General features: G+C 34.9%; 3 protein-coding genes across 4 annotated transcripts; all 3 read right to left on the bottom strand.

Annotated features, from left to right (window-relative positions):
* Positions 1 to 17,698: 17,698 nt before the first annotated feature.
* On the bottom strand, positions 17,699 to 36,700 carry LOC126717906 (uncharacterized). 2 transcript variants are annotated; one of them, XR_007652782.1, is made up of 12 exons: positions 35,749 to 36,700; positions 31,711 to 31,827; positions 31,419 to 31,611; positions 31,008 to 31,174; positions 30,719 to 30,893; positions 29,253 to 29,314; positions 27,604 to 27,685; positions 22,414 to 22,471; positions 22,131 to 22,255; positions 21,033 to 21,142; positions 20,864 to 20,934; positions 17,699 to 18,101 (listed from the first exon to the last, which is right to left on the bottom strand). XR_007652782.1 is itself a non-coding variant. In XM_050419879.1 (12 exons), the coding sequence occupies exons 1-12, from the start codon at positions 36,294 to 36,296 to the stop codon at positions 17,975 to 17,977; spliced, it is 1,809 nt and encodes a 602-aa protein (XP_050275836.1). In that variant the 5' UTR covers positions 36,297 to 36,697; the 3' UTR covers positions 17,699 to 17,974. The 2 variants fall into 2 exon arrangements, 1 of the variants encoding a protein (XP_050275836.1); XM_050419879.1 differs by having other exon boundaries at positions 21,033 to 21,116; positions 35,749 to 36,697.
* Positions 36,701 to 37,976: 1,276 nt separating this feature from the next.
* On the bottom strand, positions 37,977 to 48,729 carry LOC126717905 (uncharacterized). Its single transcript, XM_050419878.1, has 6 exons — positions 48,568 to 48,729; positions 46,957 to 47,253; positions 45,946 to 46,080; positions 43,238 to 43,294; positions 40,046 to 40,180; positions 37,977 to 38,338 (listed from the first exon to the last, which is right to left on the bottom strand). The coding sequence occupies exons 2-6, from the start codon at positions 47,248 to 47,250 to the stop codon at positions 38,273 to 38,275; spliced, it is 687 nt and encodes a 228-aa protein (XP_050275835.1). The 5' UTR covers positions 47,251 to 47,253; positions 48,568 to 48,729; the 3' UTR covers positions 37,977 to 38,272.
* Positions 48,730 to 50,736: 2,007 nt separating this feature from the next.
* Positions 50,737 to 55,255, bottom strand: LOC126717904 (uracil-DNA glycosylase, mitochondrial). Its single transcript, XM_050419877.1, has 5 exons — positions 54,519 to 55,255; positions 54,259 to 54,289; positions 53,340 to 53,475; positions 52,395 to 52,478; positions 50,737 to 51,160 (listed from the first exon to the last, which is right to left on the bottom strand). Exons 1-5 carry the CDS (start codon positions 55,155 to 55,157, stop codon positions 51,094 to 51,096), a joined length of 957 nt encoding a protein of 318 aa, XP_050275834.1. The 5' UTR covers positions 55,158 to 55,255; the 3' UTR covers positions 50,737 to 51,093.
* Between the last annotated feature and the right edge of the window lie 16,834 nt (positions 55,256 to 72,089).

The following is a 72,089-nucleotide window of genomic DNA, read 5'->3' as shown; positions in this document are numbered from 1 at the left end:
AAATTCAAAACCAAAAATTAGAAGTATTTAGGAACACTCTTAATCTTCACTCCAATTCCACTTGTGCCCAAGAAGTGTGGTCTCTCAATCAGTTTATATGTATGTGTTCAAAGGAGAATAAGAGAGTGTCCAACACTCACATACAAACCATTTCATTCTCTTACAAAAACTCTATATGTTTTTCTCCTTATAACTGATTATCTAATTGAGCTAGCCTTTTTGGGTCATTCCAATTGGGATTTAGTATATGACTTGGAGTGGGACCAAAAGGGAACAAATAAGACACTAGCTCCAATGGGCTTTGGGTTTTTTTGTCAACTCTTGACAAGTCCAAAGTTACCATTAATTATAATTAATACCACTATATAAATATAATTGTACTCTAGGTCTTATTAATAAATTATATTCCAAGACTTTATTATACATACAATCCCTTCATAAAATATTCGTAGTAATACAAAGTCATAAATATAGACTGCCACTTTGAAGATTACTACATCTTAATCCTTGAGTACCCAGTTTAATCCTTTAAGTTATTCATCATATATTTATGAAATCCAATTTCATAAATATATACTTTAGTAACTCCTTACTAAAGTGGTTAGGCCTAACATTCTGAATAACCGAACCCATTAAACTTATCTCAAAGGCATATTTTAAATCTCCGTTAAGAGATTATAAATTCCATCTTAAGAATATATGTTCCATCAACAATAAATGTGGCTAACCAACATACTGAGGTTTTGATCGTGACTTTAGATCTCACTCCTGATATATCAAAGCAACCTACACTTCATGATCAAGTCCATTATTCTCTCAGGATTAAGAGTTCATGTACATAGAAGTTGTGAGGTTTATTATTCATTTGACAGTCGTTAGGAGAATAATAAATCTCACAGTGGTCCAATTCAATATGTCTTAACTCTTAAAACATATCAATATACCAACTAGAAATCTCCACTTCCATGATCAAGACAAATCATTTTAGTTGAAATGCCCAATTTCATCACCAACTACAAACTAAAATTCTGAGTTTACAAAGAACTTGTGATTTATATCTTCTGTGGTTAAATCACATACTATGCATCTCATGGACTAAATGATAATGTCCAAATATTCATGTTACCATTATTTTAGATAATAATAAAACAACTTTATTAATTACAACATTAAGTCATACATAATCTCATGCATAGCATCATACAATAGGATTTAAGGGCACTAATCCTAACAATAATTCCAGTGGAGAGCATTTCTTTGACAGCCTTATCTATCTCGTTCTTTTGGATGTGTGGATATCAGTAGGGCCACACACTCACTAGGCCATTTCCAGGCTCTAGAGGAATACGGTGGTCATGACTACGGGGTGGTGGTAGTGTGGTGGGTGCTTGAAATACTGACTGATATTTTTGCAGGAGTGCTTCCAAGGCAATTGCTCGGCCCCTAGATAGCTCTGTGAGATTAACTCCTATGGAAACTCTAGAAAGTTGCATTACACCAAACTTAACATTATTTGATGCGAGTCTTGCAATAGATTGCAAAGATTGATGTTCCACCATTCCTATGCCTTCTCCTTGGATAACAAACTTTTCATTCTTGTACCAAAATTCCATGGTGAGACACTGCCAATCATGTAACACTTGCCTGAGACCTTGCAACCACTGTATACCCAACACAACATCAAATCCTTGTAAATCTAGCGGGTACATATTGGTCTTGAATTTGTAGCCTTGAATCTCTAATGGTACTACCAGATAAATTTCATCACATCGTAGTCTTTCTCTATTTGTCACCATGACTTGGAAAACCAGTGCTGGTGCCTTACAACAGTTCATACGCTTAGCAAACCTTAAACTAACAAAGTTATGGGTACTTCCACTATCAATAAGGATGTGTAACTTCCTTCCGTGAATCATGCCAATAACTCGCATCATTTAGGGTGTGTTGACACCTGATAAGGCATGGAGCAAAATTTTTGGGGGTGACTGTACTTCTTCCTCTTGGACAAGCTCCGTCGTTTCTAAATGTTCTACCATATCATCCATTGTCTCCAAAAGGAACACTTGTTGTCTCTTGCATCGATGCCCTGGGCCAAACCTCTCATCACAGTTGTAGCACAAGCCCTTCTCTCTTCGAGCTTGCATTTCAGCCCATGAAAGTTTCTTGAATGTTGGGGTTAAGGGTCGAACCCTAGATATGGGTGGTATTGCAGGTTTAATTGGTGTTGGTGTAGGAAGCAAAGAAGGTTTATATGGGGGTGGTTGTGGTGGGAAATATTTAGGTGGTGTTGCTGTGAAAGATGCGTGCCTCATCCTCTATATTTTATCTTCCTGCGGCTGGGCCAAGCTTGTGGCATGAAGTGAGGTGGTGGGGCGGAAGAGTTTAACTTCTGATCGTATCTCCTCCTTCAATCTGCCCACGTAGCTTCCCACCAATGCTTGTTGGGGCCATTCACGAACACTAGCGGCCAATTGTTTGAACTATGTTTGATACTTACGCATAGTACCTGTTTGATGTAGCTTAGCTAGAGCTTCGTCAAAATCTTCATAGTCAAAAGGCCCAAAATGGATGCACAAGGCTCGAGTAAATTCCTCCCACTGCACGTTTGGCTGCAACTACTCATACCATTGGTACCACTACAAGGCTTCATCTTGCAAATGAAAAGATGCCAAGAGCACCTTCTCATTTGGTTCAGCTCTCTAATAGTGAAAGAATTGTTTAGCCTTGTAAATCCATCCGTTGGGTTTTCCCCATCAAAGTGAGGAAAATCCAAGCGTAAGAATCTGGTTTGCAAGCTGCTGTGTTGAGTGCCTCAACTTTGTTCTCTAGAACTTTCTCCAATCTCATGATTCTAATTGATGGAGCCATTGTCGCGGTCACCATTGTTGTTGGTCTCATCCAACCGCATGCCCTTTGCGTCCAGGCTGGACTTATTTTGGCAACAGCACTACTGAGGGCATCTAGTCTTGCCTTTACAGTAATGAACTCCTCCTTTTGAGACTTAACCGGTTGTCGAATAAAGTGGGTGCTAGCCTCCAAGGCCGACAATTGATCATCATTGGTGGTTGATCGTGTATGGGGTGGGTTGTTTGCCATTTGGCTCTGATACCAAATGCAGTGAATTGCTAAGTGATTGATAATTTAGTCATATTCAAGGCGACTACCCTCCTAGAAATTAAAGGGAGAGAGAGAGAGATAATTTGGATTAAAGTTCTGCTTGCCTCTTATTTTCTCTTGCTGTCATTAAATACAAACTAGATTGAATTTCAAATACAGAAGATAACCGAATCCTAAGGGAGTTCTATTGCAAGATAGCTCCTTATCCTAATCAAACAATAATTCAAATAACAATTCAAACGATAATTCAAATAACAATTCAAACGACAACTAATCTTGAGGCATATCCTTATCACTCTAGAATTCTTTCTCTAGCCACTTTCTGCTGCAGCTACACCACTTGGTTCCAAATGGTCTTGGGACATAACAAATTGACTCACATGAGAACAACACTTTTGTTGTTGTTTTTTATTTTTAAATTTTAATATGACATGACTATACAGTTGGCAATTGAAGTGGTAGATAAATCATTTTTTATTCAATTCGTTTGACAAGTCATAAATTTCCATCCAAGAGTTAACAGTAGGGACCAAAATGACACAGTATCAAAAGGTTAGGAACCAAATCGACACAATTGAAAGGTCAAAGACCAAATTTACACAAGGTGTAAAATATAGGGAACATTTATATAATTTACCATAGTATTAATAAAGTGGCAATATCTTTATGACTTTATTCCACTATATATGTATGATGTCATGGAGAGGTCTAATGCAATTTTAAGTAGTCAATGGATATCTTGTATAATTAAATAAAACTTAAAGTGCAGTATATATGAAAGTCATTTCTCAATAAATCTATATATATATATATATATATATATACACAAAAGTCCAAGGCCCATTGAAACTAGGTTTTTATTTTTCCATTTAGTCCTACCTCAAACTATATATATTCTAAACTCCTAGAGTGCTGGACATAATTTTTGTATCAGACTTTTTTAGTCACATACAAAAATTTTATGAGGAAAAACCCTAAGTGGTGGTTACATGAGGTCATGGAATGATTGTGTAACCCTAATTGCGTAATCCTTTATCATTTTTAATGACTTTTTTTTTTTTTGAATGGATGAATTATAAATGGTATTGTAAAGTAGATAAAGTAACTTTTGTGTGCTAAAGTAGGGGTTTTTTTTTTTTTTTTTTTACAAGCCTATCTATGAATGCTCTTAAGTTGTGCTCAACCCTGATGTAATTCCAAACCCATTGATTTTGACAAACAAATATATAAATTGTGCCATATTATGAATTTCATTTCCCTTATGTGTCGTCATCATGCTATATTCATGATCCAACAGAGATATTCAGGGTTCAAATCTCCCTTATCCCAACTACAAAATTATCAACAGAGACATTCAGACTTCTTACACAAATAAATTGCCAGACCTTCACGTTCCTTACCTAAGGTACCCAAACCTCTTTTCATGTAATTGGATGATGTTGTGCCACATGCAAGGGAGGTGTGTGACGTCATCAACAAGGAAAAAATAGGGTCTAAACAATGTTGTTTGTGAGCAGGGACAGAGCCAGAACTTTGAGTTAAGGGGGCGGTTTTACTATTGACTATGTATAGCGATTTCAACCTCTGATTCTGTTACTTATCCGCTGAGATTTTTTTTTTTTTTTTTTTTTTTTTGTAGGTAAGAAGAAAATTATTTTTTGTTTAGAATTTTTTAAAGGGTAGGGCTATTTATTTTGGATAAAATTAGTTAACTAAGCTTAATTTTGTTTTTAGTTTTATTGGTAATTTTTGTTATTGAGCTTCTTCTTTCTTTTTTTTTGGCTTGTATATTTTGTATTAGATTATAGATCTATAAATTTTTTTTTGTTCACTAAATTGAGGAAAATGCTAGAGCTGCAAGTTTTTTATAAATTACTTATGTAATAAGTGGTTACTGGTAAGTAAAAAAATGATGTGAGTGGTGTGCCCATATGCGAACCAATAAGAATTTGTTATCAAGCAGTTTGTAAAAATGTTATAAAAAAGTTTGTGAGTATAGCATTATTCTTAAAAAAAACTCAATGATATTGTTAAAGGGAAATAAAATGTAATTTTATAGAACAAAATTGCTAAAATTAATACACATATATAAAGTAATATTTAAAAAAAAAAATTAGGGGGGGCAACCTTGTTTGTGAGCTACAAGGTGTGATAGAGATTTTCTCAGAGAATTTGGAGCATTTAAGTAATAGTGTCAATGAAATGTTCCATACGGTTTTGTGTACTAGAAACAGCAGCATGTTAGACAATGTTAGAGTGATTCAGAAGCAAAAATTTTAGTATTATTTAAAACAAAATTTAAAAAAAAAAAAGTATTGTATACACGTTTCCAGTATGAGTTGTAACTAATATATTATATAATAACTAATAGTCGAAACATTTGACATTTTGTTGACCTCACCTTATTGCACCACGTGTCTACATAGACTAATGACAGGTCTACAATTAAAAACATCAACAGTTGTGCCTTTTTGGGATCTTAAGTTACCGTTTAGTTCAATTTCGTTTCAAAACACCTTTTAAGTTTTAACTATAAATTACATAAAAAGCTCCCAACCACATTCTATTTTACAAAAAAATAGAGACAGAACCGATAACCGCAAAATGCCGAGAAAGAGATAGCAATATGAATTTAAGGGTCCTTCACCATCAAACTGACTCCTTACCAGAAAGCTTTCCTTTTCGATTTCTAGGTTGTAGTTCTATAGTAGGCCTACTTCCTCCCAAAAAGTAATCTCCTCCACCCATAAACACCGCCACTGACGGGTTCCTACTCTTTCTCTGATAAAAAAACTTCCTCCACCCATAAACAACACCTCTAATGGGTTCCTATTCTTTCTCTGATTTTGTTTAAAAAACAAATCTAAAAGGTAAATGTGAGAGACCGGAAACTTGGGTGCTCTCAAAAAAGAGATTGGGGTGTTTTAAAGGGCACCTCTCTTTTTGGGTAAGTGGTGTGGAGTCACCACTTATTTTCTATACAAAAAAATAAGAAGAAATATAAATACAAAATACATGTTCAAAATACTTCATTGTCATTGATTGAATAAAGAAAAGTGCAACTTTGGTAAATTAACCTTACAAGGCTTTGGGTTCTAGTTACAATCTACACAAAAGAATACAAAACTTTGGTCCTAGTTACAATCTACCAAAATTAAAAGACAAAACACTAATCTACCTATCCAAAAATCCTAAGCTCGAGGGCTAGGTTATGGAATGGGAAGGTGTTAGGCACCCATTCCGCCCAGACAGAGTCTAGTCTTCTAAACTCTAATGACCAATATAACATTTTTGAATGATGTTGAATGATATGTTGAACACACATCACAGACACTTGACAAAAATTAACTTAAATAAATTTGCCTTATGGATGTGTCCTCTTTTTTAATGAAAAAATCAAATTTGTTGTTTGTAAAGGGTAAGAAAAGAGATTTTATCAAGAAAAATCAGATTTGTTGTTTGTGAAGTTAAAAATAATAATAAAAAAAGACAGAGAGATTTGATTTATAAAAATCAGATCTGTTTTGGAAAGTTAAAAAAAAATGAGGTTTGATTTGTGAAAAGCATATTTGTCGTTTGTAGAGTTAAAAAATAATATCAAATCTATTATTACAATTTTAAAAAAATTAGATTTGGTTTGTAAAAAATTCAGATTTGTTGTTGGAAACAAAAAAAAAACAAAAAAAAACAAAACAAAACAAAACAAAACAAAAAACAAAAAACAAAACAAAAAAAAAAAAAAAAAAACTTTTGAAAGAGGATTAGCATTCATGAGCCAAACTTACTATGCATGCATCACATATTAAAAAACAATTAACCAAACTCTTAATTCTTTCTTTGAAATTTCTAAATTTGCAATTTTATGACAAAGAAAAATTTTCAGATCTGTATTTAATAAAAATACAGATTAGTTTTGAGATTAGAAAAAAAAAATTACAGCTGTTTATAATGCAAATACAAATCAGTTTTGAATTATTTTTTTTTTAAATCAAATCTATATTTAATGAAAATACAAATCAGTTTTGAGATTAGAAAAAAATCAGATCTGTATTTAATGAAAATACAGATCAGTTTATGATTAGAAAAAAAATCAGATCTATATTTAATGAAAATACAGATCAGTTTTGTGATTAGAAGAAAAAAAAATCAGATCTGTAAATACAAATCAATTTTGAGTTTAGCAAAAAAATCAAATCTGAAAATATAGATCAGTTTTGAGTTTAAATAAAAAAATCAGATCTGAAAATACAGATCAGTTTTGAGTTTAGAGAAAAAAATCAGATCCGAAAATACAAATAAGTTTTGAGTTTAGAGAAAAAAAATCAAATTTGAAAATACATATCAATTGAGTTTTATTAGAGAGAAAAAAAAAATGAAGCTTTGATAGCCATTAGCAGATTTTGAAATTTAAGAAAAAGAATTACAATAAACAATCATCTAAATAACATGCAAAGAAAATTCTAGCAAAGTATCTAAGCATGGCAATTATATATTAAGAACAAGACATCATAAAACATACTAAACATATTCATGCATCATACTAATTAATGGAAACAGAAAAAAAAAGAAAAAAAATCAAAATACATTTTGCATGAGCGTGCTCTTCTAATGAATTGTTATTTTAAAAATCAAAGAAGTTTGTTCACCTCTTTGAGGTCTAAAATACCTTACTTACAAAAAAGAAGTTCCTAAAACAAAAGCCTCCAAAACGTCTTTAATGTAAGGGGAATTGAAAAGTCAGAAGAGAAGAGCCCCTAATTCTAATTTGTTTCCTCTATTTATAGAGGTTGGGACGCTGAATGAGATTAGATATGAATTAGAACACATCCTTATCTCTAAAAAGTCGAAAAAGATAGGTTTTAGGTTTGTTTGGATACCGCTTATTTTACTGAAACTAAAAACTTATTGCTGAAAGTACTGTAGATAAAGGTAAAAGTTAGCTGAAATAGTACAGTAGGGCCTATGAATAGTACCAAAAATAAGCTGAATAGTGAAATAATTTTCATTTCTCATTGGTATCTAGATGGAGGCTTTATCTCAATCCAGAAGTCCCTGGGCCGGGCAGAAAATTTGGGCCAATCGGCACTCCAGGAGTGCCAAATGGCCCTCTTGGGTGCTAGATCCACGTTTGGGTTTTGGTCCAATTTGGACTCCCTTTTTGAGGATTTTTTTAGCTGGGAATCGTACCTAGACACATTTTTTAATCTATATTCTGAAAATTAATCCCTTTTTCTTGATATTCAGGTCTTTAAAGTGATAATTATCTTGTAGATAAATATTCCAAAAAAGACTTGATTATCCACAACTTTGTTATCTGATTATCCACTTTACTCCCATGCAAGCAAGCTTACTTTTGACACTAACCAACAACCAATCACAAAATTTTTTAATTAATTTTAATTTTCTAACCAATCAAAATTAATTTAAATTAATCATGTGTGATCGACTTCACTCAAACAAAATGCATGCAGACCATGAAAACTTGATCATGTGATATCTTTCAATCCGACAGTCCAATTTGGAAATCGGACATACCGTCGCAATCGTTAGAATCTCAAGATCATTTTTATAATATGCAATGAATGAATTAATGCATGTAATGCAATTCTAAATTTTGGGGTATATAAATGGTCACTCTAGCCATCTTCCATGATTAAATTATGGGTGCAAAATCGAGTGTCTACAATAAATTAGACTTGTTATACGTTTTCAAATTTTACAATTACAGTTGGCTTTGGTTCTAGATTTATTCAAAAATTAGGGCTTAGAAAATAAGATTTTGATATGTGACCATTTTTATTAAATATTTTTGTTAATAATTTTTTTTTTTAATTCGTCTCTTTTGGATTTAAATCGTTTAGTTTCTTTGCAGAGATGAAGTGAAAATTTTCAAAATGTAGAGACTCTAATTTCATCAAATCAAAGGTATTAATTTCTTTTTCTAATATTCTCTTCAATTATGGATTGTTGTCAATTTAGGATTTTCAATTCATAACCCTTTTCCTCTCTATTTATTGATATGAGGGAAAACCCCTAGAAGATAAAATCCTATCTGAGTTTTAATGATTAGTGATCTTTTAAACTTAATCATGTCACATTAATTTTCAGGTTTTTTTTTTTCCCTCTTATCTATTCTGTTATTCATAAGGGGGAATGAAATTGAGGAATTTTGTTGGTTTGATCTACTTTTGGTTTTTTGGGTTGCAATGGTTGAATTGTTGGCCTTTGATTCAACGGCATTAAAAAGGGCTTTTAGCAAATTTTTAATTGTGTAATAGATTGGCGAAAAAAAAATTTTGAAAAGTTTGGTTACAGTTTTGGGTAATTATTGCATCAATGGAATTATTAATTTTCTATTCCAATTTTGTTTCAAGCCCTTTTGTCCTATTATAGTTTTCAACAATTTAATTTTGATTTCATTTTTTCTATAATGAATATGTGTTGTGCAAAGAGAGTTGGAGAGAGAGATCTATAGGAGGCCCTTCACTACTATCAGATCAGTCCCCTCTGATAATGAAGAGATTATTGTATTAATTGCTGATCTGACACAACCGGGTGAAGCATGGAGTCGAATGTTTTGTATATGAGATTGTTCTAGTATTGGACAGATTATTTTCTTCTCTTTTAGTTTTATACTCTTGCACAGATTGTTTGCTCTTCTCTTTTCCATTATTTATTTTTTTTTATCTGAATGCAACCAAATAACCAAAATCTTTGGAACTCTAGCATATTTCTCAAGGAGTCAATTTCTTATAGTTGGCATGTCTATTTGTTGGGCTTGGTTCTGGCGATTGCTGGGGGTTTATTTGAGTTTCAAGATATTGTTAGGGTTTGTTTCAGTTTCGGGTTGTAGGGGTTTTTAATATCGTTTTTTATCTAAATTTGTTTTAATTTAGGCTTAGGTTTGGGCATGTGATTTTTTGAAAGAAAAATTCTATCTGCTAACAGAGAATTTTCATAATTTATGATTGTTTAAGGTCCTCAGATATTGTCAAGAACTGTTTTTCTTTTTTGTTTCTCTAATACTACACAGTAAACGAAAACATGCATTTTTCTTTAGATAAACAGTCCTAAAAACAGTGAGGTTGACATGTTCTTCCATTTGATTTTTGAATTTGATTGTGATTGTCAATTTTTCATATACTTAATAACATATTTATTGTTTCTATGTTTTCTTGTGGTACAAATCGAATACTTTAGTGGGGTTTTTCAAACTTGGGCTTCTTCCTCTAGAAGTTGAAGATTCTTCTATTTTCTTTTTTCTTTGGTTTTGGGATATTGGTTCTGAATTTGCATCACTTTGTTATTATTATTATTTTCAAACGTGATGTGTTGGAGTATGTTTGTTTCTTTCATCAATTGCCCTTTTAAATTGGTAGATTTTGGATCACATAGAATTGTATGGTGTCCTTTCTTCAAAATTTCAGACCTTTACACAACACACATTGAGACAAAAGATAAACCACTGAGTACTACCATGTTACAAATATCAAAACATATTAGAATAGTGAGCTCTCTTCTAACATGTTCAAATAATGCGGTAACGTGAGACTTACACTTATATTGCTAAAATAACTCTCTCTTTTCCCCTTTTGGGAATTTGGATTAATGGGTTTTGGGTTTTTTTTTTTTTTTTTTTTTATCTTTTTGTTGTTTACCTTGCACTGTTGACATTGAGACCTTTCTTCACTGTATGTGTGTTGTTTAAGTAGATTATATTTTTGAAGTTTCTTCGATGTTTTTTTTTTTTTTTCATTTAAATAACAAATTTATTTAATTAGAAACAGGACTATAGCTATTGATTTGCCATATTTATCATGCGGTTTCAATGTTTTTACTCTATTTAGTTATATTTATATAGACAAATGCAAGTATATTATTTAGTGATTGAATAATTAACTTTCTATTGTAGATTATTAAATTATTTTAGCCTCATAGCCTCATGTGGATTTGTGGTTAATTATATATATTTGGCAGCAGTATTCAGTTTTGATCTTATCCTCCCAATCCTACAGGTTTTGCTTTCATGTGTTTCAGTTTCATGGCTATTTTTTGTGGCTATCTAGGATTTACAGTTTCATGATCGGGCTATATTTTATACTACCTCATGTATTGTTTTGATAAACTGCTAATTCATGGTCAACTAGAATGTTTTTTATGTTGTGAAGTGAATGTGACAATGGTTTTGGGTTTTAAAGGTTATGTGTTTTACTATGATGTGGACATTAGCGAAAGATTTTTAAGTTTGTTTTGAGAATGTGGTTATGGTTAGCTCAAAAACCCTTTAATGATTGTCCTACCCTATATGCTTATGTGGGTTAAGCATTGTTCTCAATTCATCATAGCTTTCATGATGTTTAATAATTTTATCTTATTTTATATTATTTAGGTTCCTTTATGAATTGGTATTTGGTAGTTGATTTCATGCTTTAAATTTCTGATTTGTTAATGCTCTATTTAAAAAAATAAAAAAGTTTAGTTTTGTCTTTTATGTTTCTATTTTTTGTCAATCTTGATGAGATTTTGTAATTGAAAACCTCAATAGAGAATGTTATTCATGCTTTTTTTTTTTTTTTTTTAGGAAGAGGGATGCAAATAAGGTGCTTGGTGAAGTGCGAAATAGGAAGTACTCAAGTGTGTTTTTCACTAATCAAACCACCACACTGAATTTATATAAGAAATGGGAAAAGGCAACAATTGTTGTTGGGGTTTTTTAAGTTGCAAAACTGTAGGTGAGTGCCTAATTGTTATTTCCTAATTCTTCAAGAGATTAATATTCTAGGTACCTGAATGTTTTGAGAGCATGATTTTTTTCCAAAATAATTTCTAGACCAAAAAAGATTCTGATAATTTCCCTTCGCTTTGTTGGTGGCAGTGTACGGTTAGTACGGAAGGTTCAAAACTACAGTTCATAGTAGTGGTTTCTATATCTGTTGTCTTTGGCTTATCTTCAATTGTCATGAATTTCATATTAGTTTTGTGTGTCCTGTGATATCAGTGGTGATGAATTATAATTAGTAAGTGTTGATTGCTATTATCAGATATGTTGATCTCTTACTTTCCAGCTTTTGTTTTATTATCAAGTATCATGGTCAATGTCTAATAGCAATTTCAAAATATCTATTAGTTAATCTGATTGGGGGCTGCAAAAGTAGGAAATGAAAATTCTGGAATTCTGCTTTTGTCTGCAAAGTTTTGCAAGGCAAGAAGGTTATGATGGGGGAGCTTTAGTTGTAGTTCCTGAGATAAAAATGAAGCAATCTAAGAGAGATCCTTTGGGATACAGTGTAGAGTCAACAACATATGCTTGCACCTATTTTCTCATATTTCTCATATTGTGCAATTGTTACAATGTTGCTTGAGAAGATACAGATTCTCACCAAAACCAAATGGAATTATAAATTCTCACCAATATGTCTAACATTTGTTTGTTTTGGCAAAAGCTTTTATATCACCAAAGCTATGAAGCTCAAGCTCCAATTCTTCCAACTGCTAATGGCATTTGGAGAGCCTGAGCATTCAAGGAAAAAAAAACAAAGAAGAATCTTATTAAGAGTAGTATGAGATTTTAGTTGTAAAATAGTGTTCAATACATAATAGTAAGTTTATTGATTTTCATTTGTTCTTCTTTTACCGAAAGAACAATAGTTTATAGAGAGCTAACACTTTTCCTTTTTGGAATTTGAAGACAACTTGGTGGGTTATCATAGGTGGACACAAGGCTCTTTGTTAGTGTTACAAATGTATATGAAATTCTAGGAAGACCTCTAGTAGATAGTGAGCATATGTGGAATAGGTGAGGCTCTATCATTGTTGGTGGGGCATCACACCATCATTATAAATATATATAAATGGCATTTTGTAAATTTAGTTATTGTTTTGATACTTTGATCCAAATTCTCATGTTGTAGTTGCTTTATGGTTAGAATTGTTAGATACATATGTTTGATCGTTAGATACTCCCTTTTTTTTTTTTGTAAACAATTTCCACACCATGCCGTTGTTGATTAGTCATAAATTTAATTATGCTATTGGTATCTTAGTGAGCATATATTTTCATGTTCTATGGTTCCATTAGACACTTTGTACTTTGGATGACATATTTGCATATGAAAGAACTTTACTTTACAATTCTACCATATTACTCTTAGTTCTTGGTCTGCAAAAGTTAGTGTCTTCCTCACTCATTTCAAGGGTTTTAATCATTTAATATAATGCTGTGAAATAAATGTCTTTGATATCACTTTAATCATTCATCATGATAATATTTGATATCATTTTCATTGTCCTCATATATGTATGATTCCGTTTTTAGGTTCAATTTCATAGAAATAAAAACTATTTGCATTTTTAACCAATTTTTTAGTTGAACCTTTATTTTGAACTAAATTATTTATTTTCCTTCATTTTTAACTCAATTTTATATAATTATCCCGTGCATCGCACAGATTAGCGACTAGAATACTATGGGTCTGTTTGGATTGAACTTATTGTTACTGAAACTGAAAACACTGTAGCAAAATAATTTTTAAATGTGTGAATAGTACCGTAGGACTCATTTTTAATATTTTTTTAATCTGTGAACAGTGCTAAATAGTGTATGAACAGTGCTCAACAGTGCGTGAACAGTGACATGTCTCATGAACAGTAAATTTTGTCTCTCCCTTAAACGCGTGAAAGCAAAAAAAAAAAAAAGGGAAAACGTGACGCAGGATTCAGCGGAAATGCTGAATCCAAACCCACACTATATAATCGAAGTCTTTGACTTTTTGTTGATTTCATTATATGTTGACACAAGCTTTCCGCTGAATCCAAACCCACACTATATAATCGAAATCTTTGACTTTTTGTTGATTTCATTATATGTTGACACAAGCTTTGGAAGCCTCACCAATTTCCACATCGTTAATTATTTTATTTATTATTTTTCTATTTTAAATTAGAACACGCTACTTTCCAGCAAAAAAAAAAAAAAAAAAAAAAAAAAAAAAAAAAAAAAGGAACACGCTGAAAAACAATCGATAAAAATAAAACACACAAAACCCTAAACCTAGAATAATAGAGCCGACTCCCATTCACTCCCATCCAAGCCTCTTCCCTACGGAATCAAGATTTGATGAAGATGAGCATTATGATCTCTATTGTTGGCATTCTCAACGCAAGACCAGGTCCCTTTCTAGAGACCACAATCCCATCTACAGCTCTTTTACCAGAATATTCATCCATGAATAGGGAGGCGTATCGTTCAAATCTACTAAAAAAGAGCAAAAACAGATATTTCAAATCATTGGAACTTCCACCAAGTCAGTATTAACATGAAGAACAAAATTGCATGCACAAAGATATTTTTACGTACACCTGAAGAATCCCTTACAGAAATATATGCAACAAACACATGGCACTTACCATTGACGGAAATCATACAAAGTTGTGTAAATTACATAAGTTAGCCAAATGTTTCTTAGGTAGACATATAATTACAGTTTCAGCCTTTTAGAGGACCTAAAGTAGGGGAAATCAAGCAAAATCAATTGCCCTAACAATATGAGCACCACGCATAGGAATCAACAATATTAAAGTTGGCTAAATAAGACAGAACATACATAAAGTGTCACTATTGCTATAGCTATCTTCACCAATTAACGCTGCCATGGATTATTCTTTGGAGCCTAACCAGTTTTTCATTTATATTTTTTTTTGTTGCGTAGTCACATATTTCTCTAGGCTTTAAATCTTTTGATTTACTAATTTTTATGGCATTTTGAAAGATTAAAAAAAAAAATTGGTTCAAATTTGCAATATTTGAATTTGTTTGCCAGATTTCAACAGCTATAACCATGGATTATTTTCTAGAGGGTACCTTATCTTTTTGCAGTTTAGTTTTATATATTTTTGTTTTGTACTTTATCTCTTATGTTTCTCTGTTGTGTAGCCTTTTTTTTTTTTTAATTAATTCTTGGCTCTGAGTCATCTAATTCTTTAATATTATTTTTGGACTTTTGGAAGTTTTGACATCTGATTCATTGACTTTCCACCAAAATCCGATATTTTTGACTTTTTGAAAGTTTTAATATCTAAATTTTTGGGTTCATTTTTTGCAATAACTGAACCTATCAACTACAGTCATGGAGTATACATGATATATTATGCATTTATGTAAAGTTTTCCGGTGCATTGTATGGGATTAAGAAATATGAATTAAACTTAGTGTAACATAATAGATTTTACTTTTACTTATATTCTAGGTATAGCCCACAATGGAAGGTCCCAAGAAGAGTTTGGCTAATAGATGGTGGATAAAAATGGTTGTGAGATGGCTTTTACTACTAGTCTAACTACCCGAGGAGGATCTCAGACAGGCAAGGTATCCCTTAAGTGTCCTAAGCTAGATCACTTATTCCCAAATATCAGTTACTAATCTCTCCTTCACTTGTGTTTCTCTCACCTGAAAAATGTTCCAACCCCCTCTTCTCATATGTCTCTTTCCATTTATACTCTTTCGTTAGTGGGTTTGCAATGATGAAAGTATATTCCACCTGTACGTGGCCCCCTCCACTTGCAGTATCAGGGTGGCCCCATGGGTCTAAGCTGCTGTACCAATGTGTCCAATCTCATGTCAAGGGCTGGGCCTCATGACTCCACCACTATAATAATTCCCTAGTAACTTGGACCTGATATTGAATCATGTGCTTGGCTGGCGGACTCCCACAAGGCATTATTTCCCTTCCTCAGGGAGCAAGTGGAGGGGCTTATGCGTTGGTCCAGCTCAAGCCTCTTACATGCAGGTGAGCTAGGGATTAATGGTCCTCGAGCTGAGCTCAATATGGGTTGAACTTTGCCCACCTACATATTTAATATGCAATTATGTAAGCTCACCACTTGCTCATTTCATCTTTTTTTTTCGGTTTTTTTTTTTTCCCCCTGAAAAAAGAGGAGTATTATTTATTTATAGAGTATACATAACAAAATTTAGTAGTTCATGGGGAAATCCCTTGAGGTCTCAATCTGTCTTAGATTCTGTACAAAATAACATGTACCACAAAAGATGGGCATTGGTCATATTCCTCCAAATTGCTACACTGACTGGTTGGCAACACACCTATTAGCTTCACAATAAATGTGATGTGAAAAGACGGCTCAATCGTGCTCCATCATATTCTTGCAATCATAAACCAATACAAATATATTCAGGGTCAAAGTATCACGGTTTGTTAGCCAATTAATTACTAGCATTAAATCTACTACTATTAACATTAATTCCATGGTGGGTTCTAGTTAACTTAACTAGTAAAGTAGTTTGCAATCATCATGAAGCGGATGCCATAAATTTGAAATTCCATCATAAAGAGGACATGGTACTAATTAAAATGCTGTAGTAGAACTTTATACAAGTTCATCTTGAAACTCATTTGAAATGAGTTGATGCATTCAAAACCTTAACGATGATGACTCTTTGACCAAAATTAACATGATTATTATATAATTCAGAACCTAACAAACTTAACATGGCCACATAGGATTCTGTCCTGGAGTAAGTTTGACCCTCGAGAGAATGAAAACTACTAGTAATGTTTTGTGGGTGGGTAGCAAATTTAGCATACAGTTTTGAGTTTTGAATCAGCTGAATTCTATGGAGGAACAGGACAGGCATGGCATTGGTGCATATAAAGGCAAGTAGACTTGTAATAAAGAAAGGTAAGCAATATGGATTTGGATGGAGAGCTCATCAGCTCATGGAATCATAATAAGAGATAGAAAATCTATGCCAACCCAGAAGAGGACATCATGCGCAATTGGTCAAACCAAACCCATGTTATGCCTACTAACATAATATTCATATGACCGACCTTGCTGTTAAGCCACGCTTATTGTGCATATTACACTCACACGCTTATTAATCGGACAAATAAACTGGGATTTTACAATTTTCACCTTTTTTTCGGTTTTATTATAATATTTCCTTTACTTGTTTCTTTTTTTGAAAAGAGTACATTAATTTCATTAAAAACAGAGTGCATTTTACTTAGAAGAGAGCAAAAGCATTGATGAGAGTTAATATAGGACCAAATTCCAAGCGGGAGATGCAATATGGAGATGAATAAAGATTAGACCATGAAAGTAGTTATATTAAAACATACCAAATTCGAGAAATTCTTTTCCAAATCAAACTTTGACAGCTTCAGCATCGTTTTTTTTTTTTTTTTTTTAGAATTATCAGCATCACATTTCTGGATCAATATAGAATTGAGCCCGAATTATTTTGATCCAGCAATGAGCCAAGTATTCTTACCAAACACCAAAAATTGCTCCAAAGACTCTTATAAAACAATTCTTACACTGCCCTTTTCAAAAATTCACCAGGAGCTCCCGAGTGACAATTATCTCACACAGCGTCTCTGTTTTCCATGCTGTACTTTTGTAACGTGTAGAACAGCAATCACAAACAGGATTTGTGACCTAATTTGGTCATCCATTTATTTAACTAATATTCTAGTCTCTAGATAATGAATTGATAACTGGCATTTCACAAAGAAATGATCAATAATTAAACGGTAGTAACATTCTAAACTCGAAAGTTCACTTGGCAAAAAATAATTTTCATATTCATTTTCAGCTAAAATTCAAACACTACCTAAGTCATCTTTTTTCTTTTCATAATTTACAAGCTTTTGACAGGTATCAGGAACTCTAGCATTCAAACAGACTACCTCTTTTCTGGCTACATAGAAACTACATTCAATTACAATAACTAGTAAGAACTCGTATACCTGGTAGGAGCCGAAAAAAGTGAGATTTTTAATTATGCACTATCAAGGTTTAAGGTTTGAGTATCTAGTACTAAAAGAAATTTAATTTATCAGCTACTGTTCTGAATCTGCTGTGGTGGACATCTGTCATCAATTGCTGCTGTACTCAATATCTTCCTAAGAGAACGGTACTGCAGGCGGACATTCTCTCCAGTTCCAATAATCCTAAGCAAGTACCTGGGAAGAAAATAAAAGGAACAAAAAATACAGGGAAATATTCAATTATACTGCACTAGTGTTTTGGGTACTGAATAACATGCAGAATTTGAAATCAAATCCCAGAGCTCGTCCTAGAGCTCAAAGTACTCATCTGAGTTTTTATTTTCATTATTGTTTTTTGGGAGGGTGGATGTGGTTTGGGCCAGGGTGTATTATGGAAAGAATGCAAGCTGGTACTGGCACCACAGGTGCAGAAACCCAATATCTTATCAGGTCATTATAATCATTTCAAAAGTATTGCCCTCAGGGACCCATATGTTACATTCAGTAAGAATTTGAAGATCAGCTGTTTATTTCCCTCCACACACAATCCATTCCATTCATTAAAGTTCCTAGCTTTCCTGAAAGCCTAAAGAAAACAAAAATAAGATGAGTTGCTCTGTTTCCTTTCTCAACTTCAAGACACAAATTGCCTTTTGGCAATCTTCATTTAGGGTCCGTTTGGTTGGAGAAGTGGAAAAGTGGGAGAATAAAAAATTGGGAGGAAATTGAAAAGTGAGAGGATAGAAAAAATTTAGTTTTTTCTCATTTGTGTTTAGTTGGGAGGATGGAAAAATGGAGAGATGGAAAATTTATTTGTTTAGTTGAGAAGAAAAATGAGAGGATGGAAAATGAAGTTGGTATAAATTTACAATTATGTCCTCATTAAATAAAACAAAAAAGTAACATTTTTTTAGCAAAACAATTGTGTATGTGCAAGTGGATGAAGAAAAAAAAAGGGGAAAAAGCAACTGACGTGGACGAAACTCATGTGCAAGTGCAAAAGGGCATATTCATCCATTTTGGGGCTTCTGTTTTCTACCCTCAATTTTCTCCCCATTTTGGGGAGAAAACTTTTTGGTGGGCCCAGGAGAAAACACTTGGGCCCTACCACATTTTTTTTCCACTCTCCCTCCCAACCAAACACCCATTAAAACTTCTCTCTCCACTTTTCTCTCCTAAATTTTCCATCCTCCCTAAAATCCCTCCAAACAATCAATGGAGAGAGAGAGAGAGAGAGAAGTACAATGCCCCCATGGTTATCAAAATCAATTGCATACTTTTTTTCTCCCTTGAAGAATTTCCTACGGTAAGCCAATGAGGGATTTCAAACAATGCCAGATCACAATATACATTTGAAGAAACCTTGGGATACATTAAATTATCTCCATTAGCTCTTTAGCCTCATACTAGGGATTTTTTTTTTTTTTAGATATCCATACTGCAGGGAATTTAGTTCTCTATGTATGTCTAATGATAAAACCACCATTATAAATTCAATAAAATTCCGAGAGCAAAATAAAATAAATTATAAATTCAGAAAATTAAGCGGATGTCGTGATTCTAAAAACCAAACCAGACAAAGGAGTGATTCCTAGTCTGGATGTCAAACTGAAATTCAACTGATAATCAGATTGAGACTAATGTAGCACGTGATGACATTGCACATGATCTGATGATGTGGCATTTGAAGTGACCAAATGTGTGCATGGGAGCATGTGACTGAATTGCATGGAAGTGTGGCTTTGGCCGAGTATGACATGCTAGCAAGGAAAAAGGAAAATCTCCCTCTTAAGTGATTAGTTCGTTGTAGCATTTGCATGTGCTTAATTTTATCATGACATCATCATGCTATACCTAACTTGCATATTTATCAAATGCTAAAAGACACTTGCAAGCTCTAACTCAAGCTTTAGATCATTCAACACATCAAAATTAATCACACATGAGGGAGCACATGCCATGCCTAACTAATTTCCTAAATTTATATGCATGCACATGCTACAACTAACTAATCGCATGAGGGAAATTTGCCCTGCTCCTTGCTAGCACGTCATACTTGGCCAAAGCTACTCCCATGCAATTCAGCCACATGCTCCCATGCACACACTTGGGTCACTTCAAATACCACATCATCATGTCACTTCAGAAACTATGTCATCATGTCATCACATGCTACATTAGAGATGTCATAATTTTTTTCATTTAACACGGTATTGACACAATAAATAATGATTTTTTTTTTTTCAATTTACCCAATATTAACATATTAAGCAATGTTTTCAATTAACCACCTTTGTTATGACCAATTCAATTCACAGTTAACTGGTTGGAGCAGTCGTTTCAACAGTCCAATCCAGTTTTGAAAAGGCATGGTTAGTTGGGTAAAACCAAACAATACTCGCCAGTACTCAATTGAACAGGTCCAACCAGCCAGTCTTGTCCAGTTTTCAAAACAGTGGCAAATTAACACATGCCATGGTTGAAGAGAAACACATGGACCAAAAAGTCAAGGAAAAAATTAATCCAAGTAAACATACTTGGACAAAAAAGTAATTCTACAAAACCTACAGAAACTGATGGGCTAAGAATAGCCACAAAACAAATGCTAGTAATCACCTAATGAGAAAAATAGGAAAGGACACAAAATATATAGCCACAAAACAGAAAAGGACACTAGTAATCACATATGGCCACAAAATATCTCCTTGGATAGGGAAAAAATGCCTTCTGAATAAAAATGTGCAGAATCTACCTCTTTCAAAAACACTAGGATGCTTAATTACTCTAAAATATCATGAAATTAACATTCCACTAAATGTTCAGCCTTGAAATTGGACAAACTTTTTATGATCTTCACTTTAGTTATTACCTTTTTGGGGGCCCTTCATTCCGCATCATTATATGTATAAAAATAGAATACCATTACAAGTGTATGAAGTTAGATCCTGTCAACTCACCAGCCATTGAGACATTGTGATGTGATGACTGCTTCCTTCCCAACAAATTTTTCTGGTGTCCTCCTGTTTCCCTGAAAAATGAAGTATTGCCTTAAAATTTATATTGGAAATGTAGAATCTGCCATGACCAATAGATAATAGCAGAAAAAAGTTGCAAAAAAATTCTCACCTTAATAACCACTTTCTCGTTTACTGAAAATGGATATTGCACCCCCCGATGGAGCCCATCATCAGCAGTAACATCTCCATTTTCCTATAGACAATCATGTGGCTAATATCCTTTATTTATTCATTAGAAAGAAAAACTCTAATGACATTGGGCAGTGGGTTGCATTTCATAAGACACTGCAAATTGCTGGACCATTGTTCATATGAAACACTACCACCTCTTTTACTTGCAAATATCTCTCCCAAAAGCCATTCATTATTTACTAAGTTGATATAAAGTTGATTTACTAGGTCAGATTGTTTTATAGGCTTTCGAGAATCAAACTTTCCAATGTCAGTTCATTATAATGATGCTTTGGGCCTAAGCACAAGCAAACATTTTACAAGTAGCATGAAGATGTTAACCTTTTCAATAACCAATTCAATGACATTACCAAAAAGAATTTTTTTTTTTTTTTTTTACTAGAAGACATTACTAGAAAGAATTTTCTGCTTAAATTCCACCAAACATAGTAAAGTTATACCAGGTGTAACTTGAAAAGAAACTCTTTCCTAGAAAAATATGCACATGAAACATTTAAGATATGGTCCAATATGCTTCCAAAATATTTTCTTCATGATTGGTAAGTTACACACAACTGCAGCAGGCTTTAAAACTATGATGTCACCCTCCAACCCATTCTTATGAGGGGAGGAAGTGCCATTTAAACCAGATCTCATTGGAAAATGTTTCCAGAATATAGACAGTTAAGCCTTTTTCTTTTCTTTTCTTTTTTTGATAAGAATAGATAATTAAGTCTTTCACAAAAAGATTTACCACTTTGTTTCATAGAATGTCATTAGATTGCAATTAACATTACTTATCTTCTACTTATTAAGTGTTACACCTCTCTGCGTTGCATATCCACATCTATTTCCATGTCTTCTACCATTTCAGCTCCCAAAACCAGTCAAAAACATGTGCATAGACCAAATAATAGAAATATTCAATCTATGTCCATTTCTTCTACCATTTCAGCTCTCAAAACCAGTAAAAAACTTGTGGAAAGGTCAATATAGAATAAGTCATAGAAATACCAGGCACTCATTTGAAGCATACCCTGTTCGATCTTCTCAATGGATCTGTATGGTCACCCATTTCTTTCCGACGCTTCCGCAGAGTAGCATTATGAAATAGCCTTCGATCATCCTCATGTTTCACTGCTGCAGCGGCTGCTCTAAGAGCTGGGAAGGAAATCAATCCAAATAAAATTTAACCCAAAAAAAAAAAAGTGAATTAGGATGTAACATGATTATAATTATAAGTTGGATGAAAAACAATATAGTTGAGAGTGAGTGAGAGAGAAAATATAATTTTATTTTTTAAGGGTGGTGGAATATACCATGATTAGGGATTAAAGGCCCGTTCTCAATTTCTGCACTGCAAAGGGTACATCTAGACTGTGATGAAAACAATAATTGTAGTTATGATTCTTGTCTCTTCCCATCTAGAAGTAATAAATTCATCACATAAAGGTAATGAAAAGAGCATAACTAGAATTTAGACATGATAAATGACACCATGAAACACATCTTAGGGACAGCATTCTTTAATAATAATAATATTATTTTATATATATAGATATATATAGGTCGCAGGCTCAATTCCGGGAACCAGCCTCTCCAAAAACAAAATTAGCCTACTAATCACCTCTCCCAAACCCAGCAAAAATGGGAGCTTTGTTCACTGGGTACAACCTTGGATATACGCCTATTTTTATATTGAGTAATTTTTAGGTACTCCCGAAACATGGTGAATGGTACTCCCTCCTCTCACATTCATGGTGAGATCCCCTCATTAAATTCATGGTGGGGTCCACCATGAATGTGAAAGAAGGGAACACTATTTCACTATACTCTGGGAGTACTTAAGTATTTTCCTTTATATTTACATATATGGGTATGGATTCATTGAAAAGTAGAAAGGGTAGAACCAAAAGTCCCAGGAACAAGGAAAGAAATATAAATCCTAAAACGTGTTTGTATAACAAGGGTATAGACATGCATGTGTACGTGTTAGTGGGTTCCTACACTCAAAACTAATTATAGATGGGCACCATCCAGTTGAACCAATCAGAAGCTGTACAACCAATTAGATAATGAGACATTTAATTGTCTTGCAAATTTCATGTTGCGAGGTATACACCCGTGTAATCCAACAAATTGCACCATTTCAACTACTTGGCATGAAGACGAACAGCAAGCAATTGAAAGCCCCATTGTGTAGTCAACAAAATTTCACTACCAAATCAGTGAAATTTTGGGATTGAGAATAGCTGTCAAGGTTTGAGATTGAGAGCTCTCAGCCCTTGAATAATATAAAAAAAAAAAAAAAAAAATGAAAAATTGAGTCAAAAGTAAAAAATGGTAAAAGTGTTTGTGTGTAGGGAGGGGTGAATTGCACCCGATCCAAATACCATATTGGTAGCCTTTATAGGCATGACTTTCAGTCAATTTATGTAGAAGAGACAACATAGGTACAGCAGTGAATACTTTTAGGTGTCAGCAGCCAAGCTTGTCCAGAGTCTTTGTGGTTACCTATGGCGACTTGTCATGACTCATAAGGTTTTCTGTTCTTGTACTTGAGAGTAATAGCCATAATTGCATCATTGTATTTAGAATTTTAGAGCACACCTGGAACCAGGCATCATGAATCTACAGATTGAACTCAATAGTTTAGATTAGTTGAAAAAATTATCTTTCCTCAAGAATATTGATGTTTTTTTCCAGCTGAAGTATTTGGTCTTCCTTTGGGTGTTAAATCCACGAAGAAGATCTGAAATCCAATTTTGGAGAAGATGGAGCGGAGACTAATAGGATGGAAGAGATTGTATTTATCTAAGGGGAGTAAGGTAACTCTAATTAAAAGTACTCTATCCAGCTTGCCTACCTATTTTCTTTCTCTACTTCCTATTCTGGTGGAGGTGGCAAATCATATGGAGAAGTTACAAAGAGATTTTCTTCCGCGTGGTATTGGTTATGAACCTAAAATCCACCTGATGAAATGGGCTCAGATTTGTGAACCAGTGCAGAACTAGGAAGCATGGCCACAGGTACCAATACAAGTCCAACATGGCGACACGAGTACTTCTGAAAAATTATAACATGACACAGTGGTTACGATACCAGTACGACAAGGGTACAGTACCTCAAATGAAGTGTATATGCTTCCTAGGTGCAGAATGGAGGGAAGTAAGGCATTAGGTGTTTGAGAAGATGTAACCAAGCCTTGTTATGATGTGGGCGATGGTACTAGAGTAAAATTCTGGCAGAATGTGTGAATGGGAGAGAGAGGGGGGGGGGGTTGTTGGTGCACCAAACCTGTGTCAGGTCCATATGGTGTTAGCCTTTGGAAATCCATTAGCCAAGAATGGTTGACTTTTTATAGCTTTCTTCAGTATGATGTGGGCGATGGTGCTAGAGTAATTCAGGGAGAATGTGTGGTGTGGAGATTGTCCTCTTAAGGAAGCTTTTCCAAAATTCTACAGTATTAGTTGAGCTAGGGAGGCTTCGGTAGCGGAGGTTATGAGTATCTCTGATTGGAGACTCCATTGGGATGTTCAGTTCTCTCATCCAATGCAAGATTGGGAATTAGAATCATTGGCCTTGTTTATGGACATGATCTATTCCACGTCTATGCAAGTGATGGTTTTGATAAAATCTGTTGGAAGCCAACTAAGGGCAACCGCATCAGTTTGTCTAAAAGATTCCGTCTATTTTACACAAAAAAACTTATTTTTTCTATTTTACACCATCACTTTTACAAAACACTCACATCAGTTTATCTATTATACACACTTTTTTTATTAAAATAATATTTCTCCTCCCTTTCTCTATTATTTCCCACCTACCCCCACCTAACCCCCCCTTCTTTTTTCTCTGAGTCATAATACACTCCATTCTTCAATCCTTATCTCTATCTCCGCCTCTCTTTCTTCTCCTTCTTTCTTTCTTTTTTTCTTTTTTTTTTTTCTTTTTTTTTTGAGAATCTTTTTCTTTCCTCTTCTTCTTTTACAATTTGAGTTTTATGCTTTTATTATAGATGATGATTTTCGGTTGGGTTTGATGAAGGGCAGTGATTTTGGGCGGAGAAAGCAAAATTTCGGTTTAGGTTTTTCATCCTCTTCTTCAACATCTTCTTCTTTCTTTCTTCTTCTTCTCCTTCTTTTTTCAATTTCGATTTGATTATTTATATGAATTTGTATATGGGTTTGATGAACTTGGATCTAGATTTAGAACGATTTTGATGATTTTGTGGTGTGTCCGTGATGATTTTGGGCCGGGTTTCCGATGGGTTTGGACTGTTTTTGGGTTGGGTTTACCGGTGGGTTTGTCTTAATTTTGAGTTGGATTTTCCAATTGTTTTTCCGTTGATTTTGGGTTAATTTTCTGTGCTAGGTTGTGGTGTTTGGTGTTGGTGTTGGGTTTGGGTTTGGGTTTGGTGGTTGGGTGGTTATTTTCTTCTTCCTTCTTCTTATTCTAGCGCTGGGTTGTTGTAAATGTTGGGGAAGAGAAGCAGTTTCATAGAGGAGAGAGACAACAAAAAAGAATAAAAAAATCATTTACACATGAACAGTAATTGTGTATATATAAACGGTTACTGTTCATTTACACAGCCGTGGTGCATATTTGCACATTTTTACACAGACTGATGATGGTGTTTTTTGGGTTAAAATGTGCAAAATTGAGCACTTTTTGCATTATACACATTTTTGCAACCACGTTAGTGGTTGCTCTAAGAGGATGTTATCATTCTTCATCCCATCCTAACGTGGTTGCTCTAAGAGGATGTTATCATTCTTCATCCCATCCTAAAGTCATGTCCTTCCCTTGGAAAATGGTGTGGCAATCGAAGGTCCTAGGGAAGCGTTCTTCTCTTGGTTTGCTGCCTTAGGTAAAATTTCATCTATAGATAATCTTCGAAAGTGGAAAAATTATAGTTATCAATTGGTGCCATATGTGTAAAAGGTGTGGGGAATCAATGGATCATCTTCTTCTTCATTGCCCTATCACGTATGAGTTGAGGACAATGGTGTTCTGCTTGTTTGGAATCCATTGGGTTATGCTGCAAAGGGTTGTTGAGTTGTTAGAGTCTCGATAGGGCAAGTTCAGTCATCATCTAAATATCGCTATTTTGAGGTTTGTGCCACATTGCATAATGTGGTGTATGTGGAGGGAACAGAATGCTAAAAGTTTTGAGGGTAGCAGTCTATTCTCGATATTAAATCTTTTTTCTTTTATACCTTGCTTGAGTGGAGTTTAGCTTTGTTAAATTACGGATTGTCTCAAAAACTTAAGCTATTGGGATATGGTAAATCTAATCATTGAACCAATACTTCTAACACTCCCCTCACGTGTGGGCCGAAACTATCTTTTAATAAGTAAAGCCCGACACATGGGAATTTAAATGGGAGGTATAATGGAGGAGACAAGGATCGAATTTGGGATCTCATGTTCTGATACCATGTTAAATTATCAATTATCCCAAAAGCTTGAGCTCTTAGGATATGGTAAATTTAATCATTTAACCATTACCTCTAACAAGCTTTACAGACCTACTCATGTTTTTCCCTACCTAATTTGTTAGACCATTGTGATTTGGGATCTTGATTGTTTTGCCAGTGTACTTAGGCTTGCTTTGCTTTCAATAAAAAATTTTCGTTGCTTATCAAAAATAAATAAATAAATAAAGAATATTGATGTTTCCTCTATGAGTTGGATTAAACTTAAAATGTTCTAGGTGGAGTGGGGCTGATCAGATTGGACCAAGTCGCTAGCATAGGGTGATGAGATGGAACACCACAACACACCAATAGCAAGAGGGCTCCAAAAGGAAGCTAGTCATCAAAAGCTCATAGACAGCTCATAGACAAGTCTTGACCAAATGGAGGAAACCACGCGCAATCAACTTCATAGCATGGTGAAATCCATATGCATCCTAGATATGTTTGTGAAAGCTATGAACATGGAATATCTATCCAACCAACTTGAGGAGATTCAAGCCAAAGACAGTGGAAGAGCTGGTTATTGCAACTGAGAAGACGAACATCAAGCTAAGGAGAAACACATTAATCAATCCAAAACATGGAAAATGATGAGACCTCAAAATTGTGGTAACTAGTATTTCTTTATTCTTTTCTTTCAAGTTGTTAAGTTTGTATCCATTCCTACATTAACATTGAAAGAACTGTAATCTGTATGCTTTGCTTCTATTGTGTAATTCGTATAGTAAGTCAAACAACTAGCATTTGAACTAGGGAAAATATGTATGTCGTCCATGTTATTACCTCAAATCTAAAGTAAGTTTAGAAGGAGAGGAAAAAAAAAAAAACGAGGGAGGGTTGGGGGATGGGCTTTACCCTTCCCTGTTTGAAGACATATTTCCTGTTCATATATCCTATATATTAACAGTTGAATCATATTTTGCACCCAAAAAGGGCCATGATTTTTATTGCACATATTGAACTCCAAAGGCCTCTCCAAAAAGAAAATTATTAGTAATAGTTTTAGTAAGCAAAAGGGGATAGTCTTACTGTTTCAATGACTCTTCTCAGCATCAGACCTCCGAATGAATGTCCACATGAAACAACCACGGCATCTTCAAGAAATGAACCACTAAAACATGGATAAATTTCCAAATCAATTTTTTTTTTTTTTTTTTTTTTTTTTTTGGATAGGTAAAGGCAAAGGTATCAAATCAAATTTATATATTTATATATATATATATATATAATAATATAAAAATAAAAATAAAAATAAAAAAAACAACAACAACAACACATGCAATGTAGATAGACAATTTCATGCCTTCTTTTTTTCTAATAATTCGATAGTTGTGGTGGTGGGATTTGAACTCTGGATGTCTCTATTGGAAATACCAAAAAGTGCCAACCAATTGAGATATAAGGCTCTTAGCAATTTCACACCAATTTTTCTTACGAGACAAATAGGGAAGAAAGCAAAATCAATCTACATTCAGAAATTGAAATTCTGTATTAAAAGAAAAAAGAAATATGCAATACTAAAATTAGGCTTTAGAGATAAGTTCATAATGAAAATTGAGATTTCCTAATAGTTAACTGCAGATCGAGTAATGACAAAATAATTTAGCCTGCCATGTCTCCTAACATCTTAATCATATATCATGGTGATTGGTGACCAGAAACTCTATTTGGGCATTCCACCATCATGAGGAACAAAGTAAATTTAAGATATACAAGAAATAACATCCCTTCATAAAAAGATATGTAAAATCAATGCCATGTGCAAGCTTGACTTCTAAGAAATGCAAAGAGGAAAACATCCCCTTTGAACGTATTTATATGTATGATGTTCACAAATCTTTTTTGATTGCAAAAGTTGAATTGCAAAACTAGTTGTAGCCTCTTACTTAATAAAATAAATATTACTACATATTTTGAAAATCTAACCGTTGAATTGCATGTTCTTTACGCTTTTAATACACATGTCAAACTTTGTATTAATCGGATATTATTTACTATATGATCTATAAGCTTATATTTTATGCATAATTTTAAACTACAAAAACTTGCAATTTAAACAATTTAAACAATTTATTGATAACATTACTATTGATCTTTACTTTTCTAGAAACTTTGCAAGTATAAAGGATATAAGAAAAAGATGTAATCTAATAGTAGATTTGTCAAAATTCACCTCCAATAAAAAGATATTGAGTAAGAGGCTACAACCAATTTTATAACTAAACTTTGTCCATATTTTTTTATTGACCAAGTATTTCATTAATCCCAATATTGGACTCATCATGCTCGTTAAATATCAAGACAACCAAAGAACAATTTATCTCATCCATATATTGTTCAGATTTTAGTTTTTTATGTTTCTATATTTACTAAATGCATTAGCTTTTGAATTACATAGAAACTGATATCCGATTGATGTGAAATTTGGCATTGATGATTAGCATGGATAGATGTGTTCTAATGATGGGATTGATGGGATTTACAAAATCTTAACATAATGTAAAGTTATTAAGTGATGTAATTAGGTGTAACTTTTTACTTGAACCAAATATATACATGTATACATGTGTGTGTACCATTACCAATTGGTGATACCCTGTCTAAATTTGAGACTCAAAAGAAGAAAATTTTCGTAATAGTATAGTAGAAAAGAACCAAGTACAAACACAAAAACTTACGATAAGGGATCGGAGAGAACGCTTCTTAGTGACGGTTCCTTATTCAAACTGTTTCGAGATACCTGCAAATCCAAAATCCAAGATTTCAATACATATAATGGTGTCAAGAAACACATTCCCAATTTGTAATTAGCAATTGTAGAAATGATTATTTTGAATCTAACAGCATAGAGGCCCGCAATCTTGTTTGGCAAAAACACATTTACCCTCAGGATAAGAACCGTATTTTCCTTTCTTCCTTTTTTGGTCAACTCAAAAATTCTAATGTTTCATAGATGCAGTGGAAATTGATGAAAATTTTTGAAACACGTGAAAATAGGAAATGAGTATATCTTAAATGAGAATGTTAAGATAAATAAGTGGAAATACACGAAAAAGATAGGATTCAAAATGAGGAAATTCACTAAGATAGGGTAGCCCCTATTGGTAAAAAGGTGAGGGAGATTCATTTGAGATGGTTTGGTCATGTTTAGAGAAAAGCGATTATGAGTTGATCTAAGTTGAGGGAACGGATAGAGGTAGAGAAAAATAACATTAGTAGAAGTTATAAAAAATGACTTGTCAATTAAGGAAGTAATAGAGAATATGAATTCAAATAGAACAAAATGATGAAAAAGAACACATGTGGCTGACCCTAACTAATCTGCTAAGGATCTATAATCGACCCTAAAATTTTGGAACTAAGGCTTTGTTGTTGTCGTTGTGAAAACAGAAAATCATTACATTAAGTTTTATATATACAAAAAAGACTACCATAAATGATGGTCTTAACTAAATCTGTTTTGAGGCCCACAAACATCTCAACTTCAGTGGGTCACTATGTTTTCTAATTTGATCATGAAGTGAAAAGATTTGATGAAATGATGATGTTAGGCCAACAAAACAAACTAAAAATAATCCTTCTTAAGTCACTAAAGTTTTAAGGTTCCTAGCCTTTTATGCTGGCTTGCCACAAAACTTGAAAAGTTTCCCCAATTTTGTCATGCATAAACAATAAATAATCTACAACTAAATGGAAAGCTGTTCAAACTGGGCAATTGAATTTAGTGCTTAGATGGATTTAGTTATCTAATACATCAGAACCCTGATTCCCATACAAAGAAGCCCCAAAAAATGAAGTATAGAACTGAATATACACACAGTTTTGTACTTATTAATGGCCATTGGCCCGTAGGCCAACTTGCACATCCGCCCCCTTAGGTAAGTATGTCTGGGGTTGGATCCCCCCAAATGCTTCACCTAGCAAAAAACCGTTGTAATTATTAATGATAGTCCTTGAGATCTGCATGATTTCAGTTCAAGATGAGTTGCTTGAACACCCCAAGGGTAGCAGTAGCATAATAAGCTAGGGACCATGTCCCATCAAGCACAGGTCACTGATTTAAATCTTCCCTTCCCCATCCCCTTCAGACCATAACTTACTTATAAAAAAATAAAAAGAAGAGTTGCTTGAAGATATTACTTACGTAAGTATTATCAGAACGACTGCACAATACATCTTCCTCAGCAGAAAGGTCATCCATAAACTGGCTTACAGATATCGGCACATAGCTCTGAGGAATGACATGACCAGCTGCTGCAATTGGAGAACAATCTAATATTGCATTACCCTGCGGCATGAGCCTAAACGCAAGTGATGTCCTACAATCACAAAGCTAAATTTAAATGAACTTCTTGGGAAGTCAAATGCAATATTTTAAAAGTTTGCTTCATCAAATTCATCGCAAGAAAAAATTGCTTTAAGATAACTTGTACCTCCCACTACCGTTAGTGCCTGCCATATAATCAGGAGCAGCCCTATAAGATGCAGCAGGACGAAGACCAGCAGTAGCATGGCTAAGTGCCTTGCCTGTAAGCAGTAAAAGATCCCCAGGAGCTGAACCCCCATCTGCTAAGTACCACCGACCATTTGGATCACAAACCTGTTGAAGGAAATAGCTCATATATATAATTTGAGGTGCAAGTCAATCAAAAAAACCACAAACGTTCTTTCATTGCACATGCACGTCAAACAAGTAACCATAAGTATAAGCCAAATGATAAAGGACAACTACAGAATTACAGGAAAGCATTCGAAGACTATTACCAATTTTTTTTCCACTCCAACATCTAAGAAAACCACATTCGTTTTAATATCAAAGTCATCATCAAGAAATAGGAAGACACCTGAAGACCGGGACTGTCTGAGGAAATCAATGTCACCAATCCTTTCTCCACTTCACCATTCATTGCTGGCTTCCCCCCTCCAATAGCACCCTTACCATTTTGCAAAGCAGCACTTAAGTAGGTTGCAACAAGCACTGATGACGACACCTCATTTGCAGGCAATGGGGTATCATCAAGCAAATGATTGAAAACACTGAACAATACATGCTGTTGTAAGTAGATAGAAGAAATTGAATATAGAAAAAACACAATCAAAGCAAGTATTAAATAGAGATTGGTCATCAACACTTACTCGCTTCGCAAACGAAGATACCTTGCCATTGCACAGAGAGCAGCACGAGCTGCCTTTCCCATGCACTTAAATATATCAGCCATGCATGGGGGAGATGAGTCCCAATCTTCTAAAGCCCTACAACAAGACAAGCTCATAAATTCATTATTTGTAAAGAAAGGCAGTACAATAACAGGAATAATAATAATTTTTCTTGTATAAGTAATAAAATTCATTAAAGAGCACCAACCTTAACATGGGTCATATACAAGAGAAACACCCTAAAACAAACTAGCATCTGAAAATCAAACTATCAAAGAATTATAACAAATTCTAAAAGGCATTTCCCTTCTCTTTTTTTCCATCAAGAATGTTTTATAGGTAATTCTAGATATAATTTTGAAATATAGGATCTTCAAAGAATGGTTAGAATGGAAATTCTGATGCCTTAGGCTTTCAATATAAACCCAAAGAGATGAATACTCCCAAATAAAGGGTACAAAAAGTAACAAAAGATTGAAGAGATTGCAAAAGTGAGTCCAAAGGGCTCTTCTTTAGAAAGGCTCCTTTCGTTATATATATTAGAGAGTGTTGAATACCCACTATCTTTTTGAAAGGTTCTACACATTTTCCCTTAACTTTTCCGCTTCCAAGATTTAATTTTGGTTCATGGAAACATTGGTGATGTTGTAGCTGCCTTCCAATCATAGAGAGCCCTCAAGAACAATAGCTTAAGCCTTACAACTAATGGTGTGTGCATTCATTTCTCTCCAAATACACCACATTAAACATAAAGGAATTACCTTGTAAATTTTAGCACTGCAATGCTTACCAAAGTGTCCCCTCCAACATTTTAATAAAAATTCAAACACTGTCTCTTTGGAATAACCTTTTTTTTTGGGATAAGTCACTATCTTTGGAACAAGAAAGCATGGGTGCGACTACATGATAGCCGTACCAGTGTTGGACTCGTTTGGGACACGGCGTGCATCCTGGACGCGGCTGCACGCGCATTCCACACAAATTTTTTTTTTTTTTTTAAATCTGATACGGCAAGAAGACGAGCAAAAATGAAAGAAATTGTTGAGAAAATGAAAGCAATGGGATCACATGTCTCTGTTGTTGCATGCATAAACTAGACTGAGAATTTGGAAGTTGCAGTGAGGAAAACTGAAAGGAAAACAAACTGAAGAAGAAGAACAAAGAGACGGGGAAGAAGTATATGGTGTATAGATATTTTTAAGAATATGTGGTGGAGATTGCTCCTTGGAAAGGAGAGCCTTGGAGAAATAAAATAATAAAAAAAATTTATGAGTGATGTGCTGTGTTGGCAGGTGAGAGAGGGAGGGAATTCAAAGGAAAAAGGCAAAAGAATTTTTTTTTGATAAGTAAAAAGGCAAAAGAATTTTAATTTATATTGGAGTAATTCTCGTACCACAACAATTTCCACAACTTTGCCACAACTTGACCACATGGCAACTTGTAAGTGGTGGAATTGTGGACCCACATGAACCCATTATTTTTTTTTCCACCACTTACACTTTGCCACATAGGCAAGTTGTGGCCAAAGTTGTGAAAATTATTTTGGTAGTAGACTTACTCTTTATATTGGTTTTGGATTTTAAGTAATGTTACGGTATTTTTACAAAATTTTCACAATAATTTTACAAAAAATTCTATGTAACTTTGAAACGGTATACCGAAATTGACCGGCACCAAAATATTTCGTTCCAATGTACAAACCAAAACGAGGTCCAAAACAGTGTTCATAACATTGAAAAAAATTGAGGAGAACAATAGAATAATAAATGCAATGAAATTACTTGAACTTTGAAGCTCAATTTAAACAGATTTGTGACCCACTCTCCTCCACTTACATAATTTATTTATTTTTTAAAGTATATATTTTAAGAGTAATATATATAATAATTATTAATTGATTTTAAAAATTATTATTATTAATTGATATATGTTTCCCATTATATAAAAAAAAATTACTTAGCAATATATAGAAAATATAAATAAAAATATATTTAATAATTAATTAATAAACATATCCCGCTACACCCGTGTCCTACTTTTTCAAAAATTGTTGTGTTGCCGTATTGCACCCGCACCCATATCCGTGCAAGTGCTTCCTAGCTTTGGAATAACCTACCAAACCTAAAACAAGCAAAATACAAGAGACCACATTTATCTAGTGATATTGCCATAAATAATACACGATATATTGTCTCCCTATCTGATTTATTATATGCAACACCTAACCATAATGATTTTTCCACACTTCTACAATAATTTTTTTATTTCACACTTCTACAATAATTGATCAGAAGGATCTTACTTATCAAAAAGAAAAAACAATAATTGATCATAAGGATCTCACCAAAGCTGCAGTCCTAGTGAAGAATACTACTCTTGAGGAAGCTTAAATGAGCCACATGCTTTTCCAGGTAAAAGGACTGTTATCCCTGACCTTAAAGCCTTTTGTTGGATTTTAACTTGAAAGCAATGACATATAGCAGAAGTCCAAGATTATAGTTCCCAAATTACAACACTCTAAAAAATCTCAGGTTCCAATGAAAACTACCATTTGAACAGTCCAAATAATCTGTCATTGTTGCATCTTTATATCATAGAAAAGTTGAGGTAGGCCTCCTTTCAACAAGGTATCATCAAACCTAGTGGCGGACCAAGGAATTTTTGTTTGAGGGGCCATAGCTAATTGGCATTTCCTTTTGCACATTTTAGAGCGTTGTGGTTTTGGGGAGAAATGATGAAGATGGATCTCTTTTTGTATCTCTACACAATGGTTTAGCCTTTTAGGCTACAAGGAAGTTAAGAACAGAAAATAAAAATAATAAACTTCAAGGCATCACACCTAGGTTTTCCTCGGCAACACACCTCAAGGTCAAACAAGCTTCATAGCTTCTCTAAAAATTAGAAAACTTATTATCTCTCAAATTGAACACATTACATCCATATAAATAGATGGCTAAAACTGATCCATAGTGAACTTGGACTTCTTGAAACCCAGATAAGAGTTCAACTCCTTGGTCTATTACAACTAAGCCAACTAAATAACTAAACTTAAATAAAAACCCAAAATAAGACCTAATGAGCCATTTGTTCAGCCTGTGTCCCGAATTTAGGAAATTAAAAAATTGCCCTTGGCACTTAAAATTAAATGAAATTAAATAAAAACACTGGCTTCTCATTGTATGCATCATGAAGTCAGCAGCAACCTTCAGATTACTAATAAAATTATCTATCTAGGAAGAGTTGGGCATAGATAAAATAAAATTATTAAAAAAAAAAAAAAGGGTATTTTATTTCCTCTCTTAACCAAAGTGAACTTGACTTTTTGTTGGTAATTATGCGCACCCAATGAGTTATGAACCCATGGACTCAGGAAGTGCCATTGGGATGGAAATGAGGCAGGATGCGGTCAGATTAGAGTGCCTCATATGGGGCAAGTGTAGGGTAGGTCAGGGTCGAGGCGGGTTAAAGGTATTTGGTCATTCCTAATGAGATGGCTTCAGCGTTAATGATATAGAGATGAAAGAGAAAGGGGACAGGCAATCCTAAGAGCAGACAATAAAAGTAGATAATTGAAATATATATTAAATAAATATGTCGAAGCGGAGCAGAGCAGAGAAGTCGAGGACAATAAAACCCATCCCCACCCTGTCACCTCTTCAGGCCAGGAAAAACTTGCAGGCGAGGAATTTTGGCATCCCTAGGTGCCATTTGACCTAAAGCTAATTAGCCAAAGTAATATTGATTTTTTTTTTGCCAACTTCCATCTTCAATAAGCTTAGCAACAATTGTCCTAACTATTTCCACATCTTGTAAATTCATCTCCTCTTCTAATGAATCCAAAATAAAGCCATATAATTTAAACAACCTTCCCTTTGATAATGCAATTCTAAAGTGATCTAGAAGTGTTTGAGGGAGCAAATCTTGAATCAAATCAGAAAAGTTCTCGGAATCACCAAAGATCTATCAATCCTAGACATTGAAAAAAAAAAAAAAAAAAAGCAGAAATTGGATAGCTACCTGCCAGCTCTGTACATATAAACTCCACGGTTTCCCTTGGCAACCACAGTCTGCTGTTGCTGTTGCTGGTGCTGAGCCCTAGTTCGAAAATAGAGGCGTGCCGCTTCCAAGCCACAGCGCATGAGGGCGGTGTCCTCAGTCCCCAATTCGATGACCGCCGCATTGTGCCTCATCAAGGAGCCAGCCAGCGCCTCCACCGCCCTGTTGTAGGGCCCACCGGGAGCCCCATCGTAGGGGGCGATATCCGAGAGCCGGACCCTGGCCAGCGGGGACGCCGCCGCCATCAAGGAGGCGGCGGCGGCGGCAGGCTCCCCCGACGGATGCGCCACCGTGATCGGTACCAGCGGTCCAATAGCATGATCCAACGCGGCGTGGTGGTGGTGGTGCTGGTGGTGGCGGTGGGGGTGGGGAGTGGGCCCCGCTGATGCGAGAGAGATTGGTTGGGAATTGATCGGTTGCGATTGTGGTGGTGATCTAAGGGAGGATTGGGGATTGATTGGCTGCGACGCCACTGCAGAAGTGTTCTGCTGCATCACCATCACAACCATCAATCATCCTGAAGAATCGTTTTTGGCTTCCAGCTTCGATGCTATTTGGTATAAATCTTTCAGAATATTTCACCAATCCAATGAAATGAAATGGTGTTCGGAATTTGCCTAGCTACGAGTTTGGATTGTTTTTCTTTTTCTTTTTTCTTTTTTGAGAGAGAGAGAGTGTGTGTGTGTGTGTATAACAGTATAAGTGGAAATATCTTGTTTGAACTAATTTTATAGTGTTTTAACTGTATGAAAAAAGAGTTTGGATTGGATTGGTTTGGTTTGTAAGTGTCATAGGTCTTTATAGGGTTTTGAGAGCTTCTGCTTTATATTTGCTACTGGGCAGTGGTCAGGAGAAAGGATGGTCTGTGAGGGATTCTGTTTCTTCTTTTCTTCCTTTTGCTTTTGGGGTGTTTTTTTTTTTTTTTTTTTTTCCTTTTTATAAAGTGAGGAGGGGTCATTTTATATTCTAATTTCTTGTAAAAAATACTACTCCGTAGTAATACAGTGAATAGTTCAGGAAGCGAATAGGTGTGCGGATTATCTTGCTAAAGGAGGCTGCATCTTTGATGATGGGGATTTTGTTGTTTTAGACACTCCTAAATCGAAAGAACTTTGTATTATTTTAGATTCTGATGTTTTTGATCTGTACTCCTTAAGGTTTGTAACCAACACTTCGCCTTTTATGGCTAGTTAATACAGTTCTCCTTTAATCAAAAAAAAATACAGTGAATAGCAAAAATAGTATTAAAAATATATTGTGTTCCTTAAGCTGCGTTCAGCAAAATTACTATAAATATATTTCAAATTCTGGAAAAATGAATTTTGATAAAATACATTTTTTTATAAATAAAAAATAGTGTTCGGTAAATATACTAAAATTCATATTCAAAAAAGTAATTATACTAAAAAAATTGCATTTTTATTATACAAAATTGGTCTATCTTATAATATTAGACGACAAATTATTTTTTAAATAACAATCATGTTTAAAAAAATCGATAATCATATCTTTGCACCAAAAAAAAAAAGGCTTATTTTTAAATACATAAATTTGTACAATAACAAAAGGACAAAATCTAGCAAGAATTTGCAAATTTCTTGCCTTTCTTCCATAATTTTTCCAATTAACCACTACCACATTGACAAACATTTGTAGCCCTAAATCACTACCATTGATATTGTATTTTGTTCATCATTGATTTTCTTGAAATTTTCCAATTTTGACCTAAAAATCCCTGAATTACATTTCTTCAAATTTTCATTCAGGCTATTGGGAACCGTGTCGATTGAGCTATGATAAAATCACATATAAGAATACATAAATACATTATTTAACTACACTTCCATCTCATGAAAAAAGAGTCATGTGGTAAAATCTTAAAATGGGAACTTAAAAAACAGCACCTAAGTATTGTACCTCAGTTTTGCCCTTTGCTAAATTTCCAAATTGCAATTTTGAAAGTCAGTACAGCCTCTCCTTTAGAAATTTCAAAAAACAATTTTGCGGCAAAGCTTAGATTAGGTATAATCACACAGAAATTCACAGGATTGAAATCGTCTTTCTTTTTTTTTTTTTCTTTTTTTTTTTTAACAACACCACTGATAAATATGAACTAGAAAACCATGAAGAATTTCAGTTTAAAATGAAATAAAGTCAAGGAAAATTTTCTAACATACAAGATCAAAATCTATGATTAAAATCACAAGGCTTCGAAATTATAATCTATGGAGGCTTCATATGCTACTATAATGTATATGGGTAATATACAAGTTGGAAGCACAAGGCAACAAGCTTCTTCGTGGCCTGCTGCCATCAGAAACATCACTAAAACAATTGATTGTAGGACTTCTACGGATCAAACGACAATTAAAATGGAGACTTGACCTTCGATTGATGGCAATGTTATATTGGTGGGTATGGTTCCTCCCTCATAAACCTGAAAACCATAACCGATTCATGGAAAATTCTGACTCTCCCGAGCTGTCTACTTGTAGATCCATTCGTTTGCACGGCCTCCGGACTCATCCATGTCTATAAAAATGCTAACTGCCTGCAACAATTGATAAATGAAAATGTTGACGAAATAGATGAGTAACAAACAAAGTCAGATACGACTTTTTTTTTTTTTACCGAAAAGTTAGAAGAGACGACTTTAGATTATGTGATTTCTTTTCCCCTCTCATTGAGCTCCGTCCAATTTCATATATTCTGTAGGACATATCCCATCTCTTTTTAGTTTGTGCTTACTGCTTAGCCTACATTCTTTTATGAAATTACCACTGTCTTAGACTAGATCAAATGCCTAATATACATACCAATTCATAGCTATATCTATAAATTGGACACATATGAGATATATCAAATCCAGATTCTTTTTTGTCTTATGTTTCTTTTACATAAATGACTACAAATTTTTATATTTCTTTTACATTATTTCATCTTCTTGGATGTGACATTTTAAGGGAAGTAGTCCCAAAACTATAAATTATTTGATGCTAAAGAAGAGGAAAGAATCATTTCAGGGCGTTTTTTTTCTTCTTGAAAAATCTCTTTCGGTACCACTTTTAGTAAAGAATCAAAAACGGTCTACTAGATATCCTAGGGTGAAAGAAGAAAGAACTTTTTTTTTCTCTGACAACATAAACAGTACAACCGTTTTGTATTCTTGGTAAAATTTTGGGAATTCAAAGATTAGTATTCATCTTCTAGTAACACTCTTTTTTATTCTTTTTTTCTTTTCTTTTTTTTCAATGTGATTGATAAGCTTTGGACCTAAAGTCTATTTTTATCCCCTTTGACATAACATCTCAAAATAAAGTATTTTTTTACGATAGCATCATGAATAGTACGTAGAAGAGCAGTGCCCAGTACACACTTGCAACTTTGACCACTTAAACGAGAGCTTATGAAGACATTTGGTTCGCCATAATGTTACGTTACACCGTAATATTACATTATTGTAATCTTATATTAATGTAATCTCAATACAAGAATACAATATTACATTATTTAGAAAAGTGATAAGATTGATGTGATATATTTTGTAACTTTAGACGGGCATTTGGTTCGCTGTGATGTGATGCACATTACAATGATGTGACATTAAGTTTTTTGATTTATTTTATTTTTTCTAACATTATCATAATCTAAAATTACAAAATATATCACATCACCTTAATCTCATCATCATCCTAAACAATATAATATTATATTCTTATATTGAAATTACATTAATGTAATATTACGATGTAATGTAACATCACAGCGAATCAAACGCTTAAGTGCCAATTGCCAATAAAAGAAAAGCATAAGAAGTGTTGCTCCTACCAAGGCTGGTCCTGGGACTTCAAATTGGTCTTAACCTTATATTCGCATAAGGGGCTGCTCCTATATATTTGACCCAAATGCAACAAGGTATTGACCCAAAATTTCAACTCTTTAAAGAAAACCAGATTTGAGTTTGGCCATTCACCTTGCATCTTCCTTTTGGTTTTTGCAAAATGCTCTAACAATGGGTTTCTACTTTCTATGACTTACGTAGTGAGCATATTTAACAAAAATTTTAAATTAGACCTTGTTTGTGGAGGTAACATAAAACTTTGTGTTTGATGAGTAAATTTAAAACTTTTTAAGTATTATTTGTTGATTTGGGCTATCAAACTACAATGGTGATAAGGTAAAAACATAAAAATAAAATTAGAAGATACTACACTGATCATACAATGAATGCATGCAAATCATTTGACCAAAGTTTTACCTTTCCTATCCGAGGCCGCTCTTTCAACTTTGTCAAGCTGTTTCGAATATGTGAGACAGCTCCCCAACATTTCAATGTATTTGCCACATCATCAAGCCTCAATAGATACTCTTCTTCAGTCAGCGGAAATGATCTCTAAGAGAACAAAGTAATTGGAACATGAGGCAACCAAGGAGGATTAATTTGTTACTACTCCACAAATTAGTCTAGTCATGATTTATTTTATAGAGCCCACGTGTGAAGTCCAATTGAAATAAAAGTAATGTGGTTTGGTTTAGTTATATGTGTTCTAGGGTTAAAAAAAATTTCAATTTGGTTTTTTTTTTTTTTTTTTTTTTTATATATGGTTGGTTTTGTATTAAAGGGCAAATTTGTAATTTGGACATTTAGCTTAGACAAGATTCTTCTAAGTATCTTAGTTTCTTTGAGTCCAAGTTAGTCTTTTATTAGTTATTACCTTATGAGGTTTTTGGTTTACTGGTTAAAATAGGAAGGCTTAATATTACTAGTACTGAAAAGAGTCCTTATATATATATTTGTTCTCAATGAAATCAAAGTCTCAAATAATAGATGTAGTTGATTAATAAAAATATTTTGTGTTTGAGCTTTGATGCGCTTTAGCCTTATTGTTCTTTTTGCTCTCTCTCTTCTCCCTTTCTCCTTTTTCCCTCTTTTCTTGTATATTGTCCATAAATACTGTTCATACAACCCCTAAACACTATACATTACTCTCTTTTCCTTCTATTTTAAAACTCCAAGTCAAGCCCTTTCTCCTACCTCGCAAAACCATAAAAACCCACTTACTTTCTCTATCAAATAGTCATAAAACTCTTATCAAACTTTAGACAATTTTGAGCCCTAACCCTCTCTTTTAAACTTTAAACAATAAACTCACAAATCCTTCTAAACTTTAACCCAACACAAGTGCACGTAGGCAAATTTCTCAATTTATCCTAAGTCAGACCCATATAGGAATAAATAAATAATAAAATAACACATTAGAGCAGTTCTATTATTTACCCAATGGTCAGTATCAATACCTTTTAAATCAATGTGATAACCAGAACTATTGAAAACAACCTTAAAAACCTGAAGGGGCAGAAACCATAAGGCCTAAGCCCCCCAACAAGCCCTAAGGTCGAAAGTTCAGCCCAAGGCCACATCCACATGGCTGCCACATCCACATGGCTACCCTGCTTCATCCCACCACGCTACACTCTTAGCGCACTAACCCATATGGCCATATCCAAGTGAGACCCTCTCCAACTGGGAGAACATGACACACGATCGCTGAACAGTGAACACCCATAAGGGTAAAGCCCCAGGCCACGGTCAGGGATTCCTGGAGCTTGATAATTGAGCATCCCCCACCTCAAAAGGAATGCTTGAGAAAGGGAACTCACCCTATTATATCAGCATTAATTGCCGTAACCGACCGTTCCCCCTTTTGCATTATATGCAGCAAGACAAGTTGACATTGTACAACATTGGTGGGAATACCCTAGCAGCACACCCCCTCAGTCAACCTGAGGGAATGGTGCATTGTCAAGACCACTCCCACTTTGTATGGAACTAATTACAATTCTCACTCACAAAAACCAACAAATACCCCCCTCTAAGCCATGGAATAAGGGATGCAATCAAAATCTCGTTACTCTGCAATTTTTCATTGAGCTTACTCTGGAATTTCGTCACTGACTTAACCTTCATAATGCCTCTGACTAACCCCCATTAATTGGTTCAAAACCTAGGACTAGGAGGTAGGTTGTTTTGTCCTTGCAAACTCTCACCTGGTGAATTTTGCTCGTCACACCACCCTATTTGGTCTGGAGTCCTTGGTGAATTTCGTCTCTTAAAAAACTCACCCCACTACAAAACTAAACTTAGAGATTGAATTTTTAGGTGCAGGGATGAAGCATTAAGGGGGAAAAAAAGGATCTAGCTAAAAGGAACAATAATATGCAACCATATTAGAAACCTTTTTTTTTAGAAGAGCCTTACTTTAGAGCCTTGACAAGAAAAAGGTAATCTCAAGAAAATTAGGGGTTGTTTGGTAGATTTGTTTAAACACATATTTTCAATTTTTAAACAATATTACCCGCATTTCTACACACTTTTTCACCCACACGTATTTTCACACATGTTTTCAAACAACAAAACACATGTTTTCAAACACATGTACCAAACACCCCCTTACAATTGACTCTCTATAAGCAGCCCTTTTAACAGCTTCCTTTGTACACATAAGGCCTATATTGCTCTTACCAGATTAGATCCTTTTACTTTTTCTTTGTTCTTTGAAAAAAAAAAACTATAAATGATAATCCTTTTACCCATAGGTCACCATGGCTTGCATTTTCTTTAGTAACCCAATTATGTAAACACATTACTAACAGTAATGATATGCTTCTACTCTTCTTTTTTCTTTGTTGAGCCCACTCAGATGGTTATATGTCATAATATAGGAGGTTCATGTTCATAGATATTAAAAAATTAAAATGAAATATTAAGGATATGTTTGGTAACTGTTTTTTCCACTTATTTTCTGTTTCCAAAAACAATTTTCTATTTTTAAGACTAAAAGACTTGTTTGGCAATCCAAAATGGACAAAAAACAAAAACTGTTTTCAAAACTCAATTTGTGAAGGAAACTAAAAATGTGCAAAAAGCTATTTTCAGTTTGTAATTTTCAAAAGTCAATGAATAAAGGCATTTAATTGAATAAATCTGTCTCATTTAATAAGTTAGTATTAGAGTTAAAATCCCAGTAACAACATATTTTAGTATTTTCTATTTTTTCTTCAAAATCTATCTCTTTAATTTCAACTAACCATACATGTTTTTTATTTCAAAAATACAAAAAAATTGTTTTTTCTTTATATTCCCAAAAACAAGTTTTTGAAAATAGAAAATAAAAACTGTTGTCAAACATAACCTAAGATAAAACATGTGTTCCAAAATTCAATTCAAATGAAAGCACCTCTTCCAAATTGGCCAAATGTAAATGAAAATTTTCTGAATTAACATATATTCACATTGCCTATAAAACAATTTTTATGAAGTTCTTGTCTTTCTTTAAGAGTTTTAAGATCTTTTATGCATTTTTGACACTTGTTCATTCTACTTAATCATAAGGATGTACCTTGAATTCCATTTAATAAGCACATATCCAAAGCACAAGAATCTGCATACCTGCTCCATGTATTTCCACATCACATTCAAAGCAAGAAGATTTTTTCCCATGAACTCCTAGAGTGGGCAAGTAAAAGTAACATGTTAAATGATAATAATAAAAATAAAAATAAATAATAATAAAAAATCTGCAAATAATCTAATTCAGGTAATATGAACATAGAAAGCTGCAAGAGCAAGACTATTTATTTAAGCAATAAATTTTCAGTTTCATGTCCAAAATAGCTCTAGTTGATTTTTATATTAGCATGTTAATAAGGGTATAACAAAAGAGTTCGAATTTGGTAAAGATGGGGTGTAAAATTCATGTTTTACATCATCTAATAAGTGATTGTCACATCAACATTTTACTTCAAATTTAATACATCCTAGTATCCTACCACACCAAATAACATCTCAATAAATTCTCAATTTGGTTGGATTTATATATGGGTATTAGAATTGATTGGGTGTAGTTGTGATTATTCTTAAATATGTGATAAAATAATATAGCATATTGGGATTAGAGGGGTAAAACATGAGTTTTACACCAGGTCCTTACAGAATTTAATTTCATAACAAAAATACCCGTTAGTATAAAAAACTAACTAGAACTAACTCTAACATATAAGTTCAGAAATTCTTAAAGGATTTCATGTGCACGGAATTTTGCAGAAATTATGATGATGAACTTTCACAGATTGCTTACTGCAGAAAACCTCCAAAAAAAAGGATGTGGAGAAGATATGAAACTAATTGGGTTCCAGAGTTGATGATAAAAAGAGAAACCATTATTCAATCAATCAATCATCTTCTACTCACAAACATAACTTTGTGATATATTGATGAAAAGAAATGGTGTTCATTTCAACACAACCATTCAGTAAGCAAGCACAATTTATGTAGATAACTGATCAGTCAAGCTAAGAAAAAGGTACATGTGGGGGCTAGGGCCCAAAATAATATATTGGGCCTTGGGCCTTGGACCTTGTCCGAGGACACTAACAAGTCCGAGGAGAGAAACACGACTTAGATGATCTACGTTACAAGTCTCATCAGTGAGAGACAAAGGGAAGAAGGTCCGAGGAAGAACTATATCATGTGGAAGAGCCCCCATGAAGTTGGGGGCAAAAAAAGAGTGAGAGAGAATACTGTAGCATGCTCAACAATCCTAATATTGTGATCTATATATACGCCAAATTCTGGTCTTCTCGGACGGAAGGTCCTCGGGTAATAATAACTTTAATCTGTGTTTGATTGATTCTTAACTCCATGCTAGCCGTTGCCCAACTCATCTAGACCTAGTTCTTTGACCCATACTCTACAAAATTCATTGGGACTTATTGGACCAGGATTCCATACATTTGGGCTTGGGCTCCAAACTTTGTCTCTACAGTACAGATTACAGCATCCCTAAACAAAAAGATCCTTGACGCTTATCTTGCAGCCTATCTTGATTGAAAATTAGGTTTTGACTTCCCCAATCATTCTTGCAATAAATTGACCCATAATAGAGAGGAATTCCTTTATTCTCCAAAACCCACCACTGTAACTTTCTAGGAAATTTATTATATACTTTCTCAAGTTCAAATGAAACTATTTCAATGTCCCTCTCTCTCCCTATGGGTAAGTATGTAATTATATAAAAGGAAAAACTAACAAAAGGGCATACCCCAGACCTCAGAAGAACAAACAAACACTCTAGTTGAGCTAAAGACAAGGGCTAGCAACTAACTATAAACCAAAACTACTTTTGATAACAAACTCAGCAATTAGCTTTCATCCATACAAGCTAAGTTAAACAAAAAAATGTTGTCAGAAATTTTCCAATTGCGCTGCAGCCAGAGATTAACTTGATTTTTTTTAAATGTCCTCATGGAATTTGCTGTGTGTCTAATGCACTTGTATTTGTTCTTTGAAAATTCCTAAAATAGTAGACTGGAACCAAAAATATAAGCTCAGTAATGATCATTGAAAACGAATTCCCTTTCTGGTATTCAATCATCCAAAACAGTGTGTTTGATGACAATACACACTACAAGACACAAGTCATTGTCACGTAATGACTTCTGTCCAGTCCAAAAATGGCCATATGTACATTTATGCATTTAGAAATGCTTAACCGTTGAATCATTTTACAAAGACTGTGACATTTAACAGTGTTGGTCTAGAAGAGATCAATCAAAACTTTACTATCTGATCCACTTTGTCCCATGATCCTCGGTGTCTCATGTTACCTCCTGGGCGCGATCTTTGCCCGGTGGCATCGGTCCAAACTTTAAAAAAAAAAGCCCAAGTAAAGATAAATGTTCATTTGATGCTATTATCTTGCAAACATAGGTATGATTTTATAAAGAACAACAATGAACATTCGATGTTGTCGGAACTGAACAAGTTTCAAAGGAGAAGGGATTTTTTAGTGTTATTGTGACCAAAAAAATGCACATTTGATTATAATAGATGCCACACAGAGAGAGAGCTCAAAACAGTTCCTACATGCTTATCACAATAAATCCTTCTGGAAAAAGAAAATATGAAAAATCTAAAGTATAGCTATCCCTGTAGTGCAACAACTACAAATTAACTAATGACATGGCTTTTCTTTCTTTTTCTTTTTTTTGATAGGTAAGAAAAAATATTATTAAAGAAGGAATAGCATGAAAAATACCCAAGGTTCATGATAGTGAACAAAGAGATAACATGGCTATTTTCAAATACAGAAAGCCTACCTTCTTTATTAGTTGTACATCATAAGACCTCCCATACTTGTTCCTAATAAGGGTTGCAAGGTCTATCCCGCTAAACGCAGAATCATCTGTACCAGCCATTCTTTCGAGATTCTCCCGAAGCATCTCACTGTTCAACTGAAGAATGTAAATTAAGAGAATGTTGATTCAGAACATTTAATTCCTCCATTAATTACTATACATAGATTAGCATAACAACGTGTATTTCTTTAATGCACATGTTAGGTAATGAGGTTGTCTATTAGCAATCCATACCAGAATTTACTGATATCACACATAATATTATTCGTGTTATGTTTCATTCAAGCCATAGATAGAGCCCTGCAACTGGAAAGAGATGTAGTTGACAAAAATGTTTTAAACAAAAAAAAAAAAAAAAATTGAAATTTTATCTAGAAAATACATCAAAGAAATGCACAAGGAGCTTTTCAATCCTACAATTATTTTAAAATAAATAAATAAATAAAATTAAATAATAAAATAATAAAATAAAATAAAAAACTGAATCTAGTTCATCAATCTGTGCACTCAAAATGCTCACCCACTCCAACGTTGGATATAGCATTTTACTTTATAATCTAACTGTTTCTTAAAGTGCTAATACTTGCAACCAGTACCTGGACAGTGAAGAAAAGATAAATCAACCAGTTAACAGTTAATCGAAATAGCAGAGAACCATAAGATGCAAAACAGTTTTTTTAAACTCCAATTTTTTTTATTAAAAAACAAAAATCCAAATAGTCAATATTTATCTTGTTTTTTACAGTAGTAGGAAATTCACAAAAAAGAAGAAGAAATACAAACATTGAAGCCTCATTGTGCATTTAATTTTAACTTTTTGATACAATGATAAATTCCAACAACCACATTGTGATAAACTAATAGATTTGAAATGCAATTTGGAAAAAAACCACTTTCAGTCTACCCATGGTTTTTGTCTATTGTCATTCTCACAGCAACGAATTAGGAAAAGGAAAGAAAATGTTAACATACTCCTTCAGTATCGCCTTTTGGAGATTCTTTCTCATTATTCCCATCTTGTGGATCATCTGGATCCATGCCATCATCCACCATACTGGACAAGGCAGGCCTGAATTTCTTAACACTTCGATGATATCTATAAGCAATGCATTGACCATGGAGAAAAACTAGTTTTTCCAGTCCTCTGGAAGGAGGATATGTACCAGAATATCCTGGAAATGGAATCTTCTTAAATCTTCCATTGATAAGATGCTCTTGAAATCCTAGTGACCAATTACAATGGTGGCTTGATATGGCGCTCATCATATCCTGCAAATCACATAATCATTCTAAAGTTTGTGAGAGAATATTTTGAGAGAAGGTAATAAGCATATTATTTGTTTCAAGATAACTTGCAAAGAATTAAAAGTATTTAAGTAGAAGAACATATAATTATGCTCGCATAAAATGAAACAAACAAAAAGCTAAAACCATACAACAACGGTTCATGAAGTAGATGGAAAAATTAAACTTTTCCAAATAATATTTTTCATTGTTTCGGACTTGAAATAACCAAACTTCCCACTTGAAAGATTTTAATACGACCACTTCCCATTTTGTCAAATGCAGATGCAAGTAAAGTGCACTTTGTACAATATCGTCTTCGTCACAAACAGCTAAACCAATGATTGGAATAACTGAACTTGTTAAGAATCTTGGATAGATAAAGTCCACAGCCATTATACAAATGATGAGACAACTTAAAGCGGACGTGTAAGCTGCACCATTGACTTGAGGATAGTAAAGATTAATCCGGGGGGAGGGGGGGCGCATTTTGTGGTTAGATTATCAAATTTTCATGATAGATCATGGTTAAGCAGTTTCAAGCTTCACAAATGACAAAACTTATCTCTGGTCTATATAAATATGTAATTGTTTACTACTTCCAACTTTGGTTCTAGTTACTAAAAGAAGTTGATCAATCATTCCCACCAAAGTGGAAACCTCTTTTACAATATTGTGGTGTCATTGTCATTACACTTTCTATGAGCTTAACTGTACATTTCATAATTCAGATTAAATATTATCAATCTAAAGGTGTATTTTGAGCCTCTTTATATACACCAATTTCAAGTGAAATGGAGAGGATCCTTTCGATTTTTTATGGTGAGCTAACAACTTCAATTGGACTCCAAATGCAAAATCAAAATAATTGTTAGGCAAAAATAGATTTCCTAGATTGATATAATAGCGAATATACACCTCCTCGTGTCTACGATTGTTGCGGAGGAAAATATTAGTAAAATATGCACAGTACGGAGAGAGTTCATTCAAACCAACCAGGTTAGTATTGATGGATTATCCTTCTTTCTTTTTTTAACATAGAAACTACACACAGATTTCTCCACTAGTTTTTTAATATTAGAATTGTTGTTGAATGGATTAAAATGAAAACACGCACGCGCACACACACAAACCAAGTAAAGAAATGCAAAAACAGTTGGTGATAAGAGAGAGCAGAACAGAAGTGAGATGGGTTAATAATAAGTTGAGAGAACGATGAGCTCTGTTTTGTTCAACTAGAGAACAAAACATAGCTCAGAAAAATATGAATTAAGAGAGAGAGAGAGAGAGAGAGAGAACCTGGTGTGAACAGTGAAAGTCAGAGCAAATGAGAAGCAGGGGCTGTTGGTTTCTGGATAGAATAGTAGTAGTCTAGTAGGAATCACGTGTTGGGCCTTCCAACTTCCAACAATGCAACTTTCAGCCATCAATTTTAGTTTGGTTGTTGCTTAAATGACTTTTTTTTAGTGCGTTTGGCGTTTTTGTGGGTTTCGTGCTATTTAGTATTTACACATCCCACAAGTAAAGAATTCAACAAATTTTAAATTAAAATCGGGTCATATTTTTTATATATTTAAAAATTATTTTACTATAATATTTTCAATTTTCAATAATAAATCGTATCAAAAAAGACATGTCAGTGATTCTTATTCTTTTACAATTATTTAAAATAAACTACACGTGTGGTCACATTCAATTTTATATCTATAACATTCTCCTTGCAAATATTTTTAAATACCATAGAGGTAGAAAAAGGTGCTGCAATGGATCTAAATAAAAAGTTTGACCTCTAATAGTCGGGCATTGGTTTAATCAATAAGTTTATCAAACTCTCTGCCATATAAATATTAAAACATATTTTTAGACAAGTACAGGTAAATTAAAAATATATATTATTATATATAGTTAAATTTGCATTTTGTTTATTTGATAATTGAGTATAATTCTAAGCTTGAAATTAGCTTGTTTTTTAAACAAATAAACATAAACAAACCATTTCGTAAGCCAAGTTCGAGCTGTTCAAAAACAATTTGGTTAATATATAGCACTACATATTTGGTTGTTTCATCTTTCATTCAAGTTTAATAGGATTGCTTCATTTTAGTGTGCAAGTCAAAAACCCTCTCCAACTCTCATATGCTGATAATTGAGTTGGGATATTTATGGGAACTAGTCGAAAACCTACACAATGTGCAGGTAAGTTTAAACTTCCACAATAGATTTTGACAGTTTATATTTGTAATTTTTTTAAAGTATTAGTTATCTGGTTGGGTTAGTGAACTTTACTTTTATTTATACAAAAAATAAATAAATATTGACCATTTGAAAATTGGAAGGATTAGAATTGGAGGAGTAAATGGGAAGATGAAAAGTGGGAGCGAATAAGACGTTCAAAGGGTTTAAATGGATTAAGTATTTAAGAAGTTATAAATGGAAAAATAGCAATAGAGGGCATTAAAAAAAAAAAGTTGAGAGTCTAATGTGGGTAATAAGTGGAGGGCTGAATTTTTCCTCAAAAAAAAAAAAAAACAAGGAGGGTTGAATTACCTGCAAAAGCTTCCAATTATTTTTTTTTTTTTTTTTTTTTGGGTATAAATAGATTCCTTTTCTTTCCTTTTTTTTTTTTTTTTTCTTTTTTTCCAATGTGAAGTTATTGAAAATCAAAACCCCAACATCAAGCCACTACAAGAATAAGTAAAAAGTGATATTTGGCCAGTATCACTTATTAATGCACCCTCTTATTTCTTGACCTGAAACAATTTCCTTACCAAATATATTATGTTACAATTTACTTTTTAACATAAAATTATCATTTACTCATACAAAAGGTGAAAATTATATGTTGTACCGGGTATATATGCCAAGTCTCTCACACATAGGCGGGCCCCACAGTGTATGGGACCCGTCAATCTATGATTGACCTGGCATATATGCCGGGTACACCATATACCTACTCTACAAAAAGAGCCCTCCCTCCTCTCATAGGAGGTGTGGGCCCTATCATGAATCCCACAAGGAGGCCCACACCTCTTATGATAAAAGAGGACTCTTCTCATAGGTGTATATCATAAGTGAAAGTGTATCACACTATACAAAACGTCTATCTTATTGTACAATACAGAATAATGATACGTTGGCAATACACTCAAACTCAATATGCTTTACTAGCTTATTTATATTTTTTGTTCAATGAAGTTTTCTAATACAGTTTTCTTCTTTTTTATTGTTTATTTTATTTTTTAACGAAATCAAATGTATTGTTTTTAGTTGTACATGGACTCCAGAATAATATTTTATTCAAATGCTCAACGGAAAATGAGCTGGAAGTAGAAAATTTGAGACCTCATGCAAGATTTTATGCTGAGTATTATAGATGCGTATAGTAATTAGATTTCATCATGGTATGTTCAGCAACACACCAAAGACTGAAATAAACTACAAATAGAGTATGCTCAGACTGAAAGAAGATTAATGAAATTAGAACTTTCTAACATTGCAGAACTTCCAACAACCTGATCATCCACCTTACACTAATATGGATAGGGGGTGCCATGAGAGCTGGAACTCATTCGCAACATTGCAGAGCAAATGGTATTCAGAAATAGGCAAGGCATGAACAAAGATACCTGCACACAAATGTGCTGAGCTATTTGGAAAACCACAGGGGAATTGTGCTAGCTGCATCAGAACATTCCTTAAAAGTATCTTTAGAAGGGAAACTTATTTACATATGAAAGTAGACTAAACTTGAATTGCTAGTAAATCTCAAAAGAGATTCTAGCAAACACACAAAAATGAAGTTGGGATGGGAGCTGTTCATCGAAGTCAAAGTTGCCAATCTATGGGGGCAATACTCCTTTGTTCCAGAAGCTGGTTTGTGCGAGAAAAATGCCTGTCAACATTATGAGAAATTAAAAGAATACCATAGTATACAAGTTTCTTGCCCATACTACATATATAAATACATTCTGGATACTTTTAAATATAAGACATGTTATCCAAATGAAAAGTACACTTGATGTGGGTAAATTCAATGCCATGCTTGCCAATAGTTCACAATTGTATTACTAAACTTGCCCAAAGAATTTCCAGAGGGAAAAAGGGAAAACAGAACAGAACATAACAAAACTATACCAGCATAAAGATCTTTAATGTACCATATTTAAAATTAAGACAGGAAAAAAGAAACAGCATGACAGGTTTCAGTATTAGATGGTTGGGATGCCTACATACTACTGTGAACTGCCTAAAAGCTGTCAATTGATCATAATTCTTGACATCATTCAGTCATGATATTCTTCATTCTGTTTGACACCAACTACTACATTTATAGTTCAAGAAGTGAAGTTCATTTCCGATGGCTTCCCAGACACGGAAAATTATCTTATGAAACAGTCCTATAAAAGACATCTCTGGTACAATACACATGGGTCCCCACATGTTGAGAGAGATGTCTCATGAGATACCTTCTCCCCAGACAGGCAAACTAACCAATATTATATGCAGGATACACCAAAAACAGTGTGGACTCATCGACACTGACACATTTAGCGAAGGTAATACACTATGTAGTAGCTACAGTCTACAAGCCATAGCATTTATCATGATATGAGGGTTTATATAGAAATCAGAATCAGTAATTCCCCACTATACTTCAATTAAATCGAGCCTTAATCACAATTAATTTGGGCTTGGCCTTGTGGATGCTCTTCAAGTAGTTGTTGTTGGCAACTGGTATAGCCCTCTTCAATCATATGCATAATTCCCCTTTTTTTTTCAGAGTCAACATGTAAACAAAGTTTAGTTCTTAACTTGGCTTCATCTTCTTCTATCTCTAGGAAAAGGCTAGTATACCATATAAGTTAAGAGGTTCTTTTAGACAATGTCTAGCCTCTGAAAAAGTGTTTGATGCAACACCTTGAGTCCTTGCTACCATCTACATCCCTATTTAGTATGTCTTTCAGGCCATCTACAATCCTATTTAGTAGGAATTCACAAACATTTAAGATGGTGCAGAACTAGATTGATATATTACAAATAATTAATCAGACATGGTGCTTCTTTTAAATTTCTGAAATGTGAAAATTGGAGAATTGTAATTGCGTGCTTCATGAAATTAAACTTACCTGCAGCCAAAAAAGCCTCTGTTAGCAGACAAACCAGAAGGATGTGCTGCTTTGAGAATGTGATGCTTAGACTCATCAATCAACCTGTGCAACATCAATTTATTAGAAGCATGATACCAAAATCCTCCAATCCCAAAACAAAAAGTTGTGTTAGGAAACTAAATTCTCCACATTCTCAAAAGACAATCAAAAGTCCATCCAACTGATATATAAAGAGAATGAAATCATAATTTCTCTTGGGTGATTGGGGATCAAGTAATAGTCAAATAGTAATGGCATCCTTTGTGGTGTTTCATATCTATGGTTCGAATCCCATCTTCCCCTCCCCCTCTACCTACCTGTAAAAATAAAATAAAATAAAAATTCTCTTTTGGGAGGTGGGGTGCTTTTTAAGCTGAGGTTTCTGAATTAGTGACCTGATTTTCAAACAGAATGAATGAAATTAGGAATTGAGACACATATCAAGTCAACTATGACACCCTAAAAAGCAAACAAATAAATTAACCAAGAGTGGTAGATCAAGATTATCTTTAACGTTGGCTAAGTTCCAGTCCTTCAGATGCCAAAAAGAAACAGTGCTAGGCATCCACAAAAATGACACTCTTATATGATTAAGCTCACCCCGTCAAGGCCAATGATTTTTCAAAGGATTTCACTTAGGTGAACAGTCTGGCTTACATGGCATAATTTAGGCACCTAATTCAGATTAGATTGATACTCATGTCTCAGCGGGACCACTAAGAGTTGGAAAAGAGTGTCCACACTTTTCTTTTTGAAGTTATGCATCAATTTGTATGCAGGTACATGGTAGGGAACAGCTGGGTGGGGTGTATCTGTCATGTGGTGTGAGTGAGAAGAGAAAGTAAAAAAGAAGACAAGTACTTTTATTTGCTATGTCTTCATCAGGAAATTCTATAAAAATCTATGCTTGCCAAATGGTACTACCTGGCTTTTGCTTGAGCTGAGTTCCCCCAAAGGAGAAAAACAACTCCTTCCTTCTTTTGTGAAATAGATTGAATAACAGCATCAGTAAATTGCTCCCATCCTTTCTTTGCATGAGAGTTAGCCACATGCTTCCTAACTGAATATGAATATAGAAAGTTAAAAAAAAAAAAAAAAAATTCACTCCAAAAGAAAAATACTATATGCTGCCAGAATTTTTTTTTCCTTGCTCAATAAAAATGATCTTTTAAAATTCAGGTGTGAAAAAACATTAGCATAACATCAGTGCTCAGGATCAAGAGGAAATGATCATGAAAGAATAGAACGAATAGCATAGGCTTCAACTACAACATTTTATTGCAAAGTAGAAGGAGGGATCATCCTTTACTTATTTTTGTAATATCATTCCAAAATAATCAAGACCATATTAAGTCTTAAGATTATGTTGTTGACTTTTTTCTGATCAACCTACTGGGGTCAAAATATAATTTAGGCATCTGTGACATATAGTAAAGACATTTTGACTTGCATTGATTGCAAATCATGAATTAACCATTAAAATATATATTTTTTTTTTAAATTGCAATAATATTTACAATCAACAAGTTGAGCACTATGAAAAATTTTGAACTGTATCTAATTAAGGGAAGTGAATGCAAACACTAATTTGTTCAACATTCATGCTTGCAGCTAGAGAGGACTCATATATAAAGGAAGACACTCATATGATCTTTCCACGGGAAAACTGCTAGCTGGAATATACAGATTTCAATTAATAACAAATGCAAGCATAAAGCTTTGGAAGCACTGCCCCAATTGTGCTTGAAACACAACTATCATACAACTTAACATCATAGCAATGTTCACAGAAAGAAAAAAAATGTGAATAAAACACATAAGTTGAGAGAATCAGGAATTTCACCTGTGAGAACAGCATTGAGCAGCAGTACACCCTACAAAACAGTTTAAATAAATGTCAGGAAATCAAATGTTATAGAAGACAATAGTATAGAAAATAAATTCAAATTACAAATTTATTTTCACACAGAAACAGTATGTTGTTACTCATAATAGATTGGGGGAAAGACACTGCACATTTTTTTACATTCAGCAAAAACTTAAACAAACATAATCCATTTTTAGAAGAAAAATGGGAATTCTATGATGTTCAAAGCACATTACCTGTACAGCCCATTTCAGCAAATTACCATGAGAGGGGATTTCACAGCCAAGATCTTGGTTCAACTCCTTAAAAATATTGAGGAGACTAGAAGGGAGCTTGACTCCTTCAGGGACAGAGAAGGAAAGGCCCATTGCTTGGCCAGGCCCATGATAAGGGTCCTGTCCTAAAATGACAGCCTTGACATTATCAAAAGGGGTAGAATTGAGAGCATTGAAGATCAATTGAGGAGGTGGGTATATGGGAATGGGACCACCACACATCTCGGTTTTGAGAAATTTGCAGAGGTTGAGAGCATAGGGCTTTTGAAGCTCCCCAGTAAGAGCTGCTTCCTCCAACCATGTTCTCTCAACTAACAGCTCTGACAGTTTTACGTAGTCTGATTCGGATTCAGCTTCTTTGGCTTTGGTGACTTTCTGGGTACATATTTTGAGATTCAGTCTGGCTTTGGCGACCAATCTGTTGAGTTCCATGCGGGATTTTTGATGGGCATTGACATTATCAGTATCATCTTCGCTGCTGACGACTGTTTTACAGACAGCTGAATCCGGCGATGGTGACAGTTTTATACGCTTCGGCTGCGGAACTGCTGCCGCTGGTTTGAAGAAATCCATTAGACTTCTGGAGGAACCCGAAGCCATCTGTGTGTGTGTGTGTTTTTTTTTTTTTTTCTCTCCTTTTTCCCACCAAATTGGGCGAGAATAAGGACACTTGTAGTGAGTGGTGACTCACAACACCAAGTCCAAGAAAAACTTGGGAGGGAAAAAAAAAACCACGAATTTTTATGTAAGGCGCCAAGCCGTTTCTAATATTATAAATAATACGATTTTAAAATTTATTTTTTATAAAAATACAAAAATTTAATATGAGATTTAGGTGAATGTTAAGGGGTCTAAACCTTCTGTACCACTTTCTCTATACCACTTTATATACCATGAAGAAAAATCTGTCATGTGTACACCAATTTAATTAACTCCCTATTTTATGCTTTTTCTCATTTCACTTACCTAAAATAATAAAAAATAAAAATCCTCACACATCTTACCACCACCACCAAACTCTGCCGCCACCAACATGGCCATTCCGCTGCCAGCACAAACATCATCACCACCCTCAACCCCCGATAATTTATGGCTATTAAAGAAATTGGAAATTTTAAAAACGCTTATGTGTGTGTATGTATATATTCCTGAGCTTTAACTAAACAACATGCGGCAGATTTGCTCTCACCCTCTGTTTCTCTCATTCACTTCTCTTAGATTTATTTTGGTTGGATTTTTGCTAGCTATAGTTGTTACTGTTTTGCTTGGTGGTTGAGCTTAAAGAGAGAATGATAGTATTGTCTTGTGGTTGTGGTGCTGGTGCTTCAGATCTAGCGTGATTGACCTTGGTGGTACTGCTTTAGATCCAGAGAGAATGGCATCGTGACTAACCTTGATGGGTTTTTTATTTTTTAATTTATGGTGAAGTGATGGTGGTTGATGGGATTGAGAGGGGCGATGGGATTGGCTTGGGTTTCCGGCAGTGTGTAAATCAGGCGAAAGTGGTGGCCGTGACTGGTGACGTGGTGGCTGACCGTTAATGACGTCAGTGAAGGTGGGTGGAGGTGGGTGGCTACAGTGGTGGTGGCTGATAGGGTGGTTTAGATTTTTATTCATTTTATGAAACTAAATAAGAAAATGCTAAAAATTAGATTTCAATTAAATGAGTGTACACATGTCAAGATTTTATTGGTGGAAGTATAAAATGGAGCAGGAAAAATGAGACCGAAGATTTGGACTCAATGTTAAGTAATACCAAAACATTTCTACATGGAGTCGGGATTTAGTAAGAATAGGGTATAAAACTTATGGTTTACACCATTCAATAATAGATTGTCACATCAGCATTTTATTTAAAATTCAATACATTCTACCATATCAAATAACATCTCAATTTGGTTAGATTTATATATGGGTATTAGAATTGATTGAATGTGATTGTGTTTATTCTTAAATATGTGATAAAATGATGTGGTGTATTGAGATTAGATGGATAAAACATGGATTTTACACCACATTCTTACAGAATTTAATCTCTTCAAAATATTAGGAAAAATTACACTTAACTCTCCTAAACTATACCCCTTTTACACCCTTGAAACTATTTAAATGCACATTTAACCCCCCCCCCCCCCCCTCCTAAACTATTACCCATGTAATACTTGCCCCCTTAAACTATGAAAATACACACTTATCCCTCTAAACTATTACCCATATACCACTTTGCACCACATCTCATTAGTAATTGTTTAGGAAAATAAGTGTGCATTTGTGGGCGCAAGCACCCCCACTACGAATGCAGTGGAAGTGGTTTCCTTATAGAAACTATGCTTCTACAGATATAACTGTATCACTTCCATATGCTAACTTAAGGGGGTTTATCCTACGGGGGTTCTTATTGTTGTCTTGTATGCCCAAATGACACTAGGTAGCTCGTCGAGCCATATCCCTTTCGCCCCCTTAAGCAGAGTCTTGATTATCTTGAGCATCAGTTTGTGACTTCTGCTTGCCCTTTTACTTATGGGTGTGACGGTGAGGAATAGTGATTCTTAATTCCAAGCTGCTCACAAAAATCGTTAAAGTGTATGTTGTCAAACTGTCGTCCATCGTCTAAAACAAGCACCTTGGGAATCTCAAAACAGTAGACGATGTTTTTCCAAACAAAGAATCTGATGCTTTTCTCCGTGACTTTTGCCAAGGGTTTTGCTTCTACCCACTTCGTCAAGTAAGTGATCCCTACCACTAGGAATTTCATTTGTCTGCTTCCTATTGGAAAGGGACCAAAGATATCTAGTCCCTATTAGGCAAAAGGCCAAGGGACTGTCATCGGAGTAAGGTGTTTCGATGGTCGTCTAGGCACATTATTATATCGTTGACACTTGTTACATGCTTGGACGAAGGACTTAGCATCTACTTGTATCGATGGCCAATAGTATCTTGCGCAAACAAGTTTTTGGATGAACGACTTTGCTTATGAATGGTTCTCACAAGCCCTTTGTTGGGGAAGTTTTTGCGACAAGAGCTGAAAATGCAAGAAAGGCCCAGATCTCCATTTGGGTTCTTTAGAAGTGTTTATTGCGAATAATCAAGCCCAAAATTCCAAATGTATAATGAACAAAAGGCCAATGGTACTTTGACAAGAGAGAATCAAAATGCTAATAACAAAAGTGTAGAAAAAGCATAAAAATATAACAGGTCTGAAACTTTGACCCACAGTCAGCGAGAAGACGAAATTTAGAGAGGTTGTGAGAAAGAGAGAGAAGGTTCCCCCTGTACCCATATTTTCACCCCTATGCTTCAGAATTGCAAGAATGTTAGTTGGCTGAATGGGCTTAATAAAAGTGCAGAAAAAGTATAAAACATAACGGTCTGAAAGTTCGATCCATAGTCAACAAGAAAAGGAAATTGAGAGAAGTTGTGAGGAAGAGAAGGAAGGTTCTCCTGTACCCATATTTCCACCCCTATGCTTCAAAATTGTAAGAATGTTAGCTGGCTGAATGGGCTTGACAAAAGTGCAGCAAAAAAAAAACATAAAAATATAACAAGTTTGAAAGTTTGGCCCACTGTCAACGAGAAGAGAAAATTGAGAGAGGTTATGAGAAAGAGAGAGAAGGCTCCCCTATACCCATATTTCCACTCCTAAGGTTCAGAATTGTGAGAATGTTTCCTGCTTCAATGGGTTTTTGCTCTTAAGTTTCAGCTCTATGGGGAAAACGTGGTTGGTCCATTTTTGAACTGAAGAGAGAGTTTTATTTAGAGCTTGGGGTGTTGCTAATGACTAGTTTTTTGGTGGTAGAAGAGGCTTTTATCCACCTGAGTGCTATTTTCATGATGTGGTGTAGTTTACCTTTTGCTCAATAAATGAGTTGGTTGCTTTTTACATAATTTTGGAAATAAAGAGGGTTTGCTTTAATTGGTTGCCTTTTGTCAGACATTTCAAACCATTGAGAGGCTCACCTAAGTGATGGCTAGCAGATGGAGTTGGTCAATGGGAGCCAACTACGTTTAAAGGCAAAAATGGGTTCGAGCATAAACTTTAGGCCACAATCAGCCAGAGCATGAAAGCTCTTTTGGGGTGGAAATTTTAGGTACAAGACCTCCTTCATGAGCCTGAGATGTTACTAGTGTCCCTTGCCCACTTGATAGCACGCATGAGCTAGGCTCATGCAAAAGATTTGAAAGAAATCAACCCTTACACTCTAAACCATACTTCCTCAATTTCCCCAATAAGTCGCATGAGCTTGGGCCATGCTTAAAAGAATAAAATAAAACATAATAAATGAATTGGACTTGTAAAAAAATGTGTCATGAAAATGGGTATCAACACCCTTTCATGTACATCCCTCATGACGTAGTTGGACTCATTCGGAGTTAAGCACCTTAGATAGGGCTAAGAAAAACTCCTTTTATACAAAACATCGTCAAAAAGAACAAATTTCGCTGCCCTGAATCTTAGCTTTTGAATTTCTTCTTTATCTAAGGGGAGCAATTCGTCTTTTAGATAAGACATGATTGGTGTAGTCCAATTAGCTTCTCCATCTTCTGCACTTCAGGAACATCTATACATGGAATGTATTAGACTTTGGTCGGATTGTCGACGAAGTCATCCATTAAGGCTACTCTAGTTAGGCTATTAGCCTTTGTCTACTCCTTCCTTGGGATTTGGTGGAATTTTGTTGTTGTGAATTTTTTATGCATTGCTTTGCTTTGCTCAAATACTTCTTCATTCACTTTCCTTTAGCATTATAGGTTCCATTCACTTGTCCTATGATCAGCTGCAAATCTCCTCGAACAACTATTGATTTAGTTCCCAATGCCTTAGTAAAATCTAGGCCTGTGGTGAGGGCTTCATATTTAGCTTCATTATTGATTGTCTGGAACTGTAGACGTATTGCATATTCTAGACGACCTACTTCGGGTAACTGCAAGACTACTCCAATCCCTCTTGCATGTTGGGTAGATGAACCATCTACGTAGACAATCCATTCTTTTGCCCCCTTGTCTTCACCTTGCTCATTTTGAGTTGGAGTGAATTTTGTAATGAAGTTGGCAAATGCTTGGGCTTTTATTGCTTCCCTCGATCAGTATCTTATGTCAAACTTACTAAGTTCAACTTCTCATTAAACTAGTCATCTAGTTGCTTCTAGCTTGTTCATGGCCTTCTTAAGTGGATGATCTGTCGAGACATTGATGACGTGGGCTTGGAAGTAACGTCTGAGCTTTCTGGTTGCTGTCACCAATGAAAAGACTAAATTCTTCATTGGTGGGTATCATCCTTCAACTCTTCTCAGTGCCTTGCTGGTGTAGTAAACGGGCTTTCATACCTTCTCTTCTTCTCTAGTTAAAGCAAAGCTTACTGCGTGAGTGGATACTGCTAAGTAGAGGTACAATTCTTCATCTGGCTTACATAGGCTCAGCAAAGGGGTGGTAGTGAGATACGATTTAAGATCCTTAAATGCTTATTGACATTCGTCTACCCATTCAAATGCCTTCCTTACCACCTTGAAAAATAGCAAACATTTATCAGTACCTTTTGAAACAAACCTGTTAAATACGGCTACTCATCCAGACAGACTTTGCACTTCTTTGACGGTCTTCGGTGACTCCATATTTAGTATTGCTTGGATCTTGTCAAGGTTAGCCTCAATCCCTCTCTATGAGACCATGAACCTAAGGAACTTTCCTGACGAAATTCTGAAGGCACATTTACTTGGATTCACTTCATGTTGTATCATTTAAGCATGTTGCAGGTCTCCTGAAGGTCGTCCAGGTGCAATGTCTCCCTTGCACTTTTGACTAGTATATCGTCAACATACACTTCAACGTTTCATCCAATTTATGGACGAAACATCTAGTTGACCAGCCTAGGTAAACCTTGCATTTTTCAAACCAAAAGGCATTACTTTGTAACAAAACAAACCTTAGCTTGTGATGAAGGTCATTTTCTCCTGACCTACCTCATCCATCTTGATCTGTTTGTATCTAGAGAATGCATCCACGAAACTCAGCAATTGATGCCCAACTGTTGAGTCCACTAGTTGATCAATTTATGGAAGGAGGAAGCTGTCCTTGGGGCATGCCTTGTTCAGATTTGTAAAGTCCACGCACATCCTCCATTTGTCATTTGCCTTAACGACCATCACTACGTTTGCAAGCCAATCTGGATAGTAGATTTCTTAGACGAACTTCGTTGTGACTAACTTCTGGACTTCTTCCATAATGGTATTGTCTTATTCTGGGGCAAACACTCTTCTCTTATGACAGATGGGCCAATCCCAGACATATCTTCATGTCTCTAGGCGAACACGTCTTTGCTCTTCCTGAGGAAATGGATGAGATCTTACTTTATTTTCTCTTCCATTCTTGTTCTAATTCGTGTGAACTTCTCTAGGTTGGATTCATCCAAAGGGTCTTCTTCCAGTACTTCAATTGGCTCAGCAGTCATCCTTTTGTCTTTGATATTCATCATCGGTAATTGTTCATCCATCTCTAACATGGCTAGATAGCATTTTCTAGCCGCCAACTAATCTTCTTGTACTTCTCTTATGCCATACTATGTTAGGAACTTGACAGACAAATGATAGGTGGATGTAGCAGCTCTCCAATTGTTTAGAATTTGTCGTCTTATGATAGCATTTTATGAGAATAAACAGTCAACAACGAGGAAGTTTACCTCCTCTGTGATCTGTTTTGGATAAGATCCAACCATTACAAGTATGGAGATGGTGCCCATAGGTAGGACCTTCGTTCCTTCAAATCCTATTAAAGGAATATTTGATGGATGAAGTAATTTCCTATCAATCCTTATTTGTTGGAAAGCCGGGTAGTAGAGGATATTTACTAAACTCCCACTGTCCATCGGCACTTTTCTTGTCGTGTAGTTCATGATCGTCAAAGTGATGACAATTGCATCGTCATAAGGATGATGTAGTTTCCTAGCGTCTTCGCTTGTGAAGGTTATGACTGGTTCTTCCATCCTTGGTATCCTTGGTAGACGACCAGTGAGTTGGACATTTTGCACTACTCGAAGATAGGTTTTCTTTGATTTGGACGACCCTCATGTTGACGTTCCTCCCACAATCACCCTTACTTCTCCAATTGGTGGACAAATTGGTTCCTCTATTCTACCTTTCGGTGGTGGCCTCTATTCTCTGTGCTTTCGTCCAACAAAGTTCTTCAACTTCCCTTGCCCAAGTAGAACTTCAATTTGTTGCTTCAAATCATAGCATTCATCAGTGTCATGTCCATGGTCTCTATGGAACCGACAATATTGCTCTTTGTCATTTAGCTAAGATCTCCTTTAAGCTTTTCTAGCCACTTCAAGGATGGGTCATCCTTGATTTGGATCAAAACTTTATCAAGTGAAGTGTTTAGTGGCGTGTAGTTTGATATTGTCTCGACGACGATCCTGTCTTCTTGCCATCTCGGTCTCTCTTGTCTTGGTCTTCTTCGGACGAGGGCCTTATTCTAGATGATGTGTATATTCAGCCTCTGCTTGTTCAACTTCCTTCTTTCATTTAGCAATGATTGTGTCTTCAATGTTCATGAAGCTTTGTACTGAGTGTATTAGCTCTGCCATTGTCTGAGGCTCTCGATCATATAACTTGTGAATGAATAAGTCTGAAAAGACTCCATTGTGGAAGGCTGCTAGGAGAATTTTCTCATCCATTTCGTCTACTAACAAGACTTCCATGTTGAAACGGCCAATGAAAGACTGTAGACTCTCATTTTCTCCTTGCTCTATATTCAACAGATTGGACGAAGAACGCTTGTGCCTTTGACCTTCAATGAAGTTGTTAACGAACAACTTCCTTAACTCTTAGAATGAAGCTATAGTATTCAGTGGTAATTTGCTGAACCATACTCTAGTCAGGCCCTTCAATGTTATAGGAAAGGCTCTGCACATGATCGAATTGAACGTAGCAATGTGATCGCAAGGATTTCGTGTTCTGTCGTACGAGTCCAAGGTAAGCATCTTGAACTTGGAAGGTAGGGGATGAGTTGTGATTGACGCGGTGAAAGGAGAATTTGTCCTATGGATAAGGTCATCTATGCGTGCTCTTCCTCTCATAGAGTCCCTTATTTGCCTCATGGCTATCTTTATCTGGTCCACTTCTTTCTCCACGTGTGGTACCTTCTGGGTGATGGTGCTCATTGACTGATCTTTTCATTCCACACTACTCTCTACCCTCATTTTCTCCGGGTTTCATCTAGGCTCCTCCTGGCCTACACATCGGTGTCAATGGTGCGTTTTCTTGTGGACCTCTCTTGTCAAGTCTTGGTTTTGCTGTGTCAGCTCCGCAACAGCAACTGCCATGGATTGTAGTTGTTATTGGACGGAGGCTAGTGGAGGATCTGGTATGCGGTTTAGATGGCTGAAGGCGTTTTCGGTTTCTGGATGTTTTAGACTAGTGGCCATTGATCTAGTTTGGACCATATAGCCTTTTGTCTTTGAGAGCAAAGTGACTAACACTTCTTGTTTTCCATAGATGACGCCAACTGATGAGGTGTCAAATCAGTAGGCCGTATGCTCTGAACTTCAAAGGTGGATCCATAACCTGAAAAAGAAAGAAAGACTATCGAAGGTGACTAGGGTTAACCGGCCAAGGACCCTCCGACTGTTAAGTCAGTTTCTCTGATGTGTACCTTGATTTAGTGAGGCCTGGTTCTTTTTATAAAGAGTTTGGAGTATGTCTACTTGTTAGGTGCCACTAACATCGTAGGATATGTGTGAGCTTAGTGAGAAGAGTGGAGAGAATTTCGAGGACCTCGGTCCACGTCTTAGAATAATGAATCGTGGTGCAACTGCTCTTGGTTTGGAGAAAATACTTTAGAATTTACTAAGTGTTTGTTGGTCGTCTATAGCCTATTGTAGTGTGGACGATTTGCCTTTCCTAGACTACCTTTCTCCATGGTGTTATTGTTTTTTCCTCTTTTCCTTTTGGACAAATATTTTAGACGTGGGTCTTTATGGATGACTCTTATGGATGATATATACTTTTTAATTATTCATCATAAAATATAATAGAAAATTAATCTGGGAGCTACATGAATGAGAAGAAACCTTTAGGTATGTAATCAATCCACTTGAGATTTGACCAAGGAGTGGATTGGGCTCATATTCAAAGCATGCTTCTCCTTCACTACCCTCATTCATTTCCCTTTTATTTTTTATTTATTTTATTTGTTTTTGTTTTGTTTTTAAACGGAAAGTGTGAGGAGGGTTATGAATGTATAATAGAGCCAATTTTAAATGAATAAAGTGACACTTTTCAAATCACACGTAGGTAACATAAAATCAACCTAAATCATGGGTGGGTATGGTATAATTAACTTAAATTCTTACTTTCTAAAAAAAAAATGCAATCGGTTATTAAAGTGGTAGGTCAAGTTGAGTTTTTTAAACCGCCAAAACCTAACTCAACCTGCTTATATATATATATATATATATATAGTATTCAATCTCTTGTTAGTTTATATCTCATATCTAAATTAAATTTTATTTTTTATTAACTCTATGATTTACTTGAATTAATATGGAAAATGTGATACTTTTTCAACATATTCTTAAGCATACATAATGACATGGGTATTTTTTGGGTGGAAAATTACAATTTATTCTCTAAATTATACCCTCTTTTACACTTACTTCCCTAAACTACGAGAACTCACACTTACCCCCCCAAAGCTATTACCCATGTAACATTTTCCACCCTAAACTATGAGAATGAACATTTTTCTCCTAAACTATTACCCTTTTAATGTTTTACACCCTATCCCATGATAATAGGTTAGGGAAGTAAATGTGTATTCTCATAATTTAGGGGTAAGTGTAAAATAAGGTATAGTTTAGGGGGGTAATTGTAAATACCTTATCTTGTATCCCTTTCGACTCAAGCCCCCATTCCCCAATGATGACATCACTTGGAGGCCCAGGGTTAATTTAGAGCCCAATCTTGTGAATCTTTAGTTTGAAAAATGTTTGGGTGAAGATAAACCTATAGAAAACCCTAAGCATGTGCACTCATGTTCCATTCATGCGCACGCTTACTGAAAGTATGTGCATGCATAACCATGTATGCATGCACATGTAAGGTTTCATAATCTTGTAAGAAAAGTTTTTTGGATGTAAATTTGTGTAGAATAAATCCCATATTAGTTGGAAGCCACCTTACACCCCTCTATGATCACTACAAAAAGGCCCCAAAGGTTTTTTTTCCAAGACATGTCGAATTTACTAGAAAATAGTGAATCAAAGAGGGAGTTTATTCGAAAACATCCTTAACTTAAAATTTTACTTGGTTGGGACCTATTTTGGTCTTAACTTTTGAGTTTTTGAGTTTACTAACCTTCTAATTTTGTATTGATTAGATTTGGAATGGTCAAATCAAAAGCTCAAAAGAGTTCTAGTGTTTGAGGTAAAGGTCTAACTTTGTCTCATTCATTCTTGTTTATTTGTTTGTTTTTATTTTTGTTTTACTGCTTAACTATCTTGTTTGCTAGTTGGTTGTTTAGTTTTCATGATAGGTTGCTGGAATTACTGTCTTGTTTGCTGTTTATGGGTTTATGTTTCTGGGCGTGTATGAGCGTGCATGCTTCATGCATGTATATGCATACTCGTAACATGCATACGCATACACTTGGGATGTGCATGCATACCCTGTGTATGTGCACGCATGTTCGTGCCCAGAAACCTAGATTTAGGGTTCTTGTTATTTGCTTTGCTTTTATCACATGTTTAGCATCTGTTTAGTCTAGTTATTGCATGTTTAGGTATTAGGTAAGTAGAATAACATCTTTTACTTGCTTTTTGTTTAGATTGTATGATTAGGGTTTATGTTTGGATAATAACATGAACATGCATTGATGCTGTGATGTAGAGAGGTAAGTAAGATAAGTAATGCATAAATCATTTGAACATGTATTTGTTTGTTTAATTTTGAGATGATTGAATGCCATGATGAATATGATAGATGAATGCCATGATGATTGAATACACATGTGATAGTTGAGTTACTTACTGCTTTATGGATGTTTTATGATACGATGCTTGCTGCCTTTTGATGATGCATGAACTAATTAGATGAATGGTAGGATCTTATGCCATGTGTGGAATTGAGATAATATGCCATGTTGTGTGTTAAATGCATGATAGACTGTGTGTGAGTATAAGATGAACATGTTAGAGGACTTTTTGATGAGATTAGGATTTGAAACATAATGAGTGGAGGTCGACCTACGAGTTAGGTGAGGTTGGTTGCCTAACATCTTCCTATTCTTATACCTAAACTCCGGACACGTGCTATGATAAAGATCAGTCATTCCATAAAGGGCCTTATATAAATGGTTCCTAGAGCTAATTTAGGTGGCAACTCCATTTACCCTTCTGCCCAATCCACTCCGAGCCGAGGCGTACTTCCCACGAGTAAACCATTCATCGCGGACGCTTGCGCCCACAGTGGTGACTTTGCTGGGGATAGAGAAGTTTGACTCCAATGTGTTCCATTTCCTAAACCTAACAAATGCCCTTTCTAATATTGTTTTGCACATACTCTTACTTGGTTCTTTTTCCTTTTGCCATGATTGGAGATGAGCGGGAAAGTTGAAACTCTATTTAGGGCCAAAACTTTATGAAATTCATCCCACCAACTCACAATCCATGCCATTGCCTATGATGAGCTTTGAGTAGATTAAAAGTTTGTCCACCAATTGATATGGGGTCCACTTAGGCTCAATGTTGGAATAATGACCCACTTAATTGTGAGTGACCTATTGATCTATCTCTTTAGTTTTAAGGAGCTTACCCACCCATAGAGAGATCCTAGATCCTATAAAAAAATGGTACCCTTTATATCTCTTATTTGTTCAACTATATATCTTGTGATCACCTAAAATTTTAAAAGAAAAATAAAAGATTAAAATTGGAAGAATGACCTAAAAGTTATGGCATGTCCTAAGATTTTGGGATGAAAAGAAAATAAGTATTTCACATGTAAGAGGTCGAGGTGTACTTCCCACAATAAAACCACTCCACTTGGTCCACTCTAAGCTGAGGTGTACTTCACACGAGGAAAACACTCATCGCAGGAGCTTGTACCCACAATAATGTGTGCATTCTCATAGTGCAGAGGGGTAAATGTAAAAAAGGGTATAGTTTAGTGGGGTAAGTGTAAAAGAATGTAAAATTTAGGGGGTAAAGTGTAATTTCTCCTCCTCTTTTTAGAAGACAAAGTTAGAAAAATACTCATACCATACCATAATATGTGTGTACTTTGATATATGAAAAAGTGGACATTTCCTATGATTTACTTTTATAGTTTATATTTTTGTTGCAAGTCATTAAATGGTTTATAGGAAATATTTTTAAAATTTTTTCGTAAATGATAAAATAAAATTTGATATCTAGTGTACAATACATGACTAAAACTAACTCGCTCAATCCACTAAGTTAAAATCGCCCAAATTTTCAATTGTCTTGTCATTTTTGTAGTTTGGTAGGTTGGTCTTTTCCAACCCGCGTAATGGCAGATTGGTTAAAAATTTGCCCCTTAACCCGATCAATCCTAGAAAAAATATGTATGGCCCGTTTGATACCATTGTTTAAACAACAATTTTCAGTATTTAAACAATATTACACGTATTTTTACACACTTTTTCACCCACACGTATTTATAAAAAATATAAACAACATTATTAGAACAACATTATTAAACGAGTAGCTTGAAAACTACCTAATTTTGTACAGTTTTGTTAATTAAAAAAAAAAAATTGCCAAACAGGGTGGGGTAGTTACCAAACTCCAAAAGTATGAGAGGGATATTGACAGTTTTAAGACCCCTTAAACAAATGAATTAACCCTAGATAATTAGCCAAGTTATTACTTAGTCAAATTAACAAGTCTAGGTTAACACAAATATATCATATCATGCATAGCAGCGGAAAATAAATAAGATAATGATATGATCATCTAGGAAACCAAACCGATAAAAACCTGGGGAGGATTTGACCTAGCTATCCTCAAGGTAAACTTGAATCCACTATCAGAAAGAATCGAAGTTCATACAAAATGACTTACAAGCACCCCTGCTCAACTTCCTAATGCTACCAACCAGTAGAACTTACTGACACGACCACGTGCAAACTCCGAATCCACGGACTCCTTCTTTCTTTGGATTCCCACCAGCTACAAGCACCCCCGCTTGTGTATTCTTTAAGCTTTAATGGCAGCAACTGTTTTGATCATCAAGGTTTAGAGAATGTCTCTTCCTTGAAAACCCTAAGTTTGTGTAAAGGAAAGCTCCTCTAGATCTCACAAGAGATTTACACAAACCGCAATATGAGCAACACTAAAACGTGGCTAGGGTTTGCCTTTTATACTTAAGACAAATAAGAAACCCTAAAAACGTTTTAAACACATAGGGCTGAGTTGGACGAATTTGCAGAAAAGCAATCTGCTCGACGTTCGATCGGTCGAGCCTAAGCTTCGATTGATCGAGCCAGGCCGAAAGCCACACTGCTTTTTGCTTTACACTCGATTCCAACTTTACATTGACATATAACTTTGAGCTAGTTTTAAACACTTCTAAACACATTGTTTTGATCATGGTTTGCCAACAATACAAATTAGAGTTTTAAATACATAAAGTCCTAAACTTTAGAACCTAGCAAACTCCCCCTTTGGCAATCTGTGACAAAACACAACATATAAGCTCAAAGTTTACAACATGAAAAAGCCCTTTACAAAATAATGCTCATAAACAAAAATTCAATCCTAACTACTGTCCATCAGTTGCAAGTGTAGACAGCAGCTCAATTGAATCAACCTGTATATTTCCTGAAACACTAAACAAAATGCATAACCGCATGTGTGGAAATAATACAAGTAAACAAAATAACTTCTTGATTTTAAACAACACACAAATAAAGACATATATCAATGAATAACTCATAAATATAAATCAATAAGCAGTTTGAAACAAGAAACAAATAAAGTACTAACAAAAACATAAAATTCCCCCTAACATGAATATCCATAAAAAAAAAAAAGGAAAGAGCTAAAAAAGTTAAGTACACAGTGAAGCACCTAGATACAATCTAAAAACTCCACAAGCTCCAACCAAAAACAAAAAGTCTCCCCCTAAAAACAAAAACCTACAAGTACACCCCCTTTTTGTGACGGAATGCCAAAGGGCACACAAGATATCCATCATCAAAAGGGAGGTGGTCTAAACTGCGCCAACTCCACATGCAAGGCACGGATCTCATCAAGCACGTCCACCAAAATCTGTCCTTGAGCCGCCTGAATGGTCAAGAGATGATCCAACGTGCGACGAATGTCTGAATCATCCGTAGCAGTCGGTGGAGGAACAGCAGCATCAGCATCAGCAGCAGTACCTGAAGGCTCAACAGCAGCTGTACCTGTAGAAGAGGGAGGAGGGGGAACACTACTAGATGACGCACCTCTAGGATGAGAAGGAGGAACCCTCAACTGAGCAGCCCTCTGACGAAGAAAGGTGACACCTATAGGAGCTATCATATGAACAGGCTCACCTCCATCTAAACCCAAAAAGAGAAAAATCCTATGAATGAAAATAGGATGAATCAGCGCATGCCCTACGGCAGAACTCCTATGAACCTTATTCAAAGAACGAAGGAACAAGTGAGGAAAACTGATAGACGCTCCAGAAGCTAAAGCGTACAAAAACACACAACGCTTTAAAGGGATGGTGTGGAAGTGAGAGATAGGCCACACAGAATGACACGCAATCCTAAAGAGGAGATAGGCAGTCTCGGTAAGCTTAGCGGATGTGATCCGAGGATCAGAACCCCACTGGATAGATGACCCAGTGATGTAAGACATGACTACATCTAAAGAAGGTGACTCATCATAGGGATAGACAGCATCCCGAACTACTGGCACCCCTAGAGCATCAGCCACCACCCGAGGGGTAATGGTGAACTCTACACCTCGTATCCAACTCCTAACAAGGGTGTTGGAATCATAGATGTGGCAAGAGAGATTCGAATAGAACTCTCTAATCAGGGCGGTCAAAGGTGGATGATCTATCTATACGAGAGGCAACCAACCCCTAGACTCAAAATTAGTCCTAATGGCCGGATCAAGCGCATCTAACACAACAGCTCGCTCAGACCAGATCTTACGCCTACAGTTCAAGGTGTCATAGGCTTCTCTACGCTTATCATTCTTAAACAGCTCTACTCTAGGTGGAGACTCAGAGGAAGTGGAAGTGGTCCTATTAGTTCTAGTTTTCCTAGGCATGGTGCTAAGATAAGGATCAAAACACAGAGCGAAAGAACAAAACCACAAAAACAAAAACCAAGAGCAGACTGCAAGTTAGCACAAAAAACAAAAAAATCAAAATCTATATGATGCATGAACAAGTTTAAATGTCATGATGCATGTGCTAATGCAGTGAATCAAGTAAAAAAGGTTCAAATTACAAAATTGGCTTGACATAAAGATTTTTTAACACAAAAACCCCAAAAATTAGAAACCACTTGATCAATTTTTTAAAAAAATTGACGAATTGATCATTGCACATAATAGAATAACAAAAATAATGACCAATTACATCAATTGGAGAAGCCAATTTCATCAATTTAAGCCTAATTTGAAAAAAATCCCCAATTCAGATCAAATTCAAAACCCTAGAATTTTCAATTTTTCAAAAACCACCAAATTGATCAAATTAAATCATAGGGAACATCAATATAACATCATGGCACAAAAACCCATTGATCAATGACACAAGAATTGGCTTGAATCATCAAAAACCCCAATAATTTTGAAAGTGCCGAAAATAGACATGAGAATGCATGAAAAATGCATGAAATCAAGAAATAAACTTGAAAAAGATGGGCAAAAGGGTCTTACCGGCTTCTACAAACAAAAACCCAGCAAGAATCTTGAAGGAAAACGACAAAAAATTGATGGTGGAGCCAAGTGCCAACGCGGAGAGAGAGAGAGAGGAACTTTGAAAAAGTTTGAATAGTGACTTTGAAAAAGTCCTATTCTGCCTTTTGTAAAAACCAAAAACACGAGTTTCGATCAGTCGAAAATCAGCCTCGACCGATCGAAACAGACAGAGGCTCCCTCTCTCAAAAAATTCAAAATTTTTAAAATTTCGATCGGTCGAAAAACAGGATGGACCGATCGAATCAGGCAGAGGCTCACCAAATTTTTCTTGAAAAACACAATTTTTGAAAAACAAAAAGATTTGATTCAAAGCATTAAAATTTAAGACAAAAAATGCATGAGTATGAGATGATATGATTTTTCAAATAAGAATTTTAAGCCCAATATTCCCAAAAACAAAATTTTGCATTCTTCACAAATTTTCAAGCCACAAATTTAGTTTACACATAATTCAAAGTGATTGCAAAAACTTGGTTGGTCAGACCGTAAACACACACAATAACATGTACAATGTTTAGCAACGAGTAACTCGTGTAGTGTGTGCGACTAGCAAAGACATGAGATACATGTGAGGTGATATGTGAATAGCAATCAATCACAATGTCTACAAAATTCATCACAAGGAATTTAAAAGAGACTATCACCTAAAGAGTTACATCATATAACTCCCACATCTCCTAGATCATAAGCTTGCAATCATGTAATTTTCTTGTATTTATGCCTCATAATATACATTCCAATTTTAAGTTTATGTGAGTTTGGCATCAAGCCTAATAGTACACACCAATTAGATTTCAAGAATTAAGCACTTTTACCGAGGCTTCACCTTATGTTCTTTTTGTGCATGTGCTACACTTTCTCGAGCACAAAATCTTATGATATGCACTAAGGTGTTCATGATTGGCTAGTGAACAGTGGTGAGATGGTTATTTATATCTTTCTCTAAAAGTTCAAGTCCAACATTTAAAAACATGTGACTTCAAGATTAAGACATAGTAATAAAAAACCATACACATCTTTCCCATACAACATGCACTACAAATCTTCAACTAGTAGAGTGCAATAAATAAGCTCATCAAGGCTAAACAAGGTACAAACAACATGTTATGTGAAAATAAATTGACCAACCTTGTTCTAAAAAACCAAGAAGAATAGTGCAAAAACAAAATGTGCTTCCTTTTTCCCCTTTTTTTTTTTTATTAAAAAAATAAAAAACACCTAGAATGAAATGCATGAATGTTATGCTATGCAAGTCCTAGAGACAAAAAAGAATAAAACCAAAGAACAATGGTCACAAAGGGTAGAGCAATGAAGCACAAGGACCATGTCAGGAAGACTCAGTTAGGACGAGTCTTTTGCATCCGAAACTTTTTAGATGCACCACGAGCATTGAAGTTCTTATTTACTTGAGAATGATTTCCAACTCCAGGATTAGAATAAAGATTTAAAGCCTTTACCAAATCACCAATAAGTACCATAGGATCAAGTGCTTGAGGCACAGGTACTTTTGGTTTGTTTGCTCTCTTTGCAGCTTGTAGCTTGTAGCAATTTGGACGTATGTGTCTAGTCTTTCCACAAAAATGACAAACCCATGC

Source organism: Quercus robur, chromosome 3, assembly GCF_932294415.1.
Source record: "Quercus robur chromosome 3, dhQueRobu3.1, whole genome shotgun sequence".
NCBI classification, from domain to species: domain Eukaryota; kingdom Viridiplantae; phylum Streptophyta; class Magnoliopsida; order Fagales; family Fagaceae; genus Quercus; species Quercus robur.
Note: the sequence above shows the minus strand (reverse complement) of the source record. Positions and strands in the feature narration are given on the sequence as shown.

Bases quoted from the DNA above. Each gene is read 5' to 3' on its own strand.
- LOC126717906 (XM_050419879.1), bottom strand. From the start codon at position 36,296: ATGGTTGTGATGGTGATGCAGCAGAACACTTCTGCAGTGGCGTCGCAG. The intron at 29,315-30,718 runs GTAAGTAATATC...TTGGATTTGCAG, and splicing joins GTCGTTCTGATAATACTTAC to GTATCTCGAAACAGTTTGAA. The intron at 18,102-20,863 runs GTGAGTTGACAG...TTTTCTTCCCAG, and splicing joins TCACAATGTCTCAATGGCTG to GTACTTGCTTAGGATTATTG.
- LOC126717905 (XM_050419878.1), bottom strand. From the start codon at position 47,250: ATGATGAGCGCCATATCAAGCCACCATTGTAATTGGTCACTAGGATTT. The intron at 46,081-46,956 runs GTATGTTAACAT...TACATTCTTCAG, and splicing joins CAAAAGGCGATACTGAAGGA to TTGAACAGTGAGATGCTTCG. The intron at 43,295-45,945 runs GTAGGCTTTCTG...TGCCCACTCTAG, and splicing joins ATGTACAACTAATAAAGAAG to GAGTTCATGGGAAAAAATCT.
- LOC126717904 (XM_050419877.1), bottom strand. From the start codon at position 55,157: ATGGCTTCGGGTTCCTCCAGAAGTCTAATGGATTTCTTCAAACCAGCG. The intron at 54,290-54,518 runs GTAATGTGCTTT...ACTGTTTTGTAG, and splicing joins TGCTGAAATGGGCTGTACAG to GGTGTACTGCTGCTCAATGC. The intron at 53,476-54,258 runs GTGAAATTCCTG...ATTCATATTCAG, and splicing joins GCTCAATGCTGTTCTCACAG to TTAGGAAGCATGTGGCTAAC.